This window comes from Nicotiana attenuata, unplaced genomic scaffold, assembly GCF_001879085.1.
Source record: "Nicotiana attenuata strain UT unplaced genomic scaffold, NIATTr2, whole genome shotgun sequence".
NCBI classification, from domain to species: Eukaryota; Viridiplantae; Streptophyta; class Magnoliopsida; order Solanales; family Solanaceae; genus Nicotiana; species Nicotiana attenuata.
The window spans coordinates 70,456-142,544 of NW_017671224.1; the positions used below are offsets into that span (position 1 = coordinate 70,456).

The window sequence follows — 72,089 nt, forward strand, 5'->3', positions numbered from 1 at the left end:
ATGTTAATTAGCCTCGGGTAATAATTCTATGTTAGCTTCCTACAAAGACTAACAATACTTCCTAATTGAATTATCCCTAAAACAATTAAGAGATTAAGCACACCCAAATATGGCTACAAGTAGTTTAATCCTATCCCTAGGTAGAATCTATAAAGTGAGGGTTAAAGCCTCAAGTTCTTGTTAATTAATCTTTCCCAACCTCAAATTATCTTTCCAAAAATAAATTCGAAGAAAATGGGCGATTCCTAGGGTTAGCTAATCCATTTGGAAACATTAAAGAACAAGAATAATTAAATAAACAATAACTCACTTCATAATAAACAAAAATCGTTCAATACATAACTACAATAAGATATTTAATACACACTTTAAATATGAATGTTCCCATAAACAAGAGTCAAGTGTCGGAAAAAATACTACACACTTAGATATACAATAAAAAGCAAGTAATGAAGAAATGAACATAAATGGGTATGAAATTCTCAACCAAAAGCTTCAAATCTTCAAGACCCAAGTGTGTGTACAAGAACCCTAGATTCCAAAACTTGTCTTCTCTAGTCTAAAGATTGAAAAATAAGCCAAAGATCTATTTCCAATAAGCTAGGTCGTGTATTTGTGGGTTTGGAATGGAGAAAATATGAAATGCCAAGTCTATACATAGCCGAAGCCCGTTGATCGCACCTGCGGTACAATCCTCGCATGTGCGGTTACGCAGATGTGCCTATAGAGGCTCGCAGAAGCGAGATTTGATGGGAATAGGGTACACCGCAGAAGCGGACATCCACGCGCAGAAGCACGTCCGCAGATGCGGACATAGAGCGCAGATGCGGTAATTCAATTGCAGAAGCGGTTTATGCCTTCCAGGTCTTCTTTCACAAATGTGGACCATTTCCTCGCAGGTGCGAGGTCGCAAAAGCGCATATTATACGCTCTAAAAAAGTAAAGGAGAAGCTTCCATTCTAGAAGCTACCGCTTCCCGCCTCCCTCGGGGTGAGAAGTTCCCTTCCCTTTTCATCACTAAAGGAATTTGCACTTGTTTTATTCTATTTACTCCAATTTCACTTCAATTGAATTCAACTCTCTTAATGGAATCACTTACCTGAAAATCTAGCAATACACACCATAAATAATCTTATATCATAATTAATGGACATAAAAACTAAAGGAAAGAGACTAAAATAAATGGTAGAATCACCACTCATCATTCGTTCGGATTTCTTGTCCGTCTGAGGGTAAACGCAATACTCTACTCAACCTCCATTCCCTATTCATGTTGCACGGCTCTCCAAAGATGTGATGTAAAATAAGAGCCGCAATCCGAGAATGCAGACACGGGCACACCATATAGGCGAACAATCTCTCTAAGATAAATCTGAGCCAACTACATAGAAGTTTAGGAAGTCATGACCAGAAGAGATGTGTAGACTTGGTCAGTCTGTCCATAATAACCCATAAAACACCGAATCTCCTCAAGGTCCATGGAAACCCTACCACAAAATCAATAGTGATATGCTCCCTCTTCGAGCTCGGTATATCTAACCTCTGAAGCAAACCACCAGGTCTCTGATGCTCATACTTGACTTGCTGACAGTTCAAACACCATGCAACATACTCAACAATGTCCTTTCTCATCTTTCTCCACCAATAATGCTGCTTCAAATCACGATACATCTTTGTAGCACCTAGGTGAATAGAATACCGCGAACTGTGAGCCTTCTCAAGAATCAACTCCATCAAACCATCGACCTTAGGAACAAAGATCCAACACTAAAGCCTCAATACCCCATCATCACCAATAGTCACCTCCTTAGCACCATCTCGAAGCATCGTGTCCTTAAGGACAAGAAAGTGGGGATCATCATACTGGCGAGCCTTAATTCACTCAAACAAAGACGACCGTGAAACAACACAAGCAAGAACCTTGATAGGCTCTGAAATATCCAACCTCAAAAACATGTTGGCTAAAGCCTGAACATCATAGCTAACAGTCTCTCCACACATGGAGTGAATGCCAAACTCCCCATGCTCTCCGCCTTTCTATTCAAGGCGTTAGCTATCACACTAGCCTTCCCTGTATGCTAAAGAATGGTTATATCTAATAATTCAACAACTCCAACCATCTCTACTGCCTCAAATTCAAATCTTTCTGCTTAAACAGATGGTGGAGACTCCGATGATCCATATAAACCTCACAAGACATGTCATATAACTAATGCCTCCAAATCTTGACCACATGTACGATGGATTCTTACTCCAAATCATGCACCGAATAAATGCATAGGCAATCACCTGATGCAATGCATGGGAATTCATGCACCGAATAAATGCATAGGCAATCACTCCAGATGATGCTTACTCGTGGGAATTCACCTGATGCAATGCATAGGCAATCACTCTACCGTTATGCATCAAAACACATCATAAACCAACTCTTGAAGCATCACAATAGAGTGTGTGCGACCCTGATGCTGAGGGCAGTACCAAAACTAGAGCCATAGTCAATGCAGTCTTAAGCTTCTGAAAGCTCTCCTCACACTCGTCTAACTAGGGCTGCTTATCGGGCGGATTTGGCGGTTATTTACTCTTAACGGTTTGGCTTATCGGTTATCGGCTTTTAAATGTATTAATCCGCTAGCCACCCGATAAGGTATCAGGCGGATTGGTATCGGTTTAGCTCTTATCGCGCGGTTATCGGGCGGTTTATCGACCTAGTAAAATTATCAATGATTCTAGATTTATAAAACTGAAAATAGGTACTAATTATCATTTGTCTCTCCCCCTACCAAATGCTAATGCCCATTCATCTCCTGCTCGCTGGCTCGCTGCCGTCCTAATTGCTTGGGAGCAAGAGGGAAAAGTGACCAACCACCACTTCAGCCTTGTAATAGAATGTAGTACCTCCCCTAATTCGGCTTTAATATATCTTCTTAATTATTTTTTGGTGCATGCGAGATTCTTGTAAGTTATCATTTACATATACACTATGGCGAATCATGCATAAGCACGCGATCCGGATAGAATAGTTACAAAATGATGGTTGACTTTAATTTTATAAAGCGAGATGTCTGATAGTAGAAACATAGTACGTAGTAGATTATAACTTTGCAATGTTAAAAGACTAGGGAGTGCGACCCTATGTTGGAAAAGCCATCGGGTTATGCCGGCATCAACTAGGGAGTGGGACCATATGTTGGAAAGTCACCAGGTTNTTGCAATGTTAAAGAAACATATAATGGTTTGACCTGGTGTTTTAAATTTAATATTCTCCCCGTACTATTTTATATGCATTATTAAGAACATGACTTATTCAAGGGTTTTTGTTTTTTCTTTATATTTAATATATATAAATAAAAATAATTTTATATATATATATATATATATATATATATATATATATATATTCTTAACGGGTTAACGGATTAGCCGTTAAGAAAATTGTTAACGGGTTAACGGATTAGCCGTTAAGAAAATTGAATAATCCGCCCCCAAACCGATAAGTCGTTAATAAAAAAATTTTAATCCGTTCCCCGTCCGTTAAGTCGTTAAGCCGTTACCAGTAAGCCATTAAGCTTCGGTTCGGTTTGGTTTTCGGTTTCGGATCGGTTTTGAACACCCCTACGTCTGACCACCTGAATGGAGCACCCTTCTGAGTCAACTGAGTCAATGGGGCTGCAATTGATGAAAACCTCTCCACAAAGCGGTGATAATACCTTGCCAAGCCTAAGAAAATTCTGATCTCAGCAGCGGTATAAGGTCTGGGTCAACTCTGAACTGCTTCAATTTTCTTCGGATCCACCTTGATCCCTTCATTTAATACCACATGGTCTAAGAATGCCACCGAGTCTAGGAAAAACTCACACTTGGAGAACTTAACATACAACTTCTTCTCCCTCAAAATATGAAGCTCAATCCTCAAATGTTGCTCGTGCTCCTCAGCACTACAGGAATACACCAAGATGCCATCTATGAATACAATGACAAAAGAGTCCAAGTAAGGCTAGAACACATTGTTCATCAAATGCATGAAAGCTCCTGGGACATTAGTCTAACCAAAAGACATTACCAAAAACTCATAATGCCCATAACGAGTCCTGAAAGGCGTCTTAGGAATGTCCAAAGCCCTAATCTTCAATTGGTGATACCCCTATCTCAAGTCAATCTTCGAGAACACCCTAGTACCTTGAAGCTGATAAAATAAGTCATGAATGTGAGGAATTGGATACTTGTTCTTGATGGTAACCTTGTTCAACTTCCCCTAGTCAATACACTTCCTCATGGAACCATCCTTTTTCTTCACAAAAAACACTGGCGCACCCCACATCAATACACTATGCCGGATAAACCCCTTATCCAGCAACCCTTACAGTTGTTCTTTCAACTCCTTCAACTCTGCTAGAGCCATGCAATTTGGTGGAATAGATATGGGCTGAGTGCCCGGTACCAAGCCAATACCAAATCAATATTCCTATCGGGTGGCACAATCGGTAAGTTGGTTGGAAACACAACTGAAACTCTGTCACTACCAAAACTGACTCAACAGTAGGAGTATCAGCACTAACATCCCTTACAAAGGTTAATTATTCCAAACACTCCTTCGCAACCATCCGTTGAGCCTTCAGAAATGAAATCACCCTACTAGAAGTATACCCAAGAGAACCTTTCCATTCGAACCTTAGCAACCCCAAAATCACATCAAAATTCACCATACTATGCAACAAGAGATCCACACTAGTCTTGTAGCCCCCAGCGGTAAGCAAACAAGACCAATACATCCGATCCACCACAATAGAGTCACCAATATGTGTAGATAATGAACAGGAATATCAAGAGAACTATGGGAAAAATCCAAATATGATGCGAAGTATGATAACACATAGAAATATGTAGAACCAGGATCAAACAGTACTGATGCATCTTAGTGACAAACTGAAACGATACCTGTAATAACTACGTCACAGGCCTCTACCTTGGGCCTACCCAAAAATGCATAACAGCGGTCCTGACCTCCCCCTCGAGGACTTCCCCTAACTTATCTGAGCTCCCCATCTAGCTGGTGGAGCTGGTGGTGTAACAACTGGAACTGGAGTCACTTTTTGAGAACCCTGCTATGTTGCGCCTCTACCACGTCTAGGGAAATACCTCTTGATATTTCCTACCTTTCCACACCTAAAACAGCCTCGAGTTGAGAATGGCTACTGAATCTAAGGCTGCCTTTGATTATCAGAGTGCCCACTAGAAGAGCCCTAGGCTGAAAGAGCATCGTAGGAACTCGGTGCTTGTAATGTACAGAATGAAGACTAAATTGGAGCACCACGAGCAGGCTAATAAGCTGAAGGAGCTGGCCTGCTAGGATGGCCTCTCCAAGAATGATCCCTACCTCCAGAAGAGGTGCCACTAAAACCACCAAAATATCGGGGCTTCTTGCCTGTCATCATCATGGTCTCCCTGCTCTGACACCGAATACGCTCAATGATGCGTTATGTCTACAACCTGAAGAAATGTCGTACAAGTCTCCGCCTCCCTAGCCATAGCAATCTTGATACCAAAGTTCAATCTGTCAATGAATCCTCACTTTCCCAACCTCATCGGGGATCAAAAAAGCTACATGATAGGATAGCTCTGTAAATCTCATCTCATACTCGGTCACAAATATACGACCGTTGCTGAAGGTCCTCGAGCTAGCCATGCATCTCCTCCCTTGTCGTGAGGGGAAAAAACTTCTCTAAGAAGAGATGTGAAAACTGACTCCATGTGAGTGAAAGTGATCCTGCTATGCTCGTATGACTGCCACGACCTCTTGTTTGTCCCCTGAAGTTGAAAAGTAGTGAAAGCAACCCCATTTAACTCCACCAAACCAAGATTATGCAAAATTTCCTGACAACCTTCTAAGAAATTTAGTGTATCTGCCAAAGGATCACTATCATAACATGGAGGAACCATCTTCCTGAAGCGGTCAAACCTCTTATGTTCCTCCTTAAACATAGTAGCCTGCACTACTAGCCTAACAGCAACAACAGGAGGGTGTTCTGCAATTGGTACTAGTCTAGTGTCTTATAAACAGCAACGACCTACTTAGGAGTGTGAGTAGCAGGAGTTTGTGCCCCCCCCCCCCCCGGCCTGAGAAGTAGCACGTGCCACAGGAAGTACTCCAATATGTGCTAAACCCTCCACAAGACCAACCAAACGAACAAGAGCATCATAAAGTACTGGGGTAGCAATGAACCCCTCCGGGACCTGAGCTGATCCAACTGTTCAATCTGATAAAAAGCCTACTCCTCCGCCGGAGCAAATGGTTGCTCCATAGAGGCTCCCCATGTAGGGGCTCTAATTGCAGCGCGGGCTCCAGCCCTGCCTCTACCTCACCATGGCCTGTTATGCCCCAAACTTGAAGGGCTAGTACCTGTCCAACTGCTCCCGATGAACGTGTTCTCACTATCAGCTAGAGAATCGAAAGATAAGGATTTAAACTTTGGATCAATAAAGCCGCACTACAAAGAATGTAAGAAGGGAAGTTTCCTAACATCCTATAGCTTCTCAAATATAAGTAAGGATGTCTCCATACTGATCCACAAGACTCTATTTGTAACACCCCATGTTTTCAAACGTAAAAGTATGTCGTAAGTCAATTAGTGTAAGCTAGGAAACGAGATCACCTTTGGAAGTACATAAAGTAAGTTAATCAAGTTACCTTGGAGGTTACAAATATTTACGATATTAAAATGCAAGTATCAAGAGGGTTGGAAGGTTTAGAAGCTAAACGAATCAAAGAAAATAAGTTCCGTCGAAAGTTGGCAAGTTGGGAATGTAAAAACATGTACCTTTGGGGTGATACTAGGGTGCTTAACATTATAAGAAAGTGATTTTATGAGGTATTTTAGTCGTATGATAGTCGTGTGTTGATTTTTGAAGTTAAGTGAGTTGTGAAACAAAAGTTGATGAAAGGTCCACACAAATCAAGTGTCGGGAACCCCGTGGCGCTAGTGAGTTTCTTGTTCTTCTTGTGGTTGCTGATTTTGGTGCAGTTCCAGCTCGTGTAGGGGTTGTTTTAAGTGGTATTAGAGCAAGTCGTTTCCTAGGGAGTCTACAAAGTCGTGTCTTGTAGAGTCTCACTTATGGTTGTGTTACGTGCCACACTTATAATTGAGAGGCTACGGGGCATTTAGGAAATATCACCCTTCTTTTGTTTCCAAATCGTGCTATAGAGCTGAGTTATAAGCAGTCATTATGAAGCTTCTACCAGATTGTGTATGCACCAGAGGTGCAACTATTATAATAGATCTTTAAGGAGTGGATGTGAATTCCACCTATGTTGAAGGGAAGTTATGAAAGAAAGCGACAGAATATACGATGCTATAGAGGGCTAGAAGATACTTAAGTACAGAAGGTCGTGAATAGTCTAGACTATAGATAGAGGGCTAGAAGCATCGTGATTCAGTATCCAGAAATGATAGTGGTGTCTTTAGTATCATATCTTCTTGCCTATAGTTTCTAGGTACCGAAAGGTCTAGCTACGAGAGTAAAGATGAGATAGAGGTGACTTGATGTCTCAGTTGAATTTTTAGAGTAACATAAGGAAATATATGGTGCTAGAAAGTTAAATGAAGGTTGTGAGTAGTATGAATAGATAAGTGTAGGTCGCAAGCTAAAGTATGGTAGAGTGACAAGGTTTTAGGTAGACAGGAGTAAGGATAGGAAAAAATGAGTGAGGAGGTGATGAGAATAGGTAAGGCCTTAGGATTAAGCTCATCAAAACAAGAGAGCGGATTGTTTCCGTAAGTTATAGAAAGTCTAATATAACCTGGATGAACTCGGACGAGTTTAAGAGTAGGAGTATTTAGAAGAGAAGAGATGCTGCCCAAGTAATAGAATAAGATTGTAATTGTGATAAATGATAAGAGGATGACGTTTAGGAATATAGCCTTTGATTGAAGTAATGATTCCGCGAAGGGATTTTATGAATTGCACAGGATTTGAATACCTCCCGTAAGATGAATCACGTTGGGATGCTATGAAATACAATTATTGAAGTATAGTATCGTCCCTAAGGTGGATGAAGCAAATAACTTTAGATGTTAGCCGACGAGACATGAGCCTTAGTGAAAATATACTACGCATGAGGTTTCAAGTTATCACTAATGGATTATAGATCAACATTAAGATGAATCAGCAACCGATAGGTAAAAGTTCTAAGGCTATGAAACAAAATATAGCGATAGTCATAAGTTCAATGAATTACCAAACAAAGAATTTTGGTACACCTACTGATGCCTAGAGGAACAACTCTTCATAGTTCTATATATTCGCAAAGTGAGGCCTAGAGATTCGCTAAAAGCTGGAGGAAAAGGGAGATAAGAGTCGCATAGGCGTGCGTACAAGGACAGAGTCGTACAGGCTGCATGACAAAAGATAGCAACAATTATGAGATAGGATGAATTATGACCACAGGTCGTGGTGTAAGAAAGAGGCCTAAAGGGGGGAATGCCCTTGCCTTTGGATTTATTCACAGAACAGTTTCCTAGATGGCAAGGCCAACATTAATGTATTTATTAGGACTGTAGGTTCTGAAGTGATAAAAGCATCAGTCATTATTTTGAGGACGAATGTTCCAAAGGAGGAATGATGTAACACCCCATTTTCCGTACGTAAAGGTATGTTGTAAGTCAATTGATGTAAGATCGAAAATGAGATCACCTTTGGAAGTAGATAAAGTAAGTTAATCATGTTACCTTGGAGGTTACAAATATTTAAGATCATGAATTGCAAGTATCAAGAGGGTTGGAAGGTTTATAAGCTAAACAAATTGAAGAAAATAAGTTTCGTCGAAAGTCGACAAGTTGGGAATGTTATAAAGCATACTTTTGGGGTGAGACTAGGGTGATTAACATGATACAAAGGTGATTTTATGAGGTATTTTAGTCGTATGATAGTCGTGTGTTATTTTTTGAAGACAAGCGAGTTATGAAACAAAAGTCGACGAAAGTCGTCACAAGTCAAGTGTGTCAGGAACCCGGTGGCGCTAGTGAGTTTCTTGTTCTTCTTCTGGTTGCTGATTTTCGTGCGGTTCCAGCTCGTGTGGTTTTTTTTAATATTAGACCTTCTCGTGACTCGTGAGACCTAGTTAACCCAGAGCTCTAATACCAACTTGTCACGATCCAAAATCCTACATCTAGGCCCTGATTGCGCCTAGTCGAGCTTGCTAGGAAAGCCAACTTACAATCAACAAATATAATCCACTACCATTAATTAACAGAGATACCAACACGATACAACCCCCAAGACTAGGTGGCACAAGTGCACGAGCAAACTATAAAAAATGACAAGAAGTCTGTATACATAACAAGCTATCTGAAATATAAGTAGATAGGAATTAGTAAGAATTGGGGACTCAGGAACTATGAAGTAGGTCCACGAAATGCATCTCACTTTAATCTCTATATAGTCGCCTAGCTCCATCAGTAAGCTTCTACTAGGACCCACCTGGGGATATGCATAAAATGATATGCAGAAGCAATAGTATGAGTACATCACAATCGGTACCCAATAGGTATCATGTCTAACCTCAAAGAAGTAGTGGCGATGCTAGATGCTTCCGATTACTTTCTGCACAAGTACAATAACAGAATTAAGAACTAAAACAACAGATAATACCATGAATAACGAGAATGACAGATAGAAACAATTGAAGTATGAGGCATGCTCTCCTAGTACACAAATAATCAAAACACTTCTCAAATACGGTATAAAAATATAGCATGCACAAATAACGGAGCCGAGACTCCCAACTAGCATATAAGGATGTCAAGCAACAATTACCAGATAAATGAGTGCTACTAAATGAGTCAATATTAAGAATTCATGCTCAACAAGAACAATATTCCCGTACCCCGGTACATAATCCATGTATTAACAACACCCGATACAAAATTCATGTATCGACCCGGTACAAAATCCATGTACCGACCACGCTCATAGGGCCCGAACTAACCTTGGTTATCACCTAACTCCGGAGGGAAGAATCCAAATCCAAACTCAAAGAGGTGAATAATAGCATCACTCTTACTTCATTGTCCGATCATCATTTTCAATGTTCCGCAACTTTATCTCATCCGCACTGTCACCCTTCATGCAAAAATCCTCAGTCCAAATCACGTATCCATTATTCAAAATATATGTATATGCTCAAGAATTAAAGATAAAAGGTGCATAATGACTTAGTAAATATCAATCGGATAAGTGCTCATGAAATCTCTATGTTACTACGGATAATTATGCAATTCAAAATAAGCTCCCATGCCTTCATAATTAATCATAGTATTATACATGATTGCTAACATGAATAAGAGATCAAACATAGTCACATGAGTCAAATAAATCATGAACCAAATGAGCACAAGGCCAAAACAAGGCATAAAATAAACCAATTCTACCTCGCTTATGATATAAACTCGGTAAATGCATATACACTCGCCACTAGGTATATATACTACCCCCAATACTTTATCACATAGCAAACAAGTTAAATCCTAGGGGTTTCCCTCTTAACAAGATTAGCTAAGAGACTTACCTCCACCCGGTAGCCTAAAATTTGTCAAAAATGCCAAATCCTTAAAAATCCAACCAAATGGCTCGAATCTAGTCAAATATAACCTAATAATATCAAACGAAGCCATAGAAATAGAACCCAATAAATAAAGGTTGAATGTTTAATCAATACACAATGTTAACCAAAAAGTCAACCCGGGCTCACCTCCCGTAGCCCAAAAAAACTCACACGGATCATAGTTGGAGTTGTAGGGTGATCAACCCACCATATTGAAGCTCTACGAGTCTAGTTATCAAGCATTAAACTGTTCATTGATGCGACATCAGAGTAGAGAGATATTCGTATTTCTGCGATACTGCAAAGACAACTCCTTTTTGGGACCCGCTTAGGCAGTGGCCAAACTGTGAATGTCTTATAGTGGTTGAAAGGTTCATTTCTGGTCAATTTTCGTCCAAACTTCATCCTGTCACTCTCCTAAGACCTATTGACAGTTCCCAAAGGGTTCAAGGTGAAAACCAAGTGTTTATATCCAAATCTGACATCAAAGGTTAGCTAAGGTAAAGAATATCACCTCTATAGTGTTGTGCTGTGATCGTGGGCTGTTGTGAGTTAAGTAAGCTTGGTTTTCTACTGGTTGAGGCAAGTAATATCCTATTTCTTTTTCTTAATCTTATTTACATGACCGTCAAGTTGTTTGGATGATAAACTATAAGATAACACATGAATTGGTGTAAGGTGTTGTTGTCTCATGTTGGACTATTTTAGAGTGGTATACATGGCTTTTTGTGGCCGAAAATAATGGGAAATAGCTTGTTAGTGATGTTTTTTAATTATTATTATTCTTGTCTATGTGTTGGTTTTATGGATGAGGATATCAGCTAGAAGAAGAAATGGCCACATAATATCTGGAAGTTGTTCATGTTGTTGTTACCTCTTGTTGGCGCTGTTTATTGTTCTTATGATGATGTATATAAGGTTTGAAAACCTTTAAATAAACTTTTTGTTATGATGGATATGTTGTTGTATTGATGTAAAGGCTTAATAAGGGTAAAGGGGCAATCCGAGCATCCCGCTCGTCATGTTAACTAGTAATTCGCTTGTAATGTTTATGTACTTGTTACTATGTAGATTGAGGTGCCTTGAAGGCGGTATGTATTTGGATTGTTGAGGCAATATTGGACAAGGTATGTTAAATCACCTTCATTCCTTCTTTTGGCATGATTCTAAACGAACGAAACATAATCGAACAATACTTATAACGGCTGTACTCTTAGTAGTTTAGAATCTTATGTCTTTGTCTTCGATGATGTATTTCTGATCCATTGTATTGATCTCTGATCTTAGTGAAACATATATTGATGATGTGTATATATATATATATATATGTATGTATGTATGTATGTATGTATGAATGTATTTTATGACACTGATCTATCCATGTTATAGCCGGTTGGGTATGACACCTAGCGCACCACTGCAGTCTGGTACATTATGATGATGTTAGCCCCGAAGAGCAACTTGATGATGATATTACAGCCCCACAGATTTTCTTATATATATGTATATGTTTTTTAAAAGAATGCATGTCATACACACTCAGCGGCATTCAAAGTTACATGTTGTCTCTTCCATATCTCTATTTACATTACTGCTTTTCCTTATGCTTTTTTGCGTTACATACTCGGTACTTTATTTGTACTAACATCCCTTTTTTCTTGAGGATGCTGCATTTCAAGCCTGTAGGTGTGATAGACAGGTTGACGATCCTCCTCAATAGGTTATCAACTCGGCGAAAGGTGTTGGTGCACTCCAGTTGCTCTAGAGTTTCCTTTTGATTCGGTATTCTTATATACGTATGCTTATGTGTATTACGAGGTTCTGTCCTGATCTTATGATGTTTACATACTCTTTAGAGACTTTTAGACTTATATCCTGTATACAGAAGTTTGTACGGCCTCACCAGCCGGTATGTCCCATGTATTTCATTTATGTATGTCCTTTTTGGTTATTTATCGTTGTTTAATCTCTCATGCTTTGTCGGATTATCTTATGATGGCCTTCAAGCCACTTATATATGCTAGAATGGTAATTTACTTACGCTATGTTGGTGCTTCATAAGTAAGTCCTGGGTACCAGTCGTGCCCTTCCGGTTTGGGGTGTGACAAACTTTGGTATCAGAGCATGTCTGTTCTTGGGAGTCTACAAGCCGTGTCTAGTAGAGCCTTATTTATGGGTGTATTGTGCACCACTTATAAACATGAGTCTATGAGGCATTTAGGACTGTCACTCTTTCTTCTCATACTAGATCATGTCATAGAGTAGAGTCATAAAAATAGTTCCTAATATCTATCTTGTTTCATAATACAGTGATGCCTATGAGTAGGAAGCAGACGACTAGTAAGAGATTGCATACAGCTGTAAGAGAGGGTACCAGTCATGTGCCACCCGCTAGTGTGGGCCAGAGTGAGGATCAGAGTGCCACACCATCTCAGACTTCTCCGCCTCCGCCAACACCAAAGGAGCTTAGAGGGGCCCCGATACCCCCAGTTCCCCCCACCTGTCACTTCTGACCAGGACATGCAGAGTGTAGTGCAACTATTGACTTGGTTGGTGGTCGTGCACGCACATCGTCAAGGTAAAGGTTTTTAATTTTTAGAGAGGTCCGCTAGTGCGAGGGTTCGGGATTCCATTAACCTGGATCCTCTAGCATTTATAGGACCCCCCAAATTTTATAGATCAGATTCAGAGGATGTTACAGGTCATGCACGCTACCAAGACTGAGGCAGTAGAGCTAACGTCTCACAGGCTGAGGGATATAACGGTAATACGGTAAGAGTCTTGGGAGAAGTCTAGGGGATCGAATGCACCTTCAGTAGTGTGGATGGAGTTTTGAGAAGCAGTATTAAGTCACTATCTGATAGTGGAAATACGATTGGCCAGGGTTGATAAGTTCCTGAATCTTTATCCCATGTACTCTCTTGTTGTCATTTGTTGCTTTCTGATGTTAGACTTGTGTTAATAAATTGCTTTATTGTCCATTAATTGCCTTTGTTTTCTGTTGTTAGATTATATCAATATCTTGTATAGGTTTCTATGTCTAGTAGGTTTCTTGACCTAGCATCATCACTACTCTATCGAGGTTAGGCTTGATACTTACTGGGTACCATTATGGTGTACTCATGCTACACTTCTGCACATTTTTGTGTAGATACAAGTACATATGCTCGTGTCGGACACCAGTGAGTGGACCCTGTTACTCGAAGACTTCAAGGTATACCTGCTGGACGTTCGCAGGCCTCGGAGTCGCGTTCTTCTACTGCTTTACTACAATTTATCTTCATTTCAGAGACAATTGTATTTAGAGATTATTATTTTTACATTTTCTGTAGAGCTTATGACTCAGTTCCATTTATTTTGAGAAGTATTTGACTGTTGTACCATTTTAGTTTGTTATGATAGATTATCGTTTAATTTGATATTTAAATTGTTGTTTTGCTAATTCTTAATGTACGTTAGGCTTACCTAGTATTAGAGACTAGGTGCCATCACGACATCCTGAGGTGGGAATTCGGGGTCATGGCAGATATTCTTACAATGCCTTGGAAGATCACAACACATCAAATACTGTGAACCCCAATTTCTATCGAGCACAATCTCCTCAAATTGCCCGTCCAAAATGCATACAACCAGCTACCTACCCATTAACACACTTCCACCGTCCACCGCCAAGGGGATAGTTTCACCTTTAGGAATCCAATCTCTATACCTCAAAAGTGCAAGATTTCGTATCCTAGTGAACTGCCTACTCAAACACAACCCTAAAGTCACACATGTAAGCATCTCAAAACGTGTGTTTCCATCATTTCTTCCATGCCATGCAACTAAAATTTGAACCTCAATGACTGACTATCGTAGAACCGTCGTAGCCCTTAGTCAAATTGTCCATATCCCCCGTTAGTAAGCATACTCTACAACACATCATCCTTCTTGGTGATGTTGAAATCATTACTACTATATCTCTTAAAAAACTTGAACCATCTATGCTACCTCTTATTCTAATCCTTCTGTCTAAAGATGAACCACGACTTGCAAAGTAATTCAAACTGCACACGATTCACCACATCTATCATGATACAATATCTAAGTACAAGAATATCATCATCTACTCCAAGTCACAACTAGGATAGTCCTTCTAGCTCTTAGAAACTGACTTACATAATATCAACCATTTAAATTGAGTCTCTCCAAGTCAATCAAATCAAGCAATCTTCTAGACCCAAAAGCCCTACCACAATAGTGCCGGTAATGCCCTATCATATCAAAGGAGCCGATCATTTCTATTATCATGTTAATCCAAACCACTACTATGTTGATCCAACTACTTCAAATTACTCTTGACATGCCTTCTAGGCCTCACTTTTATTTCCCCAATACATTGTGGCTTTTAACCAAACTCACCCTAAGTGATCCCAACATGAAACTACGTCATCCTAAGATCTGTAGGCCACTTTCTTCCCCTTTATGCACCAAAAAGTACCTCAAACCCAAATGCTTGCTCTAAAGAGACCTTCCATTAATCTAAAAATGTTCCTTTTATCTCTCCAACATCTATCATAGAACCAATAATGATACAGAAAAAATCCAAGTATCTATCACAATCCAGTCTAAATCTCAAATCCTTGGCCATACAATGGACATGATAAATACTTAGGTACCACATCTTGCTCCTTGAACCCACTAGACCCATTACCAAAAGTCACCCACTCTTCTCTAGTCCCCAGTGCATAGCCAAACATGTAAAACGACTAGTGCTCCGTTAGAATACGAATACTCAAAAAGAAGCAATCTCATCTTTAAGAAACTGGGTGTTCTTTCTCCTTGCATACTATATCCTCAAAGAATATCAAAACTCAATCACTCTACGGACTCTATATCAATAAAGTGTAGTAGATTACCCATCCAGCTAATTTCTTGCCTGAATCATCCTCGATGTCGTCCTCCTCAAGCCATAACTTGTCACGGCCCAAAAACCACCATTTGTTCATGATGGAGCCTAACTCACTTGCTAGGCAAGACAAGCATATCAGTAGCAGAACAAGATAACAAAATTATGGAAATAGTACTAGTCTAAAGCCAAATGTCATAAATAAACTACGTCAATACATTTAAATCTTTGGGACTGGCAATACAGAGTCATGAGCTCTACAATAGATACAAGTCCAGAAACATAAAATAGAAATATTATCTGAATAATAACAACAGAAACTGCAATGGAAAGAGACGTCAAGGACTGCACTCAGAAAGCAGCTCTACCTCGTCTCTCAACAGCTCAACAGCAATCACCACAACTCTCAACTGGGTCCAACACCTTGATTTGCACAATTAAGTGCAGAGTTTGTATGACTACAACCGATCTCATGTACTCAGCAAGTATCATAACTAAACTCGACGAGGTAATAGTGGCAAGAATTACCAGTGATACTCTCTAACAACCGGCTCAGTTCAAAAATTGTACAAGTAAACAACGATGGTACAAAACTAACCAAACTAGGCATAAAACATAGATATGACCAAATAGGTGCACATAGAGAAGATGAACCAAGTCATGTATAAATTAATAACTCAGCATATAGAGAAGATAGGCCTCAAGAATCAAATCAATGTGCACAGATTAACATATACAAAAGATATGTACCGTGCCTTCACCTTCCAGTCAAATAGCATATAGAGAAGATATGCATAAAGAGGCATGTATAAATTCAAAAAAATGGCATATATAGAAGATATGCGATAAAACATGCATACACCCAAGGTAATTGCAAAAAGAGAAAAGATGCAAAAACCCAAACACTGATTAGTTTTTCTCATACTGCATGCACACCATAAAGAGAGAAACATGAGAGGACAGCCACTGGGGGGATGGATCCTTATCTATATGCTGCATGGATAATTCACGTGCCCTATATAATAACCGCACATACCGCTCACGTGCTATCATAAGTCAAACTACACGGATAACTCACCTGCTACCAATCCAGTTTATATCACATAGAAAGCATATATAACAATACATGTATACGAATAATGAATGTCAAATCATAAGCTCATGGACTGATAAAAGTGACATGCTAAGTATATTCATGTGCGAAGTGTGCTACCAAAGCTCTAATTAGGCGATTGCGCCACAAAATAGCAATTAACATGATTGAACATGATATTATCCTTAACATGATGTCTAATGTAATCCAAGTAGCTCACAAAGAAGTACAAACACATGAAGCATGACAAAATGAAGCTTAGCACTTAATTCAAGGCATAACATAGCCTAAGCACTACCCCGAGCATGGGTAAAACCCGGTGCATGCACACCTTAGCATGAATTGCCTTCCCACGCGAATCAATGAGCTCGTGCATTAAATTAGTATTAGGCAACATACTTACCTTAACAAATCTAAATCAATACGCTAGAATTGCCTTCCCATGTGAATTGATCTCTGAATGGCTCAAATCTAGCCAAAAATAACTCAATAACATCATGTAGTATCATAGGAAACAACCCCAAACAATAAAGCTTCAATATTTATACAATTACAAAAAGTCAACCAACAAATCAACTCGGGTCCACATCCCAGAACTTGACCAAAATCACAAATATTGGCTACCCATTCCAATAGGAGTCCAAATATACAAGTTTCATCCAAATCGAACCTCAAATTGAACCCCAAATCTCCAATTTTCACTCTCCAAAATCATAGCAACCCCCCCTCCCCCAAGTTCTCTTTCAACTCACATAATTTGTAAGGCGCAGTAAAAGTTTGCCAAGGATTTAAGATTTTATGGTGCCAGGGTAAGCTAATGTATTGGAAGATTATAGATGATTATCGCGGCGAGCTTGCTTGCTGCGGTACTGATTTTTGGGACTGTGCAATGTATCATGGAGTTGGTAAACATTTTGTAAAAAATGGCAATTATGCGATCCATTATGCGACTGTGGATTTGTTTCACTGACTACAGAATCATCGTGGAATGAGGTACGATCAACTCAATTTTTGATGATCATTTCGCTGTTCAATATGCAACCGCAAAATCATTCCGTTGGACTGCATATCCGTTGCATTATCATCTTGAGAATTTTTGGAGGGAGATTTTGCGGTCTAGTGTGCGACCGCAAAAAATTTTCGCGAACCGCGGATTCATCGTGAACCTGAATAGACCCAGCCCAGATTTGGAAGAACATTTTGTGGTCCATTTTGTGGTCCATTTCGCGGACCGCATATCCCTTCCGCGGTGCATTCCACAATTATAGATCGGCATCAGAGGGTTATTTTTTCAAAATTTTCTAACCTGAATCTATTTTAATATAAGGAATTAAGGGGTTATTTTTAGAGGTGAATCAGATTATTCCAGGTAGAGAGAAAACTCTAGAGAGAGAGGGAGGAGGAGCTCTAACAATTCTACTCTCCAATTGTTTCTCAAATCTTGGGATTCAGGAAGGAACTCACAAGGTCTTCAACCAACTAGGTATGTTTTCGCCCCTAAGCTCTCATGAAAAGTTTGTAATGGTTTTATGTAAAAAAATTATTATTTTGGGGCTTATGGGATGGTGATCAAAAGCCATAAGCCCTCTGTTTTGAAATTTGGTGTGTGAAGAGTGGAGGATGTGATTCTAGTGGGTTGGAAACAAATGGTTGAGCATGTATGTGCCAAGGAAGGTCGTTGGGTGTTGTAGGGATATTGTAGATGGATTGGTTGCTTGAAAATTTGTTGCGGGGTAGAGGAATTTCTATTATGGAACTTTGTAGTCGATTTTTTTTTTTTTCATATTAAGTGTTTGATAAAATGTCTAAAAGACCTTTACCGTGAGAGTCCTTCTAATAATGGTTCAATTTGATTATTTTGCTATAGATTGAGGTGTTTCGAGTAGCGAAACTTCGTAGGAACTCTAAAGAAATCTTAATCAATGTATGTTGGCTAAATTCCTTCAGCAGAATCGGATTCCACAAATTCTATGTAAAGTCCAAGCATGGTCTGTTAAAGTTCCTACTTGTAATGTTCCGAATTGATCCTAATGATTGATTTACCCAAATGCTTATGTACTCAAGTCATGTTCCTATTACACCTATTATATTACTCTCCTTTGATAAAATGTTTCAAGTATGATTGATGTTTCAAAGGCTTATGATCTTGAATTATGTTACATTTGCCACCGTTATGGGCTACGCTTTGAATTTTATCTCAAATGTTTAAGTTCTTGTGTACTCATGTGTTTATAGCCATAGCATTTCAAATGTTTGAATTGCCAAATGTTCATGAAACTCTAGACATGTCTTGATTTCAAATTCCATGCTCTTTTCCTTGAAATGATTTTAGCGCTTGCTTTTGAATTTTCATATGCACATGAATATGAAGTTATGGGCTTCCAATGATTTGAACACATTTATGTGACTTCAAATGACCTAAGGCATATGTTATGAAATGAAATAAAATATTTAACATGTGGCCATTGTGCCAAGAATGAAGATGGTATGAATGGTTAAAAGTGCCAATGAAATGAAAGATCTAATGAAAGGATATGAGATGAATATTTATCTTTTTTATGTGCAAAAATATTTTTGGACTATCATTAGGGCACCGAGGAAGGGAGGGCTATAAAATCACATGCCCGAAATTACATGTGCATGTGTAGGAGATGATTGAGAGATAAATTCCCTTGCACTGTGATGATATTATTCCCCTTGATAGGGATGAATTTATTTTTAGCATCAGTCCATGTAACCATGTCGGCCCACACAGCATTGTGGGGAGATGGCTTAGCGATCGAGCGGTGATCGGACACCATGTCGTGCACATGATGGTTTCGCATTTCCATGTCAATCCACATTCATCGTAGTTAGATGACTTAGCCGATCGAGCGGTGATAGGACTGCATGCCATGAGCATGGTGGTATGTCCTTCCTGCTATTGTATTAGATTTGCACTACCATGTCGAACCACATTCATTATTGTTAGACGGCTTAGCCGATCGAGCGGTGATCAAACTCCATGTCACATGCATAGTGATAATCGGTGGCTAATGATCTCCCGACCAAAAATGTAAATGCTCATTTTAAAATTGATTATGTTTTAACTTCGCATTTTAGATATAATCGATTCCCTTACTGTTTTCATGTTTCTCTTTTCTTATGTTGGCATTCCATTCCATGTGAGGGTACTTAGATTTACATACTAGTACTATTCCATATCTAAGAACGTCCCTTTTGCTAGGATGCTGCATCTTTAATAGATGCAGGTAGTTCCTCAGTAGGTGGCACAGGTTCTTGATAGGTGTACTCTTTTCTCAGTTGATTCGGTAAGCCCTACACTATATCAGGGCCTTATGTTTGCATTGACATTCACATATCATTTGAGGTACATCCGGGGCCTTTTCACCAGGAGTTCCATATTATTCTCATGTTTATTTAGAGGCTCCGTAGACATATTTTGGGTTTTGTTTTGAATGGGGAAAAACTTTAAGTGTTGTTGTTGACAGTTGATCTCACTTAAAAACTATGAACTTATATTATTTTTCCTTATATAAATGAATTTTCCTAACTGGCATTGTACGTTTTATCCTCCCGATTCACTATCTCCTCCCTTTCATTTTTTAATTAATCATGGGAAAGGTTGGTTGGTAGGCACCAGGTACGCTTGCTTGACCGGTTTACCTCTGTTGGGCGCCAAGTATCGCTCCCCAAAGTCAGGGAGTGACAAGCTTGGTATCAGAGCCTAAGGTTTTAAAGTGTCCTCGGATGTCTCGGAGTCGTGTCTAGTAGTGAACTTCTAATCGGTGTGAAGTTGACCACATCTATAATTAGGAGGCTACTTGGAAATTTAGGAATGTCACCCTTTTTTGATATCCTAGATCGTGCCATAGAGCTCAAGGTAGGAAGCTAATTTCCCAATCGTGTCTCCTTTTTTAGATGAGTGGTCCATGAGTTCAAGGTGGTAAAGAGAGAGTGACCCCGTCATTCAATCTGCGGGAGATTGTACAAGAGTTCATTGGGAGAATGGGTCGAGCCTTGGAAGGATTGGAACTGCTAGATGCTAGGGTAAATGCCCTTGTTCCTCTTCATGGTAATGTCCCCACAACACTGAATCATGCGGCGCGAACACCTAGGAAACGAAAGAGTATTGTTCGTGCCAACTAGCCGGAATGTTCGATTTGTAAGAAGAACCACTTAGGGGTATGCTACATGACTCTTGAGATAAGTTATGTTGTGGAAAGAGGGGGCACAAGATGAAAAAATTCCCCAAGTTGGGTACACCCAACCAAGTCTGCCAGACTTGTGGAAAGGAATATTCGGCGCTGTGCCGCAAGCATACTCAGGAACATTTTAGTTTTGGCAGGCTCGGGCACTTCCAAAGGTAGTGCAACATGCAACAGCTGAGAGTGGTGCCAACACCCACATCGGGAGCCGATACAGAGATTGATTACACTCCTGCTATGAGGGCCAAAAGGAAGGATAGAGAGGATGTGCATGACGTATGCAAAAAAGGAAAAAAATCTCATAAGTGGGGCAAGCCAGCCTAGCAGGCCTTATCCTTATTGCGAGAAGTGTAGGAGGTATCATTTGGGGTATGCCGCCAGGGTACGAATGCATGTTATGGGTGTGGAGTGGAGGGGTATTGGGTAAGGCATTGCCCCGACAACCAAAGGAGAGCAAGTAAGTCCCTGCTAGGTACATCATTAGGCACGTCATATAACTTTCCTTGTCGTATATGGGCATCTATATGAAGGGACAACATAAACATGGATCTTAATAAAATATTGAATCACAAAACATTACATGTACCTACTTTTTGAACCAGACACATTATTCGTGGAATCTCCTTACCACAATTATCATACATATAACTTCCATTTTGATGTCATATGCATGCTTAAATCAACAATTCTCCATTTTTATTTTTTCTCCTATTTCCCAATTGATTTCTCCAAATCTTTGATTTCATATTAAACTAAATAATAGATCCTTAACTTGATGGTAAAAGTGATCTAGAATCATTTACCTAAATTTGATTGATGAAGAAATAGGTCAAAATCCCTCAAACCCGGTCTCACATGCTCCAAAATTGAAGAAAAATGCTAAAACAACAAAATAGGCTTTGTTTATAGTGTAAAGAATCATCTGGCAGTAAAAATTCACTATTGAGGCGCCCCGGGCATCAACCCACGCAACGCGGTAGTGCTACAACCTACAACACTCAGCTAACCGAAAACCGCTCTGCTTGCCACCCTTCAGTTAAAAGACCATAACTTCGTGCTCACATGTCAGAATATCGAACTATTTAAACCACAAGGAACTAGCCTCAAATGAATACAATCCCATTAAATCCTCATCCCGAAATTCTTTATATATTGGGAAAAAGGATCTTTAAAGTCAGTTCGCCTGCACAAAAGCCTTGTTTCAGTAACTCAATTCTTTCGGAACTTGCTCCAAATGCGCCGAAAATCACCCGAACCCCTCGGGTCCTAATCGAACCATTCCTACAATTTCAAATACCCATATAGACTTCTTTAAAGGCTCAAACCACCCAGGGGAATATAACAACAATGAATCGAGGCTCAAATCGAATAGAGTTTCTCTTATGTTCTTAAATCTTTAGTCATTTGAAAGATTGTCTGAATCACTGATATGTGGCTATAATTTCATAGTTTCGTACATTATGTGCCTTGCATTTTACATGCTTTAATGATAAATTACACTTTATTTGCGCGTAATGGAGTCTATTTTAGGTATAGGTGCATGGGAGATGAAAGTAGAGCAAAAGGGATACTTAAACGTTGAAAGTGTGCTAGAGAACAGTGAAAAGGAGAGACCTAGCGAGGCCAGCTTAACCAGGCGTTAGCCTGGCGACGCCAAGCCTGGGGCGTGCACATTCTGAATTTTGAAGACTTATTTCATCTCCTGGTTATTCTAGGACTTGGACCACGTTTAGGTCTTTTTCTACACATATAAATAGACCTAAAAACGTCACTTTTAACACACTTCAGACCTAGGGAGTGCACGGAGCCGCCGAAAGACATGAGATTCGACCTAAGGAGGCAAGAACACAGTAGGAGCAAGGCGGAAAATTCTTCTACAAGTTTTTCACTTCCTTCTTCCTATTTTCATTATTGGTTATGAATTCTAGTATTGTAGTTATGCATACTACTATGAATAGCTAATTTGTTATCTAGGGTTTTGATGGAACCTATTGGAGGATGATTTTCCTGTTACGTTAATATAGATTTGCTGTAGCTTTTTCTCTATTTGTTCAACTACGTTATGATTGTGGTTGGTTGAAGAGCTCTCAATCGACTGTGCCTATTTAGTGTGTATTACTCGGGAGAGAGTGCATAATTAGGTAGTTGTTGAACAACATCACTCCTAACGTATATGAGGGATCAATACGGAGGGTTTAAAGGTGGGATTAGGGATAACGAAATCTTGGTGGGATCCAAGTGAGCTGTACTTAAAGCCAGCTAGCGTAATTCGGAAGAAAATGTCTAGTAAATTGTGGTAGTTACTCGGGAGAGAATTACAACACTCAGAGTGTTCATGATCGATAGAGAAAACTTAGGCAAATATATAGAAAATGTAGCGAAAAGGATTCCGACAATAGAGAAATCATAACTCTAGACCTCTTTAATCTTGTCTCCAATCCATCCTTGTTAATTGATAGTTTTACTGCTTTCTAATATTTTTTAGTTAATTAGATAAAAATAAATATTATAATCTTTATAATTAGAAAATTATTTCGACTTGTGTTTCTTAGCGATGTTGAATAATTGTAGCTAAGCCTTAATTCTCTGTGGGATTCGACTCCAGACTTGTAAATCAGATTATATTTGCAACGACCGCTTAGTCCTTTTTATAAGGCATAGTTGGGCGTGATCAAATCTTGGCGCCGTTGCAGGGGAATTATCGGTGTAGCTGTAGGTGTACATATTTCTAGGTTGCAAGTTTGAACTTTTATTTTTGTTTTCTTGTATTTGATTTATTTTTAATATGTTTTTTGACTTGAGAAACATGGAATCATGGAATTATGAGAGTTTTGATGTTGGTAATTCTACTTTTGATCCTCCTTATGCATATAGTGGAGGAAACCACCCATTGCGAAATTGTCAAAATATTCCCGAGAGCGAGTTATGTGCACCAACACAATCTTATGTGTGGAATGTGTGTGATATGTGTTGGCCCAAGATCAGTTGAAGTTTTGAAGAATGACAAACGAACTCAGTGAAGGACCAGGTTCATCTAAGGAGACACAGTTGTTATGGCCCATACATATGAGATGCACGTGAAGAAGATAAGTCCTTGAGATCAAGCAGCAATATCTTGATGAATATCTTCTGAACTGATCGAAAAGATTGCATATAGGATAAGGAGTTGAAGTCTCCTTATGAAAAGAGAATTACATCCGGATCAAGAATATGGATTAGGAGTTAGAGTTGTTCTTGGACTCGAATTGGCAAAGGATCCACAATTCGAGTTCTTATCAAACTCTGATTACTAACTCTATAAATATAATGATTGTTCTCTTTTACAGGTGAATGCACATAAGCAGAAGTTAAGCATATTTGAGAGCAAAAAGATCAAGTCTGATTTGCAAGCAACATATGCGAGATACAAGTGTGCACGTCTGAAGCTACATGAACTAAGATAGAAGAACCAGTTTCATCATTGTGTTTATTCTAAGTCTAGTTCAATTGTAGTAGGTTTTCATATTGTACCTTTCAGCTTTCTTAGAAGCAATTGTATTAGGTACTCTGAGTATTCAAGTTAGAGTTAACTTGAAAGTGTCGCAACAGTTGAGGCTGTGTGCTACACTGGGATTAGAGTTAATCCTTAGGTTTACAAAGAGTTTTGTAAATGCAGTTTTTGGCTCAGTGATTTTAGTGGAGTTTGGGAAAATCCTACTGAGTAGTAGGTCGTGGTTTTTTCACCTTTTGAGCCAGTTGTTTTCCACGTAAAATTCTCTGTGCACTTTACTTTCAGTATTTATTATTCCGCAAACTGCTGTAGTTAGAACACTTAGAAGAACCAGGTTCTTCTAACGCAAAAATTAGGTACCACACAAATCACCCCCCCCCCTTGTGTGGTATTGACGTTTATAACATCAATATGTGTGGTGGTCAAGATGTTCACTTTCATGGTTGTGATTATTTGTCTTAACTTCCCCCAACCCCTTACTTTGATGGTTCTTCTTTTTCTTGTGAAGTTAATAGGAATAAAGAACCCGGGGATGATGACCTGAAAGAGATCAAAGATATGCTAAAGTGCCTTGTGGAACAAAATGATATGTTAAAGTGCCTTGTGGAACAAAATAGTAAATTACAACTGCAGATAGAAAGGAAAGAGGAAACTATTCACAACTTGAAGGTTCAAGTGAGTCAACTGGTTGAAGATTTTAATGCTCAACAAGAAAATGTTGTGAATAGTATCCAAGAAGAGCGTGAATTAGATATAGAAATTGAGGTGCTAGTGGAGAAGGCCAAAGTAGAACACCAACAATCAATCGAACTAGATTTTGAGGATGCCGATGTTGTAGAAGAGATACGAGAGTCAACCAAGGACAATGATGATACGTATTTAGTTGACTCTAGTGTCATTAGTGTTAAGGATGTTGACAATCCCAATGTTTATGTAGTTGAGTGCATTGGTCCACACTCCAAGCATTTTTCCACATTGTGTTTGGATGATGACATGGAAATAGAGTCATCCGAGCCACTTGAGGAGTCAAGGAATAAGGAACAAGATGCCTACATTCTGGAATTCTTCTTGCCAGAAAGTCGGGATTACACACCTCATCTAAAGGACAAGAAGTGCAGAATACTACATTGTTTTATTGGGCCAGTCAGATTCGTTCCACCACCCCAGGAGCATGACCATAGAGCTGAATCAAAACTTGGTGTCCAATTCATAAGTTCAAAGTGGAGGCAGAAAGTGATTTGCGTCGTGCCGCTACGTTAAATCAAGCGCTTGTTGGGAGGCAAGCCAGCTTTACTGCTTTCTTTTATTTTTTATTTTTTTTTATTGTATTATTTTTGTAGTGTTAATTTTTGATTTTCTAGGAGCATGGAAAGCTAAGCTATTGGAATGATCCAACAGCAAACCAAATGGTTGGAACTAAGTGTGAGGTACCCGCATGAAGGACCAAGCCTGGGAGAAGTTTGGGTACCCCATGAGCTGCTAGTGCTTCGGCCTTTGGCCTACCAGGGAGTTTCTTTTACCCTCTTATTTCGATGCTATTTCAGCTGTGTTAGTTTAATTGAATAATGCTTTTATTTTTTAAAAAAAAATAAAAACTAATAAAAAATTGGACTGTTCCCGACGATGGATCTATTAGATAATTTTCTTGAGGGATTTAAGTCTAAAGAAGGTAGTGTAGTAATTCACCCTTGATTTTTCTTTGTGTCGCGGTTCTTTTTCAAGGGTTTTATTTGAACGGGGTGTAGTTAGTTTTAATTTTTTTTTAGGAGTAGGAGCTACTGCGAGATGAATTGAATTGAAGCAATATCTCTTGACTTTGTTATGCCTTGAGAATAGCGAGTACTTTGGTTGTGACGCTTAGGCTCAGTTTTTGACTCTTGTAGAAGTACCTTAAATTGTATGACCTTAACTTTGCTTAACTGCTTTGACTAGAGTGTCTTGATGACCCCAATCCTGAGTGAGTTATGTGCCATGTGTGTGTGAGGTTTGTTGTATTCTGTGCATTGCATTTGATGACTAGAACTTGCCCCGTGTGTTTACAAAGCGAAATAGTAGTTTTGTTCAGTCTTGGAAGTGATATAGGCGTTTCTTTGTTGAACCAAATATGTATATTTTACCCGCCTAATTGTTATGTAACGTAGTTAATCCCTTTGAACTTGTAATCCTGTTTCTTTGGCAACCACATGACAAGCCTTACCTCTTTGTTTGAATTAACCATCTATCTGAACCTGTTCACCTCTCATGAGCACTTGAATTGTTATGAACGTTATAAAAGTTAAAGTGTGGGGTGGTTGGTTTGGCTTTTGAGTGGAACTAATGAAATAAGGAGAAAGGTGTATTATTTTAAAAAAGTAAGAGCCACTTGAATTGGAAAAGAAAAAATAAAGAAAAAAAATAGTTGTATTGTTGTAAAGAATATTCCTTGTGGTGGTGGCTTTTGATGTAATTGTGCTTAAAGAAGTATGGAGTTAATATATATTGATGTAAAGGTGGAGTTATGGTTTGACATAAGTATGGGTTTGAATGTTAAAGTATATGTATTAAAGTGCTTAGGGAGGTGTAGTCACTTTTATATCCAAATGTATCCTACCCAACCCGTAGCCTACATTACAACAAAATAAAGTCCTACTTGATCCTAGACTGAATGAGCTCGATTAGTAGAGTAGTATTACACTACGGGCAAGCCTATGTTGCATTATTTGTGGCATATGAATGTTATTTCTGAGAGGGAGTGAATTCTTTCTATCTTGAGTTCCTAATTGTTCTTAAATATTATTGTGTGTGTGGAACTACTCTCTTTTGTATTGTGAGGGCACTTGATTCATGAAGGAAAGGTAATGTCATTGACCTGCATGTTAGAGTATGTGAGTGAGTTGTGAATAATGCATGGTACTTGCGAGTCAAATCTTGAGGTGAACATGTTACACCCTTGTGCTTAGTCTATTTTAAAGATTCTTGGAATGATGAGTTAGGAGAATTTCTTAAAAAGGTCTTGTCTATAAGTGTAGTTTGATTTCTCAAGGACGAGCAATGTTTAAGTGTGGGCTATTGATGTGTGACTATAATTCCATAGTTTCGTACATTATGTGCCTTGCATTTTACATACTTTAATGATAAGTTACACTTTATTTGCGCGTAATGGAGTCTATTTTATGTGTAGGTGAATTGGAGATGAAAGTAGAGCAGAAGGGATACTTAAATGTTGAAAGTGTGCTCGAGAACAGTGAAAAGGAGAGACCTAGCGAGGCCAGGCAAAGGCCAGCTTAACCAGGCTTTAGCCAGGCAAAGGCCAGCTTAACCAAGCGTTAGCCTGGCGACGCCAGGCCTGGGGCGTGCACATTTCGAATTTTGAAGACTTATTTCGTCTCCTGGTTTGACTAAGACTTGACCTACACGTTTAGGTCTTCCTACACATATAAATAGACCTCAAAAAGTCACTCTTGACACACTTTAGACCTAGGGAGAGCACGAAGTCGCCGGGGAGACCTGAGATTCGACCTAAGGAGGCAAGAACACACTAGGAGCAAGGCGGAGAATTCTTCTACGAGTTTTTCACTTCCTTCTTCCTATTTTCATTATTGGTTATGAATTTTAGCATTGTAGTTATGCATACTACTATGAATAGTTAATTTGTTATCTTGGGTTTTGATGGAACCTATTGGACGAAGATTTTCCTGTTACGTTAATATAGATTTGCTGTAGCTTTTTGTCTGTTTGTTCAACTACGTTATTATTGTGGTTGGTTGAAGAGATCCCGATCGACTGTGCCTATTTAGTGTGTATTACTTGGGAGAGAGTGCATATTTAGGTAGTTGTTGAACAACATCACTCCTAACGTATATGAGGGATCAAAAGGGTTTAAAGGTGGGATTAGGGATAACGAAACCTTGGTGCGATCCAAGTGAGTCGTACTTAATGCCAGCTAGCGTAATTCGGGAGAAAATGTCTAGTAAATTGTGGTAGTTACTCGGGAGAGAATTACAACACTCAGAGAGATCATGATCAGTAGAGAAAACTTAGGCAAAGATATAGAAAACGTAACGGAAAGGATTCCGACAATAGGGGAAATCATAACTCTAGACCTCCTTAATCTTGTGTCCAATCCTTATCCTTGTTAATTGATAGTTTTATTGCTTTCTAGTATTTGTAAGTTAATTAGATAAAAATAAATATTATAATATTTATAATTAGAAAATTGTTTGGACTTGTGTTTCTTAGCGATATTGAACAACTGTAGCTAAGCCTTATTTCTTTGCGGTATTCGACTCCGGACTTGTAAAACGGATTATATTTGCAACGACCGCTTAGTCCTTTTTATAAGGCATAGTTGGGCGTGATCAATCACACTTAGACAATTCGGATTACTTTCAAACTTTGCACAAGTTCAATTCAACTATATAGACCTAATAGCATCAAAGTCATCTTTTGGTCAAACTTATGAACTCTTAAGTTCTTCAAATTGGAAACTTTCGACACATAGTGTAGAATTCTTCTAAGAACCTCCAAAACCAAATCTGAATATACGTATAAGTCCAAAATCATCTTACAAACCTACTAGAACCATCACAACTCGATTCCGAGTTTGTTTACCCAAAAGTCAAACCTTGGTCAACTCTTCCAACTTAAAGCTTCCATGTAGGAACGAAGTGTTTAAATCACTTCCAAACATTTTGGGACCAAAATCACTCCCACCTACAAGTCTTAAAACATCAAAAGGACATATGAGAAGGCTCAAATCGCGGAATGAGATGCTAGAACTCAAAACGACCGGTTGAATTGTTACATTACCAGTAGTGAATGCGTCGCTATTTAGCAATTGTTAGGTTCTGGCTAGCAAGTGAGTATGGTTGATGGCTATGTTGATTTTCCATGGTTTGAAGAGTAACATTCATGAGTTATAGACTTGCGTTAGGCAGTGCACCACTTGGTTTTTTTCTATCCAATTTTGGTCAATTTTTAAACATTTGTAATTAATTAAGGATGACCAATTCATGTTTTTATATAGTATGATTTTTGTTTATGTATAAGAGGTTCTTTTTGTTTTTATGCAATTTAATCTCCAATGAGTAATCGTATTTTAGAAGGTTCATGTAGTATATATTATCCCAGCTCAGTTCCAATTACAGAATTACTAGAATGCTTATATTGATTGATGCTAACTTCTTTGATTGTGGTTTCTCATTTATGTTTTGTTTGTTAAGTCAAATGAAATTAAATAAAAAAAACTCTGTTTGTTGGCCGCTGCAGAGAGTAAAATTTGCGATTTATATGTCAAAGAATATCAGAAGTTAATTGGGGTGCAAAACAAAGGAAATGATGTCTTGTGAGTTTCAACATCAGCTGCTTTGCCAGTTTCCAATATTCAAGGAAGCATTCCCTCTCTAGTCTAGGAAACAAGCAGCAAAATGACTAGAAATCCCTGGAGAAAAGCAAGTATGATATACAGAAAATTCTTGTGCAACAGCATTACTCTACGACCATCGGCAATCATCAAGGGAAAGTGGCACTTATCTTCAGATGGATCGTTATGAGTTAGCGTAGCCAAGCCTTGGAAGTCACAGTCCCCACTGTTCTGACTTTTGAATTGATAATACATATTAAAAGCATAGGAAGCATTCCCTTGTGCAGTCAGATGATTACAGGAAGAACCATAGCCCAAAGCAGTGCAATCTGAATGACTGCACGCATAATCTATACTCTTTGCCAACAAGTCTTGTGCATCTTTTAGGTGGTGATGAGGCTTTAGTATACACCACCTTTTATGCATATAATTCACACCTTCTACTGCAGCTAGTCTTTTAACATCGTCGAGCTCATATTTTGGCTTTCCATCAAACTCAAAAATTCCCCAATGCCTCTCAAAACTACCAGGGGCAATGCTTTTCGTATTCTCATCAATCAGGCTGAACAAGTAAACGTCTATTTTTCCCTTTCTCACAGGGGTTCCTTCTCCACTTAGAGCATGCTGAATTAGCCCTTGGTTAAATCTCTTGGCACTTTCAATATTTGCATATTTATCGCCGTCTGTTGGCCATCCTACTTCTCCAACTATGATTTTCATGTCAGGGAAGCCAGCTTTGTTCAAAGACCAGGCAAGAGTATCAAAATTGGCATCAAACACGTTAGTATAAAGATGATCACCATCCTTAATATATATATTTGATCCATTAAAGAAGGCATATTCTAATGGAAAGTTATCGTTTCCATAGAGACTGAGGAAAGGATAGATGTTAACCACAAAGGGTGCATCATTTGAGTAGAGATATTGGACAATTTGAAGGGCTAAATCGCGTACTTGTGGCCTGAAATCACCAGCTGAAGGGAGAGGATTTGAGTCAGGGGAGTAGTAAATGTCAGCATTTAGGGGGACAGTTGCTTTAACCTCAGGGCCTAGTCCAGCATGGTTGATGGCTTCTTGAACATTTCTGAGAGCTGGTAAGGTGTAGTGGAGATAAGTGCCGTTGTATGTTTGAAGGAAGGGCTCATTCCCTACAGCGACATACCTGATTTTGACACCGCGAGTGTAAGAATAAGTAGAGACATTGGCATCAATCCAAGCAGCAGCAACACCAGGATCAGTGCTCATCTGTTGCAACATGTAGTTAGGAATTGCAAGCATCACTTCAATATCACTACCAATCAAAGCACTCAAAATCTTATCATCTGGCTCAAACAGTTTTACTTTATCAAACCCGTTTTCTTTAATCATCTTCACCACACTCTCTGCTGCCAGTTGGTGTGATGCCATAGTACCCCAGTTCACTCCCACGCTCAAACATTTCCACACCATCGTCATAAACACTACAATTCCCACACTCAACAAACTCATCGTTATATAGCTGAAAGTTGGTTCGACCTTAAATTTCTCTCCTTAATTCTTTTTGAAGAAACCTCACATAAGCAAGATGAAGAAAAAGAAATCGATAAGAGTCTAAGAGAATAGAAAGAAATCAATTTAAATTAATAACGAGCAGGGAAAAGCCATTATGCACTTCCTAAAGCTACCCATTGAAAATATCTTTTTCTAATTGTTTTCTTTCTTTTCGGGAGAGGTAAAGGGAAGAATTTCATGAAAATCCAACTTTCCATCGATGAAGATATCAGTACGTAGTAGCTCAGTTAACTATAAAAGTTGTTAGTCTTTGCTTATCTACTGTTTGTTTTTATTATTATTATTATTATTATTATTATTATTATTATTATTATTATTATTATTATTATTATTTCTCCTTCTTTACTTTCTTTTTTCTCCTTCCTTTTGACTCTTCTTGTCTACTCCTACCACTCACAGTTGGGATCCACGTAAACACTTACTACTTGAAACCTAATCTAAGTTACAAAGAAGAAACCGGACGAGGAGATTACAAATACTTTTTTTTTCTTTTAAAAAAAATAAAATAAAATGTTTGGTCGGCAAATGACCTAAATAATTTGTTCATCACTTGCAAATTTCAATATTAGGGTCCTTTTAATTAGAGACTTTTTGGTTCATGTACTAAATTATAAAGTTATTTACCGTAAATATCTAAAGTTTGCTATTTATTAAAATTGACTTTTGTTTTTTTTACAAATTATATGCATACATGCATGATTATTTTCTCTCTATCTCTTCCATTTTCCTTTCTCTCTCCTCTTTCCCTATTTTCCATCGCCTCCCTTCTAATTCATATCGTCGCTGAAAAACAACCAATTACATTTCTGAAACAAATCCCAGTACAAATAAAAGACCATAGTCACCTTCAAATCAGATTCAATCACCTTCAAACTTCGGATTCAACTTTCTATTAGTATTTCCAACAAAATTCTATGCACCCAATTGATTTCTCACACAAAATTTAAATTTGAAACTCAGTTTCTTTGAAACGCGATGGTGCTTTTAATGTGAAACTCGAAATTTATCCACCCAAATTATTTACTTCCCATCAATATTTTTTTCCAGTTAAACAAACATGAATCGGTGCACAAGAGTCGATTTAAAATTCATTCTCTACTTTTCTTTCTTTAATAAATTGAGTAAGAAAGAATAATGTATGATACAACAATATACTCACAAATTAAAGATAAATTTCGCATAAATTTGTTACATGTACAACAACATATAAACTAAAAATAAATTTCATACAACTACTTACACAGTATACAGCTTATCTACAAATTTCGTACATCATTCTTACCCAATTAAATACAACTACAACATCATACAACTTAAATACAATTTTTATACAAAATTTGTATAATATATCTTTTGTATGTATTCTGTATATAATGTATATATTTTGTATGTGGTGTGTTCTTATTCCTCTGAAATTCCAATCAGAATTTCGTCTCCTAATGCAATTTGATACATATTTAATAACTTTATGTAAAAAGAGAGTATTAAAAGTTAAATAAAAAAATTCATAAAACGATTCATATAGTATACAACTAATTTTCAACTTTCATACAACATTCAAATAAAAAAAATATAACTACAACAAATTACAACTTAAATATAATTTATATACAACTATAATACAAATTTGTATGTATATTGTATGTCATGTGTTCTTCTTCTTCGAGTTTCAATAAGATATTTAGCCAAATTCAAATCTAATCTTCACCAACACCCTCAAAATTGAGATACAAATTTCAAAGAATATTATCAGTCGTTTGCAACAACCCCCAATTCAAACAAATAATATTTAATTCGAATTAAAAGTTTCGAAACTTTTTAATGGTTGTCAATGATGGAGAGTCAAACGTCTTCAAAATCTATTGATTGATAATTTCAATTCGATCACCAACTGTGCAACATGAAAGGAAATTGCTAAGTTAAGACTCCAAAGTCAACGATTGAGATTCATCGATGAATTTCCTAAAGAAAAAAGAATAAAGGAGATGAGAAAAGAGAAAGAAACAGAGATTATCAAGGAAGAAAAGTGAAGAAATGATAGAGAGAGAGAGCAACGAAGATATAATGAAAAATTGGATACGCTACTTGCTCCCTAATAAATTCCTAATATCAAGGGATATTCATTTAATACTTATTCGTATATAATTAATAAATTATATACTAGTTTTTAAGTTAAAACTTTATTGTAAAAATAATAAGTTTAAAAGTAGTATAGCTAAGTAAAATCTGGAATTTAGCATGCTTGAGTCGTAAGAAAGTGTTAACAAAAAGGACTAGGATCTTTCAGGTAACCAAAGAACTAAACGTCGACTTTAGTAGTCCTTTCGTCACTTCCATTTTCTTCGGTAATTTCTCACTATATCAGTTTCTTTCCTTTTCTTTTTATTTTCAGGCACCTACTCCCTTTTTTCCTTTACTATAGAATAATTCTTTTAAATCTCATGCCAAATGTGACTCGGTGGGGCAAATAAAATAAAGTAAAAGAAAAGATCTGGGCCCAGAAAAGTTGAAGAGCTTGTCACTTTCTGGTTAGTAGATGGGGGATTGACTCTTTTATGCAAGGATAGTGAAAAGAATCCTCGACAGTGCCCCACTTTCCAACCAAAATCGACGTGTTTTAAAGGCTCGTGCAATCCTTCTTATTGTTGTTTAAACTTCTTTTTTCATCAAAGTTTTAAGCTTTTTGTAGCTTTTTGATTTTCAGGAAAGTGTCTCGACACTCTGGTGCCATTCCTATTCAAGAAGATATACATCCTCCAAAAGATAATTCCATCGTCAACTTCCACAAGGATACATCAAGGAGAAGGGGCTTAGGGGATATGTTTGCCGATAAGTGAACGTCATAAATGTGGCAGTGGGGACCTGCATCCGCAAAGCCCCTATTGCAGGGTAAAAAAAAAAGATGGATTTCATATGAAAAGAATAGTCACTTTAAAAAGTATTTCATTTACTCCTGGAGTAAAATATGCATCAACTCAATCAATACAGAGGAAAAACTAAAACGTTAAGCATTTCGCAAATAAATGCTATAATAGCATTTCCTGTTTCCTGCTCCGGTTTATGTTGTGTTATGTGAGAGGAAGCGGATAAGACAAAATGGTAGACGGCACAACATCGCGGATGCCGGTAGATGCTGCTGTCAAAGTTTTATCTCATTTCTTCTTTCTGCAGGACAGGATTCTTTTGGCTAGCGCACTCCAATACACGCATCAAGACAGTATAGAGTAATTAGTGCCATTTCTTCCGACCTTGAAATCCAGCTACAAAGTGCATTCTGTTTTTTCACGATTCTTTCCCTGAGAGGGTATCATGGTTTAACCTTAATCATCAATGCACGTTTCTTCTGGTAATCTGAAGCTTAAACAAAACATAGCCTGCAAAACAAAAGGAAAACAACAGCTTCAGGGGCATAAAGATAGAATAACACCCGTGAATCAAAACAATACAAATGCTGTGCTCCAAAGAAGTTGAGTCTATTGAGCTTGTACCTTATTTGGAGCAACATCTCTAACCCTGTGAAATACAGAGCTTTGTATTCTGGCTCCCAGGGCAGACTCTGCAACCTGCAAATCACCAAATTGAGATCACCACGGACATACAAGCAAATGTAGACTAGCTGAACTAAAGGCCAAAGGATGGGAATAAGGACATTGTAAAGGTAGATCTCCGTAGCACTATAAGGAGAAAATAGACTAGTAAGTATTAACTGAGAGCAGTTTAACCAGCTTGACCTGTGATATACTATTCAGATATCGAATACTATGCAAGCTACAACATGATTCATAGATTTAGTCAATCTAGTTATTCAAGGACTTGGTAAACATGAAAACAAAGTGTGCTAATCAACTACCATTTTGTATTAAGTGCATCTGTAATTTATTAACCCATTGAGATTCCCCAAGAACTTTCCTATTTCAGTTTTGCTACGAAAGATGCAAATCGTTTCATGTCATGAACGTGTTCCATTTTATTATGATCCGAGTACATTTCAAATAATCTTGTGCGCAGCAATTATTGAGGAAATGTATAAAGCTTTACTGCAAACCTGCAACGTTAGCCCGTACACTATTACCAATCTTTGGTATAGTAGTCTTGCAGTGGATTATTCTTATCAAATTCACACTTAAGAAATCTCGAGGGCCTTACCCTGTAACAACTTAAATTAATTAAAAGAAAACCAAATGTTGATTGTTAAACCAAATACAAAGTATTCACATCACAGCTAATTGATATGCTTATCCTCATTTATTTATTTTTTAAGATTAAGACGTTTGAATCTGATATCAAGATGTGTATTAAGATTAAGACATCTGAATCTGAATATACATTTGAATATAAAGATGTGTATTAAGATCTGAATACTAAATGACTAAGACGGTTTGTTTTTTTAACATTTGAATATATAAAATTTATCTTTATTTGAAAATTATTAAACATAAAATTCAAATAAAATACTAATTAATGTAATATATATATATATATATATATATATATATATATATATATATATATATATACAAACACTATACAAATTTTATACATTTTTTAGACTATATTTTTACAGCGACTATACAATATCATTTTTCCTTTATTATTTCCATCAATATTTCAAATGGTCAAGTTTGGTATTTGTGACTTGCTACACTGTGAAATTCAACCGAAGTTCTCATAAAAATACAAAAACCTATCGTCCACTTTATACAATTTGTTTGGCTTGTTGTGACACATACTCTAAATGTTTTCAGGTGAATATATGGTCCCACAAGCTCATGGGGCAGTCATAGTCTAGAACATTTAGTTTAATTATAATGTATATTACTTGTATAAAATGTTTGTTTTTCACTAGAATTTGATGGGTGTTATGTTCCATATATTATTATGTCTATACATGCAAATTAATATTTGCACATTTTTTTTTTGTGCTAGTTTCATAATTTTTCGTATTTTCTTAGCAATTTCTTTTAATATTTGTGGAGTTTGTGCCTTACCTTATGATTGGCAAAAATGTCCCAACTTATGCCCCCATCTTTTAAAGCACTACTTTCCATTATATATGAGAAGGTGAGACTTGGCGTAATCAATAAAATTGCTACCATATGATCAGGAGATCACGGGTTAGAGCCGTAAAAATAGCCTCTTGCAGAAATGCAGAATAAGGTTGCGTACAATAAACTCTTATGGTCCGATCCTTTCCCGAACTCCGCACATATCCGGAGCTTAATTCAATGGGCTGCCCTTTTTACTTTCCGTTATATTTTACTTCCTTACTTTTTGGTTCACTATCAACCTCAATATTTTATTTAGCTTCAGATTCTTTAGAACTTAATTATTAAGAAATAACAGCATATATAATGTAATATATATATATATATATATATATATATATATATATATATATATGGTATTTGGTGGTGGTGATGGCCAACGGTGGTGCTTGTGAATGCCGACTAGAGGCGGTGGTTGGTGGTGGTTTTGGTTGATGGTGGTAGTTATGGGTAGTAGGTGATTAGTAGTGATGTCAATTATAGTTGAGAATGATGGTGGTGGGTGGTGATAGTTAATAATAGTGGGTGGTGGTGGTGGTGTTGATTGTGATTGAGGAAGGTGATGGTGGGTGGTGGTAGTTTATAATGGTGGACAGTGCCGGCTGGTTGTTGATGGTGATAGGGTGGTTAGTTGTAGTAGTTGAGGTGGATAAGTGTATGTTTGAGGTTGAGAATGGTGGTGGTGGGGTGGGTGGCATGGTAGTAGTTGATAATGGTACGCAGTAATGGCAATTAATAATGAATGTGGATGATAGCATCTTAATTAAATTAAGTCTGTTTTAGATCACGTCTATACGTGTTCAGGCACATTAAGTGGTTGTGAAGTAATAAAACAAACACGCTTAATGATTAAGATCTAAATTATTAAGATTCAGATTTTAAAAATAAATACACTTAATGTTTGAAATCTAAAGTGCAACAAATGAGGCCTTATGAGACAATAAAATAGCAGACAAGCACACAACCGATTTCTGAATTTCAAGATGCTGCTCAGGGATCATAAAAGCACGACAAAATAACTGGAGAGTGAGCAAGTCTTGTTTGCAAACTGAAATGCAAAGTCAAAGTACAACAAATTAATCAAAGTAGAACAAATTAACTTTTAAACTAGGAATTACCGAAATTATGTAGTCTTCTGTTTCACTTGCCCGCATGAAGCAATAGCAATGAATCCAGGGTAAAGATCCCTTCCAATATCTCCTTCTGATAAGGCCTCTAAAGGCATCTAGGGAACAGAAAGCAATTATTAATTGCCTTCATGTTATAATACATTAGCAAATATCATTGTCTGACGACAAGCCAACACATTTTCTGTTTAACCGCAGGTTGTAGAAAACAGAAGGTAATTTCCAGGAAAATGCACCCATAAAACACAGCTATAACCTGCTGGCTTAGAGTAATATCAGTTCTATTTTTATCACAGAAGGAGGTGCCTTTGTTGAACAAGAGAATGCTAAATACAACAAATGGACTTGACTTGAACAGTTTATTGCATCAAAAACTAGATAACCTGAAAATGTGGTTAATTTAATACATCATAACATGAACTGATGACCAGCAAACATATATGGTTTGAAACACATTTACTTTTCCCTTTTGTTTTAGAGGACAAGATTGGTTCTGACTCTTGGGCACCAGTCCATTAACGTATCTCCAAAAGATAAACATGTTTCCGGGCTTTGACCCAATGTTGGTGCTGCTGGAAGCAATGGGCAAGCTTCTCACATTTCCCTCCTTACGGCAGTTTGTAAATTGGTTGGATTCTAAAATTAAGACACAAAGTTAAAACATTTCCACTGATGCTTAAAACACCATCATAATTATCCCCGTCAGATTCTTGCATGATAAATCTACATATGGTATTAGAAAGAGACATTCAGAAACATGGACAAAGACAGCTAACAAGCAAATAACTGTTGACCACAGTAAAAGATATGCATGTTTGGAGGGAGAAATAATCATAGTAGATTTACCAAGAAACTCCAGAGCAGAAGCTGGTAGGTTCATGATCACGTGATCCACATGCTCCCAGGGCTTCGTATTCAATGACTCAGAACCCTTCATTCTCTTATTTGGTCCTCTTTTTTTCCTACCAGCAACAGAAACACCATCATTGACAGCAGATCTGCCTTCTCCCTCTAGTGCACCAAATGAGCAAATTTAGTTATTTGTGTTCAAAGCATCTCAAAAGCATGGTATTCACACATATACTGGGTTCAGCATATTCGACAGGAATAAAACAGAAAACTAACTCTTAAATATGCACATAATTGATTATCACAAAGCACACTAGAGCATTTATCATTTCTTTGCCAGCCCCACCTTCTTGAGAACTCTCAGAACGTCTTTTCACGGAAGTTACACTCACAGCTGCCACCATAGATGAATCATCAGGTCCTGCAATGTTGCATGAGGTTTTCTCTTGTACTTCTTTGACCTCATCTGCAGGGGTAGTCCAGATTAACAAATGAAATGCTTTTGGGGGTAAGATAACCAGTATACAGCTGAATAATTCACGTACAGTCTTTAGATAGTGTCTCTCCATCTGCTTGGCTACTGGGTTTCTCAGAGAAATCGGCATCAGCTTCGGCATTGCTTCCGTTACAGGATACGGCCATGAGTTGAGAAATAAATTTCCTTGCATCCAGATTGTATGGGTAAACTAGATGATCAACCTTGTTGATTTCGGCATTAATTTTCAGATAACAAATGCTATCTGGGTTCAAATCATTTGCATACACTACACATTCTTTCTGCGCTGCTGGTATAGCAAAAGGACCAATGCCAGCAAACATATCACATATGGTCTCCCCTACCTGGAACTGTGAGACCAGCCTTAAATGCTCATGTTCCAATCTAGAATTCCAATACACCAAGCTATAATCAAGCTTGAAAGTTGAACCATATTGCTTCACTTCTGTGACCATATCATCTTTCCCAGCCAGTATCTCAAATTTTGGCACACGAAATTCATTGGTAATTGTTCCAACTTTATTCACAACTGTCTGGATCCTGGGGTAGTTTTTCTGGAAGGATCAGGAATGAATAACTTGCTCAAATTAAGAAAAAGATCGGTGACTTGGGAAAGGCAGAAACAGGGTAGAATTCTCTCATTAAACGAAACTGAAACCATGATAGAAATATTATCACATAGATGCCTGGAGATAAAGTGAAGGAGATGGAAGGGAGCAGCTTGGCCCTAATGCAGATGAGGTAAAATCAAGTGTCTGGCACCAAATCTTAGGTTAAGGAAAAGCAATTTCTTAAGTAGGAAAGATCTTTGTTTAGGGAGAAAAAACAAGTATCTCATTCTTATCAATTAGTTCCATCAAAAATATTAAGGAGACGAAATTAAATCTGATCCAAAACATTTACATTGCACTATAGCAGAGATTCATGCATAAGAGGGGAAAACCAAGTGTATGTTGATTCCTTTTTTCATGGACATAGCTAAATGGAAGACACATTCATTAAGGCCATAAATTAGAGAACATACATCATAAATAACTTTGCCGATTACGTCCTTGTAAGGAAGAAGCTCATCAGTTATATTTAAATGAGCAATGTGACCTGCAGAAATATCACCTCAATTATTTAGGGACCTCAGTTGGAAGGACAGAATGCTGAAATTTCTGACTTCGAATTAAAGGAAGAGAGATGTACAATGAAGATTCTCTAAAACCTATAAAGAAAGTATAGAAAAGATAAAGAGAGAAAAATGCTGCATTGAAATACTTAACTATTGTCTCAAATGATGATGGTACTTCAAGGCCAGGGGGAAGAATCTGCTTTAATATATGGTCTGCAATGTAGCAATTGGTGAAAATAAGGCAACTAGTCATGTGAATCTCAATTATTGGATTTGAAACCAATATAACCTATCTGTAATGGTCATAAAATTTATAACTTTGTATTGCATGTCTTCTTAGGTGAGTTAGTTATATTCTAAAGGACAAGAAAATTGCATATTTTGTGTAATAATGACACGACATTGATGGAGGTGTAAATGGATGCCAAAACTATAAGTATCAGGTATACATATATATCATATATGGTACGCTTAACATGACTTTTATGCACATGAATATAAGCTGATGAACAAAGAAATGGTAATGGTAAATAAAAGAAATGCATGAGTAAGGATCACAAATGAGAGCACTATTGTATTTTAGATTATTTACTTCTTAGTTCACCTGTTGCAAGTCCCCCACACCTCTCCTCCATTTTTCAAGTTCAATTTATTTAGATTAACAAAGGACACAAGAATATAGGAAGGGTCAAAAGTAGATGCCTCTACAACCATGTGAAAGGGTAAAAATGATGAGAGACACAATTTCACTTAAATGCCTACTTTACAAAAGATATTTTTGGCAGGTTATGAAATATTTAAAATAAGGTCTATATAAGCAGAGGTGCTAACCTAACAAATAAAACAACTTACCAAATTACTACAAGAAATATAATGTAGGAGGTTATTAACTATAGCTCACACCAACTCGCAATAAGGCCATAGACAACACAATCTTACAGTTTAGAGATAGGAGGCTGAAGTTTTAACACCGTAAAGTTATCAAAACAAAAATACTTTGCCACCGTCAAAAATCATTTTCACTGATAGCACCACTGCCAGAACGGACGGTAACTAAAAATTGCAATTAAGGGTATAGTTATTTCCTTTCTCAGTATAACAAATTTTACTGGTTTTGAACTGCTAAACACAACAACAACGACAACAGCAAACCCAGTGAGTTCCCACGAGTGGGGTGTGGGAAGAGTAGTATGTATGCAGACTTTACTCCTAGGGACCCTACCCTAGGAGGGCAGAGAGGTTGTTTCCAATAGCCCCTCAGCTAAAGACAAGATGAAAAGAAGCAATGGTAACCTATGTTGCTCAGTCTCTCTGAAAATGTCTCCGGGTGCATGTCGCATCCTCCAAAAGTAGTGTATTTTTGGAGGATCCGACACAGGTGCGGCAGCATTTTGGAGAGTCCGCGCAACATCGATGGTAACGAGTGGTAACAACAACAAGATATTAAGAAAACCGAAGCGAAAGAATGCAATCAAAGATAGTACCAACAATCCAAGAATAAAAAGATACCCTGCTAACACTAATGCTACCGGTCTAACACTAATGCTACCGGTCTGAGAAAGAAAAAGAGAAACTCTCGACTGCTTACTAACCTTCCATCCTAATTCTCGACCTCCACACCCTCTTATCAAGGGTCATGTCCTCGGTAAGCTCCAACTACGCCATGTCCTACCTAATCACCTCTCCCCAATACTTTTTTGCCCTACCTCTATCCCTTCTCGTACCCACCAAGGTCAACCTCTCACACCTCCTAACTGAGGCATCTGTGCTTTTCCTCTTTACATGCCCTAATCATCTCAACCTCGCCTCACGCATCTTATCCTCCACAGGGGCAGCTCCTGCCTTTTCCCGAAAACTTCATTCTTAATCTTATCTAACCTGGTACGGCCACATATCCATCTCAACATCCTCATTTAAGCTAATTTCATCTCTTGAACATGAGAGTTCTTGACTATCCAACAATCTGCCCCATACAACAAAGTTGGTTCTAACCATCACTTTGTTGAACTTACTTTTAAGCTTTAGTGGCACATTCTTATCACACAAGACCTTTCGTCGAGAGTCTATAGAAATAGCCTCTCTATCTCTATAAAGTAGGGGTAGGGTCTGCGTACAGCCGTACACACTATCCTCCCCAGACCCCATTTATGGGAATACACTAGGTTTTTTGTTGTTATTGTTGTTGTTGTATTCTTATTACACAAAACACCAAAAGCGAGCCTCCATTTCATCCACCCTGCTCCAATACAATGTGTGATATCCTCATCAATCTCCCAATTTCCCTGTATTACTAATCCAAAGTACTTGAAACTATCTCTCTTAGGGATGCCATGTGTATCAAGCCTAACATCCATGTCTGCTTCCTAGGTTACGTCGATGAACTTACACTCCAAGTATTTTGTCTTGATCCTACTTAACTTGAAACCTTTAGACTTTAGGGTCTGTCGCCATACCTCTAGCCGCTCGTTAACACCACCTCGCGTCTAGTCAATTGGAACTATGTCATCTACAAATAATATACACCATACCACCTCCACTTGAATGTGCCGCGCCAGTGCGTCAATTGCCAAGGAAAGCAAAAACGGGCTCAGGGCCGATCCCAGGTGCAACCCTATCACAACGTGGAAGTGTTCTGAGTCTCCTCCCACTATCCTTTACTCGAGTCTTAACTCCATCGTACATGTCTTTAATCACCCTAATGTAGGCTACAAGCAGAACTTTAGCCTTTAAACATCTCCAAAGAACCTCTCTCGGGACTTTGTCGTATGCTTTCTCTAGGTCAATGAACACCACATGCAAGTCTTTCATTTCCCTATACTACTCGACCACTTACTAGGTGAATGGCTTCCGTAGTCGAACGACCTGGCATGAAATCAAATTGGTTCTTAGAAATGGGCAACAATCCTCCTCAACCTTTCTTCTACCACCCTCTCCCAAACATTTGTATAGCTTAACAGCTTGATACGCCTATAGTTGTTGCAATTTTGGATATCACCCTCGTTCATGTACAACAAATGAACGTACTCCACCTCCATTCTTCTAGCATCTTCTTCGTTCTAGAAAAACGTTAAACAACCCAGTGAGCCATTCCAAGCTTGCCCTACCCGCATTTTTTCTAGAATTCCATAGGAATTTTGTCTAGCCCGGTCGCTCTACCCCAGCTCATCCTACGCATAGCCCCCTCGACCTCCTCAACTCTTATGTGCCTACAAAATCTAAAATCTCGACGACTCTTGGAGTGCTCCAAATCACCTAGCACAATGTTCATATCCCCTTCTTCACTCAAGAGTTTATGGAAGTACAATTGCCATCTTCGCCTAATATGTGTCTCTTCCATCAAAACTATGCTCCCTCGTCTTTGATGCACTTCACTTTGATGCATTTCACTCGACATAGAATACATAATTTTAGTGGCTTTCTATTTTCGCAAGATACACAACTTTCAGCGCCTTTCTACAATTTCCTTTTATTAAGGTGAGCTACATTTTGCAATAGTAACGGAATATGCAAGATGTTCCCAAACTAAGCTTTGAAATCATTCTTGTTCTACTAACATTATTGATAATTTGTATCCACTATGATTTTGTTTAAAATGAATATCACCTCGGGAAAGTTTACATAATTTCAGAAAGAATATACAGAATGAATGAGAGAGAAAAGAAGAGACAATTATTTAAGCTAGAATCCGGACTATTCCAGTCAAATGGATTGCAGTATCGCAAAAGAAAGATGTACAATATCAGGAACTATCAAAAGCTAATAGGACTCATAGTTCAACTTATAGTGGAGGACTAATCGCTTACCTGCACTCCAGTAAGAATAACCAAGTGTCAGCAAATAGGGAGCAACTTCAAACTGACACAGGCCTTTTAGTTCAGCAAGCTTTTGAGCAGGAATATCAGATAAGTCTGTATCATAATTGGCCAAAAAATAGGCATGTTAGCAAAAAGATGTTGATGACAGTGGTCAAAATGTACCAGTGTTCAATATAAATTTGAATCTCAGACATCCAAAGTTAGTAACAGTGGCTCCCAGGATGAGACTAGACAGAAAATGAATAGAAGCCACAAGTAACATAAACGGATGACGAGTCCTCTTAATGAACTAGTTACTGAGTCACAAAGTTGCTTAAGAATAATGTATGAAAAAAACTTCATACAGCCAATACTTGGTTGAGAACAATATATGACACAGAAATATCAACACACAACCTTGTTTTAATTAGAAAAGGAAGGCTATTGCAAGCAGAGAGTTGCCATCGGAAGTATTACACTATATATCAGAAATTCCTATAGCCAGAGCCCATGACCTATCTTGAATTGTCTGAATAGAAACTAAAGCATTAGTATATACTCCTTAACGCAAAATAATACCAACAATCACCTTCAAAAAGAAAAGGAAGAAAACAATAATAAAACTGATAAAAAGAAATGTCTGTCCCAAGAGCTTTCTGCTTTCTAATTGTTTTCGTGGATGAAGCAGGAAAAAAACATGATAGGCAAAGAAAAGTCAATTCCGAAGATCATATCTGATCAAGAATGGGAAGAGGCAGTAATGAGCTTCCTGTCTAGCTTTCTAAATCAAGGAATGGAATGAACTATAAACCCACATTATCTTGCCCAAGCTGGTAAAAATGCGACAAAATTTAAGCTTGATTTGAGCCAACAATCCAGTCAACCAGCAAGATGCAAAACTTTCATCAAAGTGAATCAAGATATTCTGATTCGTTGCTTTATATTTGACAACTCTTTAGTTGTTTCTCTTTTCTTCTTACGGGTATGCATAGAAGAATACATACTATTGCAAGGATGTCCCCGTAGCAGATCTTGTTTTCCAAGTCATGACATAAAATGAGAATGCTCATGCTCAGTTTTTTCATGCATGAAAGAGGTCAGTTATCTCAAATCTCAACAGACAAGAAATTTCCATTTACAGCAGAAATCAGTGGGATATGTTCCTAGACTATCTGTCATAAAGTAACATATTCATTTACCTGGTCTTTTGACTTTTTCAGAGAAAATCATGAACCGGGTTTTTTCATTTGTTGGATCCTCAGTGATAGGCTTTACGCGTGGCCTATCCAATAAATGCCTACAAGAAATGATCTTTCATCACCAGCAGCGGAAAAAAGAGTTAAAAGGTAAATGAGACACTCAACAAAGGAGATACCAACAAAAGATTTGATGTTTAGCATTTTTTGTAGAAGGTGTGGTGCTCTACAGCAGTAAATATAACAATAAATACAGTTGCGAGCCAAAAAGTGATCTTTCAAACAACATCTAATGTGAGTTTCAGATATGTGACTTTTCATTCACCAATAGATAGGAGAAAAGCGAGTTCCACATATGAGTCCGTGTACATTAAGGCTTTTCAATTAATTAAATTGGAATATAGAGAAGATATGAACTGTGGGATTTACTCACAAGAATCAAGCATCTAACATAAGGCATGTTCTAACTTGTTAGTAAATTTAGCAGAGGAATATCATCGAACGCCTACACAGTTATCAAGGATCACCCTCGTGTCATATACATTACTTTTATTTTGACAAGGAAAACAATTGTTTATATGATAATTTGTCTAGCAAAAAAGTCAATCTAAAAGGACGGATAATCCATACCCATGGAGTATTCTCATGGCAGCCTTGCAATGCTCGCGAGGAATCCTAAGTGCCCATAGTTCCAGGCGCATGTCGAACTTGCTCTCCTCCAATTCCACCATTTTGCGCGATAATTATTAGTGATACTAGTGGAGGTTCACACAAGAATTTCAAAGAGAAGTGGTGAAGGTGCTTTTAGGAACAAATTAACCAACACTAGAAGAATTCAAATTCGATTTGGGGTTTTAGGGTTTTGTATTGAGCAGAAACGGAGGTGAAAGTGGAGGGAACAAATAGGCCGGAAAAGCAGAGACGGTCAGTATGTATTATAATAGATAACTTTTCTGTGTGCTAGGATGTATTTGATGTATTTAAAGTATTGTATTTATGAATACAGTAGCAAAAATAGGCGTGAATCAGCGAAATCTAGCTAATCAGTTGTTGCATTCGAGTGTATTCGACTGTATTCATGGCGTGAAACATGGGATTACAGTTGCACGAGTGTATTCGACTGTATTCATGGCGTGAAACATGGGATTACAGCTGCACAGATTACTGTATTCGACTGTATTCACGGCGTGAAACAGGGGATTACACTGTTTTTAAACGGAAAGTGTATCAATTAACATAATAGACTACTAATATAACTCAACAAACTCAATTATAACACACAAAATTTGTATTTCCGGTTATAAAAAAGATTCTCAACTGGAAAAACTCCCAAAAACATAGCAATCTTCAGATAAATTATATAATACATCTGAATACATAAATTATATTAATTGAAAAAATATATGAATACATAGAATACAACGGGATACATTGAAATACAATGAAAAAAAAGACAGTGAATACAATGATATACACGGAATACAGTGAGATACATTGAATTACAATGAAAAAAGAGACAATGAATACAATGAAATACATGAAAATACAGCATGATACATTGAAAATACATTGAAATATATTAACAGAAAATCAAGTTGCTCAACCCAAACTCCGTTGTCTTTGCTCAACAACAAACCCTAATTTCCGCCTTGTAGCCAAATAGTCCTTCCATCTACAAAGATCTTGCACGCTCAAACCTGGAGGAAGTGACTGCTTCAACTTGTTGGCCTTCTCAAAGTCGGACACACAGAGTGTGTAGAGGTACTTGGAGCAGCGAACCTTGAATTTGACCATATCCATATTCTTCTTGATCTTGACAGATCGTGCATCCTTCCTTAAACTAAAGTTTTTTGGGGTAAGCATAAAAACTATATATGGAGCTGTCAAATTTGTTGAACCAAATTAAACTAAATACTTAGCAAAAAAGAATGATGGTTTGCGCTTGTTTTGTGTGGGTTAGGGTTTGTTGTTGCTATGCGTTAGAAAGAGGAGGAGAGCGAAAATTTTAATGGGATGGGAGAAGAGAATGGCATATTTAGTGGCTTAGGGCTAGGAGGTAACCAAAATTAAATATTTTGCTATAAACGTTAAAAGGTATCTATAGAATATAATTTTTTTAAATGGTTTTATTTAAAATAAATAAGGTGTTAACCTTTGCTATAGGAGGTAAAAATTCCTTTATTTAATTGCCTATTTGAGCCCATTAAATACTTCTCAAAAGAATGGGGGGATTTGCATCTATATCCGCTTTTTGGGTCACGTTTTAACTTGTGCCCGCTTTGCAAAAAAAATTGCAAGCGTACCCACTTTTTCGCGTAACTTCAGCATACTGGGCTGAAGTAGCAAAGGCAATCACGCAGAACTTCAGCATTCTAGTAGACGGGCATGAAGTAGCAAGTGTGCTGAACCAAGTGTGCTGAAGTTCATCCAACTACTTAAATTAAAAATAGTTAGTAGAGGTATAATATATGTATATTTTATGTATAATCTATGTATATGGTAAGAAAAAGCAAACAATAAATATGAACAGATATTTGAGTAAAGATCCCCAAAATGTATCGTGTTGAGACAAATAAATAAGGTCAAATGATAGAACTCAAAAAGTTTCAGACGGATTGTATAGCTTTGAGAGGGTTTGGAAGGAGTTCTGCCGAATAAAACTGGGGGTGGACATAGTTTGGGCAAAGCCGAAATCCGAATTTTTTGCATTTTTGTTTGGATTTCCGAATTATAGATTGGATATCGAACTTAATATTTAAATGTTTTGGATTTCGGATGAGATATTGGATTTGGTACTTCAGAATTTTGGATATCTGACAATCCGAAATTTTTATACTTTATATTTAGTCCATTATCCATATGTCAATAGTAATAAGTCCGATACCCTAGCCATTAGACATTATCTCATATATTCAACACTAATTACTAAGTTACTGTCAATATATTTTCTATTTGGACATAGTTTTACTATTGCTACTTCTCATCCGCCTTATTAATGTCTTTGTTGTATTCCTTAATAATGATTTCATTACTTGAATACTTTATTTGGATGATTGCAGTGAGAATGAAGAACTTTTTAGGTAATTTAACATGAATATTTTATTTGGATGTTCATTGTTGTAAGAAGAAGAAATATCTAAACTTATGGCTCAAAACCGAAATATCCAAATTGATTAATCAAAAATCAAACTAAAAAATTCCTATCAAATCTGAGCTTATTTCGATTGGATTTGGATCGTCATTTATTTAATCCGAAAATTGAATATCCAAGCCAAAATTTTAATATTTAATTCGAACTGTCCGAACTCCCACCCCTAAATAAAATTTGGTATTCAATAATTAATACCACAAACACTACTAGAAATCCGATAATTACCGACCAAAAAAGCGATCAACTTTGGTCGGTTATGGTCAATTACCGACCAAAATGCGGTCAAATACACTTGGTCGTTATTTTGATGGTCGTTTTAATATACCGACCAACATTGGTCGGTAATTTTCTCACTATCAAGAGATAACTTTCAAGTGTTTGGTCATATACCACCTGTTTTGGCAGAAAATGCCTTTTTTGGTAGCTACACCACCTGCCAGCATATACCAATACAACAACAACAGAACAACAAAACAACAACAACAATAACAACACAACAACAACTAAAACAGCAACACAACAATAACAACAACAAATTAAAGTTCAATTGAACATAGCAATCCAAAACCAAGTTAGAACTAATTACAACAAGTTCAAAACTGGTTCTATTTGTCTAGTTCAAAGTATATAAAAGACAAGGGGTGTTTTGTACAACATCATTATCACCGTCTGATGAACTTTCATCTACAAGACGGTGTAGAGAAGGGTCTTGTGGGGGACGGGAAGAACGACCACGGGGAGGACGGGAGGAACGATCACGAGCAGGATGGGAGGAATGATCGCATGGAGGTCGAACCTCTGGCGATGACTCACGAGACCGGGGCAACGAAAAAGCTCCAGTAGATAGGAGAGTTCTGATCTAAGCTTGCATGCCAAGGAATTGAGCATCTCTAACCCTTTCTCTTTCCTTGGCCGCTTCTAGCTCGGATGTGAGCTTTGTCACAATCTCCTGCATAGCAGAGAGGCTCTCCCCATTAAGTTGCTCACCTTGCGAGGAAGTCCCTATTCCTTGCATTCCACACTTATAGCGATGGAACTTTTTAGTAGGAAGCCCGTATACCTTGCCCCATTTTGGACCGCCAACAGACTCCAACCATATTCTTTCAGCATCCTCGTCCAAAGGTTGGGTTGGCTCGCCCGATTCACCAGCTGGATGACTGTGAATGAATTCCTCCATGTTACTTTAGTAGCGACCCAATACAAAAATTTAAATTGAATTAGTATTTCAAAAATTATATAAAATTAAATTATAATACTTAAAGAAAAGTGAAAGCTTACTGATAATAGGCTAAATTGTATAGTTTGGCCTACGTTTGGGCTCTAACTTAAGGATGCTTTATTGTTTTAAGTGTGTAAATAATGCAATATTGGCTCTAATGGTGACTTTTGTGTTTCACAGGAGTGCACTACTCAAATGAAGACTTATGATGGTGATCCGGGCAAAAATTGGAACTAATGGACGAAATAAGGGAATGAAGCTCGGCTTGGCAGTGGGAAACCCCACTAGCGCGGTCTTAGCGCGCCCGCGCTAGTCCAGGCATCAGAAACAGAACATAACTTCACTAGCGCGGGCAATAGCGCGGCCTTAGCGCGCCCGCGCTAGTCCAGATGCGGGAAAAATGTTTGAAAAGGGCAAATTCGAAAGTCCAAGAAAAAACCACACAAACTATAAAAGGTTTAACGTGTCCAAGAGAAGGGGAGTTCGGAGGTTTGAGAACAAGGCAAGAGAGGCAAAGAGGCAACTTGGAAAACAATCTTATCTCCCTAATTTGTTCTTCTATCAATGCCTATGAATTCTTTTGTAGTTTTCATTATTGTTATGAGTAGCTAAATCTTTTAATCTAAGGTTTTGGTGAAACCCGTTGGGGATGAATTGGTTGTTATATTAATATAGTTTTGAGTTAGTTGTTAATCTCTATTTGTTCAACTACGTTTTGATTTTGGTTAATTGAAAGGATCCTCAATTAGCCGTTCCTATTTATTATGTATCTACTTGAGAGAGAGAGTGCATATTTAGGTAGTTGTTTGAACAACATCACTCCCGGAGTATAGGCGAGAGTCATAACCGAGGGTTTAGAGGTTGGATTAGAGATAACGATACCTCTGGTGCGATCTAAGTGAATTGTAATGCGAATCTAGCTAGCGTAGCTTGAGAGAGTGCGTCTAGTAAATTATCATAATTGCTTGAGAGAGATTTATGATAGCTGGAGAGTTCATGATTGATAGAGGCAACTAAGTCAAAGCTATAAAAAAACATACAACTAAGGAACTCAACAACGGGGGAAACCATTACCTTAGAACTTTATTCCAATTGTTTACAATTCAAGCATAGTTAGTTTTCAGCTATTTATTTCTTTTCAGTTTTAGTTGTTAGAAATACCATAAACTGTTAATTACAACGTTTGAGGAAGTTGATTCTATAGAATTTAGTAAGTCCAACAAAAGTAATTGATAGGTTAATTCACTGTGGGTTCCACTCTGGGCATAAATACTCAGATTATATTTGCAAGTCCGCGTGTCCTTTTATAAGGCATAGTTGAGCGTTATCAAGTTTTGGCGCCGTTGCCGGGGAGTTAACGGTGTTATCAATTACAATTGAAAGAAGTACAAAATTTCTTAGTGTAGTCAGTTTTCTCTATACCCAATCTTTTCATTGAAATTCTCACGTTTGAACTCTTGTGGAATTCAGGTGTATGCCTAGAAATTCTTCGAGGACTGGAGAACTGCTAGAAGGACTCTCAGACCCCGAGAAAACATTCAGGGCATTGAACCGTGCCAACAAGAGAATCCAACAATCACAACAACCACACCAGCTCGAATTTGACATGGGTGACGCAGAAAACGTCAATGGAAACGTCGGGGATCCGCCAGCGAACCCCAACGTCAGAGTAGTGGCACCTCTTGTGCCCGAAGCTGCACTTTATGATTGGGCACAGCCCACAGCTGATAACCTGGCTACTGCTATAGCTGCGCCCGCAATTCAAGCGGAGACCTTCCAGATAACCAATAATATGCTGCATCTTCTGCAGAATAAAGGATTGTTCTCCGGATCACACATTGAAGACCCTCAGCAACACTTGAAAAATCTTCTGTCAATTTGTGTGACCAAAGGCAGCCAAATGTGACCCGGGAAGCTATCAAGCTGTTATTGTTCTCTGTGACCGGGGAATCTCAGACTTGGCTAAATTCGCTCCCCATCAATTCCATTGTCACCTGGGAGGAATTAGTCAAGCAGTTCCTGAATAAGTTCTACCCGCCCAACAAAACTGCAAGACAGATTGATGAAATATTGCAGTACAAGCAGCAGCCGACTGAGACCTTACAAGAAACTTGGGAAAGATTTAAAGGGATGCTAGTGAAGTGTCCTCACTATGGCATTCCAGATCAGATGCTCGGCCAGAGATTCTACATGGGGCTAGCTGACAATCTAAAAGCAAATGTGGATGCTTCAGCTGGAGGTGCATTTTTGAGTAAGACATTCACCGAGTGCAAAGTCCTTCTTGACAAGATGTCACAGAAATCGGGGTAAATGACTAGAGGTACAACACTGGCACCCATAGTCCATTCAGTTCCTCTTGACCCAAATAATTCGCATGCAGAGAACATGGCCACACTCATGACTCAGATGAGCATTTTGACAAAGAAGATTGATGAGATGGGTACAAAACAGGTGCACATTGTTGACACAACAAATGGAGGACTGTGTACACCTTGTATTAATCAGTCTTATGTGTGTTCATGGAGTGGAGACGGTGAAAATCAAGGGGCAAGAGAAGATATGAATTATGTCAACAACTTTGGGGGTCAGAGACAAGGAGGACAGCAACGGAGACCGGCACAAAATTAGCAATACAGACCAAACATGCAACAGCCTGGGGGTATGCACCCTCAAGGCCAAATGGTGCCAGTACCATATCAGAAACTACAGGGCTATCCACAGCAAAATCAGCAACAATTAACATATCAACCACCTCCTCAGTAGCAAGATAACAACATGGTGGAAATCAGGGGTATGCTTCAACAACTCATTGGGACAAATGGTAAAATGCAGGAAAAGTTGTCAGTGCGATGATTCAGCTATAAAGAACATTGAAACGCAGCTGGGGCAGCTGTCCATGGCTTTAAACAATCGCCCTCAGGGAACCTTGCCGCGGACACAAACATCAACCCCAAGGAGCAAAACCCGAATCAGCTGATGGCAATAAGTCTCCGGAATGGGAGAGATTTAGATAGAGAGCAGGAAATTATACAAGCCAGCAAGGAAAGTACGCCAGCCACTCCAGTTCCATTAGAGGTAGATGAAATAACAGAACTGACTGAAGCGGTGGTTGAACAGATTCATGATGACAAAGGTAAGGATAAGATGAATGAGCAAGCTGCAGAACAGGTGGCACCTCTTATGCCACAAAACTCCAACAGAGAGAAGCCAGCAAGTAGTGCACAAAGGGTGATACCTGCACCCTTCCCTCAGAGACTGGTAAAACAAAAGAAGGAAGATCAATACAAAAAATTCATGGAGATGCTGCGTCAAATTCAGTTGAATATTCCATTGATGGATGCCTTGAGGGAGATGCCCGGTTATGCAAAGATGATGAAGGACCTAATGTCACGGAAGTTTGATTTTCAGGACCTTTCCACAGTGACTATGACACAGACCTACAGCGCAGTAGTGACAAGACCGATGGCTCAAAAAATGTCTGATCCTGGTAGCTTCACTATTCCATGCACAATTGGGAGTTATGCCTTTGCAAAGGCACTATGTGATTTGGGAGCCAGCATAAATTTGATGCCTCTGGCAGTATACACCAAACTGGGCATTGGCAGAGCTGACCGACTTCGATGCTGCTGCAGCTGGCTGACCGCACGGTGAAAAGGCCAACTGGGATTCTTGATGATGTGTTGGTGCAAGTGGGAAAGTTCGTGTTCCCTGCAGACTTTGTTATTTTGGATTGTCAGGTAGATGAGGAGATACCTCTCATTTTAGGTAGACCATTTTTGGCCACTGGGAGAGCACTGATCGATTGTGAGACCGGGGAATTAAAAATGAGACTGAACGATGAAGAAGTCATATTCAATGTTCAGCAATCTATGAGGAGACCTAGTGAATATGCTAATTGCTCTCTAGTGGAGGTGGTGGATGTGATCCTGCAAGAAGATGATGTGACCCTGACTGTTAAAGATCCATTAGAGGCATGTCTGACAAATTTAGAAGAGATGGATGGTGAAGGGTTAGCTGAGTGGGTCATGGCACTTGAAGGCCAAGGATTCTGGAAAAGGGAACCTCAGTTCGAGTCCCTAGAGTTAGAAAAAAGGGCTACACCTCCAGCAAAGCCATCAATAGAGAAACCACCCAAGCTGGAGCTGAAGCCACTCCCAGCTCACCTCAGGAACGTTTTCTTAGGCCCTGATTCTACTCTGCCTGTTATTATATCATCCGGTTTGCTAGATGTGCAGGTAGAACAGCTCTTACAAGTACTGCAGGAAAGTAAGACTGCCATTGGCTGGACCATGGCAGACATAAAGGGTATCAGCCCAGCTTTCTATATGCACAAGATTCTCTTGAAAGAAGGGCACAAACCTTCCAGAGAACATCAACGAAGGCTGAACCCGAACATGAAAAAGGCTGTAAAGAAGGAAGTGATAAAATGGTTAGATGCGGGAATCATCTTCCCCATCTCTGATAGCAATTGGGTCAGCCCTGTCCAATGTGTGCCGAAAAAGGGGGGAATGACTGTTGTGCAAAATGAGAACAATGAGTTGATCTCAACTTGTACAGTCACGGGATGGCGGATTTGCATGGATTACCGAAAATTGAACACAGCCACCCGGAAGGACCACTTCCCCTTGCCTTTCATTGACCAAATGTTGGACAGGCTGGCCGAGCGATCGTACTTCTGTTTCTTGGATGGATATTCGAGGTATAATCAGATATCAATAGCCCCCGAAGATAGAGAGAAAACATCCTTCACTTGTCCGTATGGCATCTTCGCCTTTCGGAGAATGCCTTTTGGGCTCTGCAATGCACCGGTGACATTTTAACGGTGCATGTTAGCCATTTTCACAAACATAGTGGAGGATATTATGGAGGTCTTTATGGATTATTTCTCCGTAGTAGGGGATTCATTCGAAGACTATCTTCACAACTTAAGAAGAGTGCTCAAAAGATGTGTGGAGACAAATTTAGTGCTGAACTGGGAGAAGTGCCATTTTATGATACAGGAAGGGATAGTCCTGGGGCATCGAGTGTCCAGTAAAGGAATTGAGGTCGACCATGCTAAGGCTGACGTGATTGAAAAGCTACCACCGCTCACTTCAGTCAAGACGGTGAGAAGTTTCCTTGGGCACGCCGGGTTCTACAGGCGATTCATAAAAGATTTCTCCAAAATTGCTAACCCATTATGCAAACTCCTTGAAAAAGATCAGCCCTTTTTCTTTCATAATGATTGCAGGTTGGTATTTGAGGAGCAGAAGAACAGATTGGTGACTGTACCCATCATTGTTGCACCCAACTGGGAGCAACCATTTGAGCTCATGTGTGACGCAAGTGACTATGACATAGGAGCAGTCTTGGGGCAGCGAAAGGATAAGCTGATAAACCCGATTTACTACGCAAGCAGAACGCTAAGCGGTGCACAACTCAACTACACTGTGACGGAGAAGGAGATGTTGGCGGTGGTTTTTGCTTTCGACAAGTTCAAATCATATCTGATTGGCTCTAAGGTAATTGTATACACTGATCATGCAGCTCTCAGGTACTTGATCGAGAAAAAGGAGTCTAAGCCGCGCCTGATTCGTTGGATGCTGCTATTGCAAGAATTTGACCTCGAAATTTGTGACCGTAAGGGGACAGAAAATCAAGTCGCTGATCATCTATCACGACTTGAAGGTGCTGAAAAATCAGCCGAGGTTGAAGAGATTCTGGAAACCTTTCCAGACGAGCAGCTGCTCGTTACTAGTCTTGAGGAAGCGCCATGGTATGCAGACTTTGCCAATTACCTGGCCTGCGGTATAGTTCCCTATGACCTCTCATCTGTAGAAAAGAAAAAGTTTTATCGTGATTGCCGCATGTATTATTGGGACGAGCCTTATCTGTTTAGAATATGTGTTGATAATATGATCCGGAGGTGTGTCCCCGAGATAGAACAATCTTCTGTTTTGCAGGCTTGTCACGCGTCAGCATATGGAGGACATTTTGGAGGGATCAGGACAACTGCAAAAGTGCTAGAGGCCGGATTCTTTTGGCCAACAGTGTTTAAAGATGCGCACCTATAGGTGAAGGGCTGCAATGAGTGTCAGCGGACCGGAAACATTTCCCGTCACCATGAGATGCCCATGAACCCGATTCAAGAGGTAGAGGTGTTTGATGTTAGGGGGATTGACTTCATGGGTCCCTTCGTCAGCTCTTTTAGCAATAAGTACATACTTGTTGCTGTGGATTTCGTGTCCAAATGGGTAGAAGCTGCAGCGTTGCCCACTAATGATGCAAGAGTGGTGATGGGATTTTTGAAAAAGAACATATTCACACGATTTAGGACACCAAGAGCAATCATCAGTGACGGGGGCACTCACTTCTGTAATAGAGCCTTCGAGAAATTGCTTGCAAAGTATGATGTACGCCACAAGGTGGCTACCCCTTATCATCCGCAAACTAGTGGGTAGGTTGAAGTGTCCAACAGAGAGATAAAGAGTGTGCTAACCAAGACTATGAATGCCACAAGAACTGATTGGGCGAAAAAGCTTGACGATGCACTCTGGGCCTATAGGACTGCATTCAAAACACCAATTGGTATGTCACCGTACAAGTTGGTATTTGGGAAATCCTGTTACCTACCTGTAGAGCTAGAACATCGAGCTTGGTGGGCACTAAAGCAATTGAACATGGACCCCGATGTGGCTGGAGAAAATCGACTGACAGAGTTGCATGAGTTGGAGGAATTGAGATATCAAGCCTTTGAAAGCATGAAGCTCTTCAAGGAAAGAATGAAGCGCCTGCATGACAAGCACATTGTGGACAGAAATTTCAAACCCGGTGACAAGGTATTATTGTATAATTCAAGGTTGAGATTGTTTTCGGGTAAGTTAAAGTCCCGATGGTCAGGACCCTTCAGAGTGGTGCAAATGTTGTCAAGTGGAGCTGTAGAGATTGAATCAGAAGATAGGACAAACAAGTTCATAGTAAATGGGAAAAGGTTGAAACATTACCTTGGAATAGCTGAAGAAAAAGGGGATACAGTGGTAATCAATTTGAAAGAGCCCCAGTACGCGAATGAGGAGTGATGATCAAATGCTTGCGTCGTGCCACGACGTTAAATCAGGCGCTGCGTGGGAGGCAACCCACGAATGCGTTGTTAATGTATTATGTAACTTCTTTTAAAAAAAATATAACACTGGGAACGCCTGGATTAGCGCGCCCGTGCTACACCAGCGCTAAGGCAGCACTAATCAGGTTTTATTCTGCCTCACACTTGGAACAACTAGCGTGGCCGCGCTAAGCCAGCGCTAAGCCCGTGCTCGTTGGGTTGTATTCTGTCTCGCTTGGTTAAACTAGCGCGCCCGCGCTATGACAGTGCTAAGGCCGCACTAGTCCAGGTAAGTCCCGAAGTTTTTTTTTATTTTATTGATTTCTTTTTTTATTTTCTTCTCTTACCCCATCTAAATCAAATCCCTACCCGCCCCATCCCTCTTAATTCCCCTACTCTCTTCTTTTTCCTCATCTATTCCTCCATTCCCTCTCCTCTATACCCAAACATATACAGCACCACCTTTCCTCTCTTCCTCACTCCTTACACTTTTGCTCTCATTCCCTCTACTGGTATGTATTTCTCCCTTTGATGTTGTTTTTATTTCTCTAATTTCGTTTTTTAGTTTCTTTGCTTTCTTTTTGCTTTGTATAGTAGAATGTAATCTTATTTTAGAGTGGAAACATTTGTTAGTAGTTAGGTAGGTCTGAAAACTTTCAACATACAAAGTGTGAGAGTGTTGTGTGTTATTGGGTTACTGTGGTCGTGCTCCCTGTGTTGAAGGGACGGTTTGGGCTTAAAATTAGCCATTGTCCACCATGTGTTTGTTAAAATGCCTCTTTGGAGGAAGTGTTGTGACCAATTCAGTGGTGAAGTCTGAGTAGCCACGGTTGGGTCACCCGATTGAATAGAACTGACGTTGGATTATTTGTAGGTACCATGCCTCCCCGCAAACGCCATACAACAGGCACCTCCTCCAGCCGCCCGACTACAGCAAACACTGGGGGACGGCCTCGGAAGTCGGTGACACCAGGCCTTTCAATAGTCAAAAGTTCGTGTCTTCCAAGGCACATGACAGGTTCAACAAAAAAGAGGCCAAAATCATTGTGCTGGAGCAAGCCATGGATCCCAACGCACTAGGGACAACCTGCCCCAATATACCCTTCGAGCTGAGGCGGCGACACCTGGACATATTTTTTGAGGAGCCTATTACTGCAAATGTCATGCTTGTTAGGGAATTCTATGCGAACCTGCCAGAACATGAGGACTATACGGTTACAGTGCGCAAGAGACCGGTAGATGCCTCTTTGGAAACTATTCGGACTCTGTATAGGCTTCCTCCACCAGCTCAGGGGTACGTGGATGCGTACCAATCGTACAGTAGAAAACATACTTCCTGGTCCACATTCACCGACACCACCTGTCAACCGGGAGCCACTCTGCAATGGTACAAATATGGGAACAAGTTCCACTCCTCGGCCCTCAAGTTTGAGGCCAAATGCTGGTTATACTTCATAAATAGCCGACTCCTACCCTCCAAGAACCTGTCCGAAGTGAACATCCCTCGAAGGTGCTTGATTTGGTGTTTCATGAATAATGCTCCATTCGACGTGGCCAGAGTAATACATGATAAAATGTTTCAGCGAGTCCTGGTTCAACGATATGGGTTATACTACCCGTCCCTTGTTACCCGGTTGTGTCTTCAGGCCAATGTGTCGAGTAACCTTGCTATAGATGGCCGAGTTCCTTTGGTACATCCTTTCACGGCCGAGCGGGTCACCACAGGCAAGGAAGTGATAGCAGCTGAGGAGTTGATTGGACAAGATTCTGATAATGGTGAAGACGCGGAGGAGGAGGAACCACACCAGGTAGCCGATGATGTGGAGATTATAGGTGATGAGCAGCCAGCTCAACCACAGGCTAAGGATGTTGCAGGCCCGTCTAGGGCCAGTCGGGGACAGCGGTTAGACCGCATGGAGCAAGATATAGCTGAACTAAAAACCTCGGTGACCTGGGAACTCGTGTTGATGAAATGGCAACCCAACAGAAGAAATCAGAAAAAAGGATCATGGGTTGGCTCCGTGCATTAGGTCGGGCGTGCAATGTAAATGCCGGCTCTGTCTCCGATCAGGATTGAGCTGTCATGGAAGTTCCCTTTTCCTTATTCTGAATTACTTGGCCATGAGGACATATCCTTATTTTAAGTGTGGGGTGGGGGATAGAGATACTTCATTGTATGTTGTAATTGTAACAATTAACTGTTTGCTTTGGTTGTTTTCTCTTGCTTTGATTGTGTTGGTGTTAGAATAATAGTTCATTAGGTAAGTGAAAATAGTAAGTGACTTGTCCCGACGACGGATCTCTTTCGGCGGGATTCTTGAGGGACTAAGTTGAGAAAAAAAATAGAATATGGAGACTCTTCCTAATGACGGATCCTTTAGACAATTTTCTTGAGGGAAGTTAGTCTAGAAAAAATACCAAAAAGATTTTTTTATTTTATTTTTAGGTAGTGTAGTAACTCCCCCTTGGTTTTTCTTTGGGCCACGATTCTTTTTCAAGGGTTTAGCTTGAACCGGGTATAGGTAGTTTTTGTTTTTGTTGTAGGTTAGGATTAATGGGCTACGAGTTAAAATCGAAGGAAAAACCCTTAGCGTTTCTACACCTGAACACGATAGACACTAGAGTGTAACGCTTAGCTTCAAGGGTTGAATCTTGTTTAAGTGCCTTAAAAATTGTATGTTTGTATCTAACTTGAACACTCAAAAGAGAATGTCTTGATAAACTAATCCGGAGTGAGTCATGTGCCATGTGTGTGTGAGTGTTATTGTATTCCATGCTTTACATTTGATGCCTAGAACTTGCCCTGTGTGTCTGCGAAACAAAATTGTAGCTTCATTCAGTTTTAGAAGTGATATAGGCATTTTTTTGTTGAGCCAGACATATAAAGTAAACCCACTTGAATGCATTACATCTTAGTTAACCCCGTTGAGCCTATAAGCCTGTTTCTTTGGCAACCACATTGCGAACCTTACCCAATTGTTTGAATAGCCTGCTGTTTGAACTTTTTTTTCCTCTCACTAAGCACTAGAATGATATTGAAAATATGCAAAAGCAAAAGTGTGGGTTGGTGGTTTGGTTTTTGAATGGAACCATTGAAATAGAGAAAAGGTGCAGAATGTTGAAGCGTAAAAGAAGAAGCACCACGAGAAAAAAAATAATAAAAATATTTATAGTGATTGATAAGTGGTTGCTTGTACAAATTGCACCTAATGGATGGGGATGTTTTAAATAAATGTGGTGGAGTGTTTGGTTGACACAACTATGATCTTGAAGTTAATGTAATTGTATTAAAAGTGCTTAGGGAGGTTAGTCACTATATCTAAATATATCCTACCCGTCCCTTAGCCTACATTACAACCAAGTAAAGTCCTATTGATCTTAGACTGAGTGGGGCTTGATTAGTAGGGTACTACACTACGGGCAAGCCTATGGTGCATCTTTGTGGCATGTGAATGTTCTTTTTGAGGGCGAGCGTGTCTATCTTAGTTCCTCATTGTCCTAAATATTATTGTATATGGAACTACTCTCTTTTGTGATGTGAGGGCATGTGATTCACAACGGAAAGGTAAGTCTTGACTCTTGTATAGAGTGGTTTGAGTAAGTGCAAATGTTGCAGGGTACGAAAGATTTGATTCTTGAGGTAAAGTTTACTCACTACTAGGTGAAACTTTTGTAAAATGTTCATGGTGTGAGTCATTAAGGGAAAAGCTGAGGAAAGAAACCTTGTAGGATGTAGTGGATTGCTCGAGGACTAGCAATGATTTAAGTGTGGTGTTGATAATAGGCTAAACTGTATAGTTTGGCCTACGTTCGGGCTCTAACTTAAGGATGCTTTATTGTTTTAAGTGTGTAAATAATGCAATATTGGCTCTAATGGTGACTTTTGTGTTTCACAGGAGTGCACTACTCAAATGAAGATTAATGATGGTGATCCGGGCAAAAATTGGAACTAATGGACGAAATAAGGGAATGAAGCTCGGCTTGGCAGTGGGAAACCCCACTAGCGCGGTCTTAGCGTGCCCACGCTAGTCCAGGCATCAGAAACAGAACATAACTTCACTAGCGCGGGCAATAGCGCAGCCTTAGCACGCCCGCGCTAGTCCAGATGCGGGAAAAATATTTGAAAAGGGCAAATTCGGAAGTCCAAGCAAAAACCACACAAACTATAAAAGGTTTAACGTGTCCAAGAGAAGGGGAGTTCGGAGGTTTGAGAACAAGGCAAGAGAGGCAAGGAGGCAACTTGGAAAACAATTCTTATCTCCCTAATTTGTTCTTCTATCAATGCCTATGAATTCTTTTGTAGTTTTCATTATTGTTATGAGTAGCTAAATCTTTTAATCTAAGGTTTTGGTGAAACCCGTTGGGTATGAATTGGTTGTTATATTAATATAGTTTTGAGTTAGTTGTTAATCTCTATTTGTTCAACTACATTTTGATTTTGGTTAATTGAAAGGATCCTCAATTAGCCGTTCCTATTTATTATGTATCTACTTGAGAGAGAGTACATATTTAGGTAGTTGTTTGAACAACATCACTCCGGGAGTATTGGCGAGAGTCATAGCCGAGGGTTTAGAGGTTGGATTAGAGATAACGATACCTCGGGTGCGATCTAAGTGAACTGTAATGCGAATCTAGCTAGCGTAGCTTGAGAGAGTGCGTCTAGTAAATTATCATAATTGCTTGAGAGAGATTTATGATAGCTGGAGAGTTCATGATTTATAGAGGCAACTAAGTCAAAGCTATAAAAAAACATACAACCAAGGAACTCAACAACGGGGGAAACCATTACCTTAGACCTTTATTCCAATTGTTTACAATTCAAGCATAGTTAGTTTTCAGCTGTTTATTTCTTTTCAGTTTTAGTTGTTAGAAATACCATAAACTGTTAATTACAATGTTTGAGGAAGTTGATTCTATAGAATTTAGTAAGTCCAACAAAAGTAATTGATAGGTTAATTCACTGTGGGTTCGACTCTGGGCATAAATACTCAAATTATATTTGCAAAGTCCGCGTGTCCTTTTATAAGGCATATTTGGGCGTTATCACTTACATATGTAGTCGAGGCCCGGTCCTCGACCCACCTTTCTTGACCCGTTTCTTTTTTCTTCTTTACAATATGCGTCTCCTTGAATAGCTCATCATGGCTCATTGGATGCCCCAACTTCTTTTCCTCAAAACAAATTAATTTAGTTAATAAATGGAATAGATATACTTTGAAAAGTAAAATAATTTAAGCAATTACGTACCAATCTTCTTTTTATTGTCCCTAGGTTGATAGCACCTCCAGTGTGCAAGGAGCCTCCCTTCTCAGATGCGCGAGCTTTCTTTCCTTTTTCGCTCTTCACTAAGAATTCAGCGGTAAGCCATTGCCTTTGCAAATCATCCCATAAATTCTAAAGTAACCAGCCAGGCCTCTTGTTCTTCTTTGTAGCATCAGAGAAAGCATCCGCCAATCTCTTGCGAGCTTTATGATGAAAATTTGCAGCCACTTCCGCGCTATAGCGGTCATCCCATACACACTTGCTCTGTATTTCAAAAGTTAAATATTATATGGAAACATCATAAATATAAATTATTAAACTGCTTAAAAGAGCATTTATACCTTAAATTGATTGAAAATTTGCTCCTTCCGCGAGAATGGGAAATTAGCCCAAGTCACATAAGGGCCATCATAAAGCTTTCTGATGGCATTGGTGATTATCCTCGTAGTCTTATTAGTTGGATTGAACCTGCATTTTAACAATAAAAACACATTAATATCTTAGTAAAAACATTACGAAACAATAAACGCAAAAATAACAAATAACTCTTACCCATCACCTTCAGGGACTATGATGGTCCTGCCATATTGATCATAATGCACTTCCTCATCATCATTGTACGAAGCATGTGTATCTGAGGTATGTGTGGACGGTGTAGGAGGGTCAGAGCTACTACCTCGTAGGCGAAGCCCTGAAATAGATGGAGTCGCTGATGAAGATAGTTGCGATCCCTGTGACTGCGACATAGCTGGATGCGACCCAAGTGGCTATGATAATGATGGCTGTGACCCGAGTGGCTGTGAAATGGATGGATGCGATCCATATGGCTGTGATATGTAGGGATGTTATATAGATGGCTGCGATGCAGATGGCTGCGATCTATGTGGCCATAAGGCAACTGGGACTGTATGTCGGACGTATAGTCCTATGGCCCTGTGATGAAAGACCCGGTGTCTGGACGAAGGTGTAGGACTCATGATGCTGTGGCAGCTCAGTATAGTCGTGGGCCCTGTGATGAACCCGAGGTTCTTTTAGGGATAGACTTGTGAAGATCCTAATTAGTATATATAATTTATCATCAAATATATCCATTTGTAAATTGATTCATCGACTTATAACTTACTTAGATGCATAGTTGAATATTAAAAACAAAACATTTGACCTATATCTATATCTCTATCTCTCTCTCTCTCTCTCTCTATATATATATATATATATATATTGTCGCGCCCCCTTTTTCTCGCGAAATCGGGTTTATGACATTTGGGAGGACAACTCATTCCTTTTGGGAATTGGGTTTGATTTAAAGAGTCGCCACCTAATGATTAGAGTGCATTAGGACACCAAGGAGGTTTGATTTGAATAACCAGAGATTGGGTAAGGGCTTGAAATTATTCTAAGGGGAAGGTGTTAGGCACCCCTCAGAATCCACTAGTGTGGTTCCCGGCCATACTATTATTGTGAATTTGGGTACAATTAGCATATAGACAAATACGGCTCAAATAAGAGGGGATTTTATCACATAAAGGTTTGAAAGTAGGCAAGGTTTGAAAGAACAATTAGAAAAGCTGGTTTTTAAAAATAAAGAGTTAAAATGCTGAAAAGAAAGAAATAAAGAATAAAGGGAAGGGGGGGGGGGTCCTAGGTTTATTAATAATATGGATCACCCCACACAATGCCCGGTAATCACTCCTCAATGAGGGGCTACACATGACATTATCGTGTGGTCATCATATCCATATCTACCCTTCCCACCCCGTTAAGGTATTAAAGCGCGGAATGATCTTGCTTACCTATTGCATGCTACTACCCGTTCCAATCCTATCAGTCCCGGGGGCATTTAGGACTACTAATCCTAAGAAGGTAGGGATGTTAGGCTTATTTGTGGTTTTAAAGGGTAAAAGATTCTAAGGCGACATACAAAACATGTATAACAAGTTGGGAGGAAAGGACATAACAAGCAAAGGCTCAAGTATACCCCTTTAAACAGAAGAAGCACATAATTAGCATGACTTAAGCATACTAGTTAAGGTCTGATTAAATATTAAACATGCGAGAACTAAATGGTTGAGGCAGACTGATTTACTATATAATTCAGATAAGAAGCCCGAATTAGGCATGCCTGCCTATGGCTTGCCTAAGTATTAAGACGGGGTCCTATAGGCATTATATCTACTGAATTCAGAAATAGTAAAACTTGAAATAAACCGTTTGAATGCATACTCGTTAAATTTGCTAAGTGGGAATCAGATTATTAAAAGAGAGGCCAGATTTAAAACAAACTGATTATTAGCTCTGCAACTGACAGTATCTTCATTACTGGTTTTATATCCATATGTGAATGAAGCGGCTCAGATTCGATTAAGAGTTCCTATAGGCATGCTTTCTAAATGTAGTTGATTTTAAATGGGGTGTAGAATGCAGAAGACTTGTTTTAAAACTTAAGCACATGATATCTAGGTGCTGAATTATTTGAAAACCTACGAACATGGTATCTAAATGCAGAAATTGTTTGAAACCTATGAACATGATATCTAAATGCAGAATTTATTTTAAGAAACTATAGGCATGATTTCTATATGCAGAAATTGTTTGAAACCTATGAACATGATATCTAACTGCAGAAATTGTTTGAAACCTATAGGCATGATTTCTACCCTTTTTGCATACATAGTTACCCACCCTTTTCACTAGCCATCCCAAAGAGTTTACTACAAATTATTACAGCCCAGATTAAAGTAAAAAAAATACATCAGAAAAATATAATAAAAGTACAACCAAGGAGAGATTCAGACTTCATGTCTGAAATATGAGGTAAACCAACTCCATGAGATCATGATTCAAAGCCTTTCTCCCACTTGAGTGTGTCAAAGTTTCCTAAGAGCCTCAAAGGGACTCCGGGCAATGCTCACACCCAAATGTTTTATCAGATTGGGACAAGTGAAGTGTGGAAGGGCCAGCCCTCAAGTGTCCAAGTTCAGAGGGATCTCAAAGGGTCCCAAGGCAAGGCTCACAATAGGGGGGCAGGATTTAAAGACTAAGAAAGAATAGAGTGCTAAGAGGGAAAAGGAAAAGGGAACTAACTATAGATAAGCGCACACAAGAGGGTTCAGGGGAATAGGGGATTGTAAAGAGCCTGTCGCTTAGGCAAAGGCAAACTTTGGGCATGCCCAGCAATGGGGAATGCTGGCACACCTATAAGCCTGCCGGAACACATACTGTTAGAGGCTAGGATCCCCGGGGGATCAAGCTCAATTCATGGAAAATAACTTGCATACTGCCATGCCTCAAACCATAGCTTAAACACATAGGGGGAAAGGGTTTGGGATTCATAATAGAATAGGCAGAAAGAAATCAATAAGCATGCGTGTTGAACTATACATAAGCAGTAGACAGGGATACAAAAAGCAGTAAATAAATACATTGTTGTGGTGCTGAAACTTAAATCAGGAGATACCAGTTTCAAAGAAACAAATAGAGAGAAAGCAAGCAAGAGGTCTTGTAACATGCCACAATGTAGGCAAACAAAAGAGAATACTTTTTGAGTATAAGTGTAAGTTCGGAAAGACTCTGTCTGATCTCTGTGTGTGTGTGCCGATGAAAGGGTCGTGTATTTATAGTGTGAAGAACAGATAGAAACAAGGTAAGAAAACAATTAAGGAATTGAATATCAATTAAAAAAATCAATCAATACAAGACTTCCTTTAATTAAGGAATTCAGATTCAAACGGTAAAAACTATTTTAAGGAAAGAAATCAACTAAATATCTTGTGCAAAGTATGCAATTAGGGATAAATACATAGGGGTTTTAATTAAGGGAAGAATTTTGAAATACATGGTTTAAAACAAATAAGGTAAGGATCCATCAGTATTCAGTAAATCAAGGGAGTTAGAGATTTTGTAAGCATTGGTCCATGAATGAACCAAGTCAGAAAAACTAAGGAAAACTTTTGACTCAAATCGAGTAACAGGGAAGTCAGCAAACATGGAAAGAAAATCAATCAAACTTATACAAAGAAAGTCTGAAACCAATCACAATTGAAAGCCATTTAGAAGGGAAGTTCAACACATATAAAGAGTACACAAGTATCAGGCATGCGAAGCTGAATTTGGGACAAAGTGAAAGTGTCATGCAATTGCAAATTAGACTATAGGAATATGGCAATTTAGCGATAGCATGCGAAAAAGGGGTCAAGTAAAGGTCATATAGAGTTTAGCAAAAGTCAGAATCATATGAAGAAACAAAATTGAAGCAATGATTTTGAAACTTAATGAAGCAGTAGATGAAACAACTCTAGGAAATCAAATAGGTCCAAAAGATTAGGATTTTTGAAATCAAGCAAGTCCAGAGATGAAGCACAAGCAAGTCACATAGCCAATGGTCTCAAAACTCGGATGAACCCCCAAATTTAGGGTTCTTGGCATTAATCGAGTGCAGAGACGAAAGGGGAAGTGATTAATGGAAAAGATACTAATTGAAACAGGTTCAGAGGTCTCAGAAAGGAACTGAGACCTTTAGCATGCTCTTTTAGCAGTAGGAATTCATGATAAGCATAGTAAAAGAACAACATGCGAACCTAGTAGAAGAGCTAGTAGAAGAAACAAATAAGAACATGGTGAACAACTTAACAAGAACACAGTAGGAGAAAACAAGGTAGACGAAACACATAAATAACATAGTAGAAGCAACTGATAAGAACATGGTAGAAGAACTTAACAAGAACACAGTAGGAGAAACATAGTAGAAGAAACACATAAGAGAAAAGAAAATCAGAGAAACACACAAGAGAAAAGAAAATCAGAGAAACACACACGAGAAAAACAAAATCAGAGAAACATAACTCAAAAACCCTAGATCGGAAAAATAAAGGTTTTGAAAGCAATGGTTTTAAAAGAAATATCAAAAAATCGTTTTAAAAGTTTAGGGAAAACTTGGATCTAGAACAGATCTAAAGAAATTAGAAGAACCACAAAAGTTAGGGTTTCAGAGAAACCCAAATGGTGAGAAAGACTTGGATCGTTGTTGATCTAACTAGGAGGAGTCGAGGCCAGGCTTGAAATAGGCATGGCTGGAGATGGCCATAAAACTTGAATCGAACTAGGTCTGGATGAAGCTTCTTCGTATCTAGACCATGAAACCTCAACGAACAAGTGTGTAGGAACCTTAGAGGGCCGGTGGGTGGTGAGACCACCATAGATTCAGGCCAGGAGGTGGCCGGAAAAGGTGAGTGAGACTCATCGGAGCTGAAGGGGAGGGGGAAGGTTCTAGAGAGAACCAGAGATAGAGGAGAGGGTCGGTTGAGTGAGGAATGAGAGGGGTTTGGGGGGGGGGGTCGTTTGGGCTTAATTAGGTAAGAACGAATTTGGGCCGTTGATCAAAATTGATCAACGGCCAAGATCTAATCAGACTGGGTCGAGTATATTTAAGAAATGGGCTTGGGTCTTGGGTCGGGGTATTGGGTTTTAATTAGGCTAAATTAGGAAGCCAAAATCTGGCCATAAGTTAAATAGCCCCTTTTCCCCATTTAATTCATAAAAATAGTAAAGAAATTTCTGAAAACTAATTGACAGCACTAAAATAATTTATAATATATAATTAACAAATTAAAAATATAGGACTTAATTTTATGAATATAAAACACAATTGAATCTTAAAAGGGCTAATATTGCTATTATATGCGATTTAGCTTAAAAATACTAAATAAATTTATAAAATATGCAAAAGATTACCTTAGCTATATCTTAGCATAAATATAGAATTCCAATAAATGAATTACCAAAATAATAATTTTGGAAATAATTATTGGATTTTTATGGATGAAAAGGGAAATAAATCAGTTTAAAAACCTTAAAAAATTATGGGAAAATAGTAAAATGCTTGGAAATACTTATATATACATATATATGCTATTTTTGAAGATATTTTGCATAAAAAATATACAGGGAAAAATTGGATATCAACAGCTGCCCCTCTTACCCGGGAAGGATGAGAGAGTTGTCGGGTAAAGATATGATGGCCAATTTTGACCGAACAAAACGGTTTGAAGAAGGTTTGGCCGTGATCTGGCTTCTGAGCTGCCTACATATCCCTAGTCTTACTGGAATCAGGCCATATGAAGTTCAGGATCCGTCGGCGGAATATGCCGATGGAGACTTTCCAAGAACGGACACAATATTCAGGTTGGGATAAATGGTAAGGTCTAATAGGGCTGCGGGCAAGTTCCCGTTGGACCATGAATGCTGTCTTTGGACGGTTAGGATGACGTCCTCAGACCATGATGTCCTGGGCTATGATGCGTATAATAAAGGATTCGCAGGCCATGAAATGATGCTCTCGGGCTATGAGAATGATGCCTCCGAACCATGATGCCTTTGAATAATGATATGCAAGAGATTAAAGGGATCTTCAGGCCATGACATGGTGTTCTCGGGCTATGTAAATGGTGCCTCCGAACGATGACACCCTCAGATAATTTGGCGATCTTTCAGCCCATGGAATGCAATAGGTGGCGATCTTTCAGCCATGCGAGCAAATAAAGTGGCGATATTTCAGCCATGTAACTGTAAATGAAGTGGCGATATTTCAGCCATGAAGAATGTAATATGAGGTGGCGATCTTTCAGCCATGCAAGTGTAAATAAAGTGGCGATATTTCAGCCATGCAAGTGTAAATGAAGTGGCAAACATGAATAAAGTGGCGATCTTTCAGCCATGCAAACGTAAATAAGTGGCGATCTTTCAGCCATGCAAGTGTAAATAAAGTGGCAAACATGAATAAAGTGGCGATCTTTCAGCCATGCAAACGTAAATAAAGTGGCGATCTTTCAGCCATGCAAGTGTAAATGAAGTGGCGAAATTTCAGCCATGCAAATGTAAATAAAGTGGCGATCTTTTAGCCATGCAAGTGTAAATAAAGTGGCGATCTTTCAGCCATGCAAGTGTAAATGAAGTGGCAAACATGAATAAAGTGGCGATGTTTCAGCCATGCAAACATAAATAAAGTGGCGATCTTTCAGCCATGCAAAATGCAGATGGAGACATTGTTTAGTCTCGGAAGGCAGAATGGTAGCCTTATGCAATGCAGAAAAATGCAGATGGAGATAGTGTTTAGTCTCGGAAGGCAGAATGGTAGCCTTATGCAATGCAGAAATGCAGATGGAGATAGTGTTTAGTCTCGGAAGGCAGAATGGTAGCCTTATGCAATGCAGAAAATGCAGATAGAGATAGTGTTTAGTCTAGGAAGGCAGAATGGTAGCCTTATGCAATGCAGAAATGCAGATGGAGACAGTGTTTAGTCTCAGAAGGCAGAATGGTAGCCTTATGCAATGCAGAAAATGCAGATGGAGACAGTGTTTAGTCTCGGTAGGCAGAATGGTAGCCTTATGCAATGCAGAAATAAAAATAAAAATGGCAAATGGTAATAGAGTTTCTTAGCTGATAGCTGGTTGCGACATTGGGACTGCTGGGGACATTGCGATATAGGGAATATCGCCGGCGTGTGTGGATAGCAAATGCTGGTAGATGCAACAATTCTGAGAGTTGTATTCCTGAACAACGTTTGTCTCGTGAGTGTATAGTATGTCAGATGCTTTCTCAATCCAAGTGTCTGCATCCAAAGAAAAATCATGAGTTTCGTAAAGGGGAGGTCAGTTCGTATCCCTGCTGGCCTTGCCTGGCCTGTCCGGCTTTGATCTGGTGATACGGTATGTATCATTGGGGGTAGCATCGTTGAACAAGGTGATTTCGATGATAAACATGCATGAATTTGTAAAAATATGACATAAGTATATATTTAAGAAACAACTTTTAGATGAACCGACGACTGTGACATGGCTCAAGACATTGCAACCTCTCTTGTTTCGAAATTTTGAGGAGGAGCCCCAGTTTAATGGGTTGATGCTTCTGACGGCTGCTTGCGATGATTGGCTGAAATTGCTTCGGAATTTTGAGGGTCCTCCTCAAAATTCTACCCAGTTTCCAATTGCGGGGGAAATGAAAATTTTATTGAATCGTGACCGAACCCATAAGGCTGCCTACGTATCCCCTCTTAAACGGGAATCAGGTCAGACGTAGTTCAATTACATCATGTAGGAAAGCATAAGATTACACATAGTAGCGCTTGACTGCATCTGAATTGATTGGTTTCGGCCAAACTTCTCCGTCCATTTCTGCAAGTATAAGGGCTCCTCCTGTTAGAACCCGGTGAACCATGTATGGACCTTGCCAGTTGGGAGAGAATTTCCCTTTGTCTTCATCTTGATGCGGAAAGATTTTCTTTAATACCAGCTGCCCTGATGTGAACCATCTCGGCTTGACTCTTTTGTTGAAGGCTCTGGACATCCTGTTCTGGTAAAGCTGACCGTGGCAAAATGCATTCATTCTTTTTCCATCTATGAGAGCTAACTGCTCGTAACGACTCTTCACCCATTCTTCATCGTCGAGCTCAACTTCCTATATGATTCTTAAAGAAGGAATTTCTACTTCAACTGGAATGACGACTTCTGTACCATAAACCAGCATATAGGGGGTTGCCCCAATTGATGTGCGGACTGTGGTGTGATACCCCAATAAAGCAAATGATAGCTTCTCATGCCACTGCTTATGCTTCTCTACCATTTTCCTCAGTATCTTCTTGATCCATCCAGATCTGATGGTAACCGGTGAAACTATCCACAAATGATTGCAATTCATGTTTGGCGCAATTATCGATGAGGATGTGTATATTTGGCAAGGGGGAGTCGTCTTTCGGACTGGCCCGGTTGAGATCCCGGTAGTTGACACAGACTCTAACCTTCCCGTCCTTCTTTGGCACTGGCACAATGTTAGCTAACCATGTTGGGTAGTCCACTACCCTGAGAACTTTGGCTTTGACCTGCTTGGTGACTTCTTCCTTGATTTTCAGACTCATATCTGGCTTGAACTTTCTGAGCTTCTGTTTTATCGGTGGACATATCGGATCAGTTTGCAGTTTGTATGCCACAATAGATATACTCAGACCAGTCATGTCATCATACGACCAGGCGAATATGTCCTCATACTCTCTTAGAAATTCTGTGTACTTTTCCTTTTCTGACGGTGATAAGTGAACGTTGATTCGTGTTTTTTTGACATTCTCTTCGTTTCCCAGGTTAACAATTTCAGTCTCGTCCAGGTTGGACTTTGGTCTGTTTTTAAAATCCTCAACTTCCTTGACAATCTCTTCCGGTATGTCATCTTCTTCTGAATCTATGTCTGTTTGTTGCGTTGTCTCATTGCATGTCACAGTCATTGGTTCATCAAGACAAGTAATAGTAATGCTGTATAAGTAAAGTAATGAGAGAAAATAATAAGAGTATTGATTTATAAAAAAAAATCGAAATGCTTTGATAAATTCCATAACTGTTTTGAACATTGAAGATCTTATTTCAAAATTTAAAATGCGAAAGGAAAGTCAACTAGTAAAAATAAAAGATAGTGCATGATGCTTGTTCAGCCTTGCTACCTCGAGGCTCGCCGGGCTTTGGTGGTTCTGATGGTCCAGTTATTGAGGCATGCTCCTCTGCTCACAGCCTGTATGGAAGGGCCTTCCTCCCCATCCTCCTCGAGAATGACACAACAATCCATATCATCGTCTTCCAGGAACAAATTCCTCATCGCTGCCAGTGCTTCCTCTTCTTCTGACCCATAGATAACTTCGGCCGGTTGGAAAGTCTGTTCCGAGCATAGTATTGGCCGTTCCAATGGATAGTAAGGACCGCGTCATGGTGGCGACCAGTTGTTGAACTCTTCCCAGGTATACTCATATCCTAGACCAAAGGTGGTGCCATGTTTCTTGAGTTTGATAGGCTTAGAGATTCCTTGGGAGGTTCTTGCCAAGTCCCTTGCCAGGTTCGTATCCGCTCCAGTTCAATATGCTTTTAATTTTGTTGTCCGACCATTTGTCTTTATACACAACGTTGACCCGCTCGATGTGGTGATAAGTCTCCCCACCTATCTTACTTCTGCCTTCGATTGCTGGGATGGTTTGGCGACTGTATATGGGATTACTACCGTCGCCGTGGATGATTACCTCCTGGTGATTCCACTTCACCGCCTGATGTAGTGTTGATGCTACGTCCCCAACAGCATGAATCTAGGGTCGTCCTAACAGCAGATTGTAAGATGCCGGCACGTCTATCACTTGAAAGTCAACATTAAACTAAGTAGGCCCCATTTGTAAACATAGGCTAATTTCCCCAATGGTGGACCTTTGGGAACCGCCGAAAGCTTTGACGTTGATGGCCCCGTCCTTGATCTCGTGCAGTCCCTTACCCAATGTCCTGAGTGTTACCAACGGACAAATATTGAGGCTGGATCCCCCAACAATCAGGACTCTGGTGACAAAATAATCTTCGCATTGCACGGTAATGTGCAACGCCTTGTTGTGACTCAACCCTTTTGGTGGCAGCTCATCTTCATGGAAAGTGATCTTGTGACTTTCCAATACCTGGCCTACCATGTTAGCCATCTCTCCGCCGGTGATGTTGCTTGGTACATACGCCTCACTCAGTACCCTTAACAGGGCATTTTTGTGCGCATCGGAGTTCTGTAGCAAAGCAAGGA

General features: G+C 39.0%; 2 protein-coding genes across 4 annotated transcripts; both read right to left on the minus strand.

Annotated features, from left to right (window-relative positions):
* Window positions 1-29,550: 29,550 nt before the first annotated feature.
* On the minus strand, window positions 29,551-31,385 carry LOC109206810 (glucan endo-1,3-beta-glucosidase 8-like). The gene has a single exon (XM_019369674.1). It carries the CDS (start codon window positions 31,106-31,108, stop codon window positions 29,666-29,668), a length of 1,443 nt encoding a protein of 480 aa, XP_019225219.1. The 5' UTR covers window positions 31,109-31,385; the 3' UTR covers window positions 29,551-29,665.
* Window positions 31,386-34,061: 2,676 nt separating this feature from the next.
* LOC109206811 (tRNA (guanine(37)-N1)-methyltransferase 2) lies at window positions 34,062-45,734 on the minus strand. Of its 3 annotated transcripts, none has more exons than XM_019369675.1 (11): window positions 45,426-45,731; window positions 44,799-44,896; window positions 43,609-43,713; window positions 39,956-40,018; window positions 39,713-39,786; window positions 38,738-39,242; window positions 38,539-38,658; window positions 38,190-38,354; window positions 37,335-37,441; window positions 34,660-34,734; window positions 34,062-34,545 (listed from the first exon to the last, which is right to left on the minus strand). In XM_019369675.1, exons 1-11 carry the CDS (start codon window positions 45,524-45,526, stop codon window positions 34,492-34,494), a joined length of 1,467 nt encoding a protein of 488 aa, XP_019225220.1. In that variant the 5' UTR covers window positions 45,527-45,731; the 3' UTR covers window positions 34,062-34,491. The 3 variants fall into 3 exon arrangements, 2 of the variants coding, with proteins under 2 accessions (XP_019225220.1, XP_019225221.1); XR_002064907.1 differs by lacking the exon at window positions 34,062-34,545 and adding an exon at window positions 35,217-35,318 and having other exon boundaries at window positions 45,426-45,732; XM_019369676.1 differs by lacking the exons at window positions 34,062-34,545; window positions 34,660-34,734; window positions 37,335-37,441 and adding an exon at window positions 37,575-37,979 and having other exon boundaries at window positions 45,426-45,734.
* Window positions 45,735-72,089: the final 26,355 nt, after the last annotated feature.

Coding starts and splice junctions, on each gene's coding strand:
- LOC109206810 (XM_019369674.1), bottom strand. CDS start 31,108: ATGAGTTTGTTGAGTGTGGGAATTGTAGTGTTTATGACGATGGTGTGG.
- LOC109206811 (XM_019369675.1), bottom strand. CDS start 45,526: ATGGTGGAATTGGAGGAGAGCAAGTTCGACATGCGCCTGGAACTATGG. Junction 38,355..38,538: donor TTCTGAGAGTTCTCAAGAAG/GTGGGGCTGGCA, acceptor TTGGTGCACTAG/AGGGAGAAGGCAGATCTGCT. Junction 34,546..34,659: donor GAGATGTTGCTCCAAATAAG/GTACAAGCTCAA, acceptor TTTGTTTTGCAG/GCTATGTTTTGTTTAAGCTT.